At 37.4% G+C, this 72,089-nt stretch overlaps 2 protein-coding genes and 1 non-coding gene across 4 annotated transcripts; 1 reads left to right on the forward strand and 2 right to left on the reverse strand.

The window, feature by feature from the left end:
* The first annotated feature begins 6,383 nt into the window (after positions 1 to 6,383).
* Positions 6,384 to 6,490, forward strand: LOC133828382 (small nucleolar RNA R71). Its single transcript, XR_009891006.1, has one exon. It is a non-coding gene; the product is annotated as a small nucleolar RNA R71 (small nucleolar RNA).
* A 17,240-nt stretch (positions 6,491 to 23,730) lies between these two features.
* On the reverse strand, positions 23,731 to 24,912 carry LOC133824025 (exosome complex component RRP45B-like; the record flags this gene model as incomplete). Its single annotated transcript, XM_062256885.1, has 3 exons — positions 23,731 to 24,348; positions 24,462 to 24,557; positions 24,650 to 24,912. Coding segments are annotated over 3 exons (465 nt in total), but the record flags the coding sequence as incomplete, so codon positions are not given.
* Positions 24,913 to 29,394: 4,482 nt separating this feature from the next.
* LOC133822592 (protein STRUBBELIG-RECEPTOR FAMILY 5-like) lies at positions 29,395 to 38,916 on the reverse strand. Of its 2 annotated transcripts, XM_062254970.1 has the most exons (16): positions 38,447 to 38,916; positions 37,452 to 37,584; positions 37,215 to 37,286; positions 37,047 to 37,112; positions 36,267 to 36,338; positions 36,120 to 36,191; positions 35,234 to 35,305; positions 35,085 to 35,150; positions 34,211 to 34,276; positions 33,811 to 34,115; positions 32,873 to 33,141; positions 32,093 to 32,364; positions 31,207 to 31,327; positions 30,424 to 30,557; positions 30,187 to 30,343; positions 29,395 to 29,906 (listed from the first exon to the last, which is right to left on the reverse strand). In XM_062254970.1, the coding sequence occupies exons 1-16, from the start codon at positions 38,532 to 38,534 to the stop codon at positions 29,790 to 29,792; spliced, it is 2,082 nt and encodes a 693-aa protein (XP_062110954.1). In that variant the 5' UTR covers positions 38,535 to 38,916; the 3' UTR covers positions 29,395 to 29,789. The 2 variants fall into 2 exon arrangements, with proteins under 2 accessions (XP_062110954.1, XP_062110955.1); XM_062254971.1 differs by lacking the exon at positions 38,447 to 38,916 and having other exon boundaries at positions 37,047 to 37,117; positions 37,452 to 37,526.
* Between the last annotated feature and the right edge of the window lie 33,173 nt (positions 38,917 to 72,089).

Genomic DNA, 72,089 nt, shown 5'->3' on the forward strand with positions numbered 1-72,089 from the left:
TTATTAATTGCCGCGGCAGTAAATTGGACTGGCACTTCACGCACTGTGACTACGGTGGGCCATTCCTGAGATAAAAAATTCGCGTAGAACTCGCGAACAACTTCAGTGAGAGCTGGTTCCGGTGTCATAACAATTTTAGCCCACCCCCTCTCAGTGATTGTTGCCTGCAACCATTCAAGTAACTCTTGGAGGCCCTCTGAATCTGCCACGAGTCCCCGTTCCATGTACAACTCGCGATGAACGACTTGATTGTTGTATTTGGCCTCTGCAACTGGGCAAAAGAACTTGACCACTTCATTAAACTGTCGCCTTTTGCCTTTCTCTCTGTGAGCAACTGATTTTACTCTCGGCATTTGTGGATGGTGAAGGTTAGGTGAGCTCTGTTGAATGATGTGGGGAAATGGGTAATGGGTACGCAATTGGCTCTGGTAGAGGGTGTGAATATTGCTGGGTTGATGGTTGATTTCTGGGTAATGGTGGAAATGAATGGCTGTGTATGGTGGTTAGGCAGAGAATGGTTCGAATGTAGGGACGAGTAAACAAGGGAAACGGCTTACTGAGTGGTGGAGATCAATTGAGTACGGCAAGGGGCTCGGGTTTACGTCACTGGGCAGCTGGCTCGGTCCGCCTGGTTTGCCGACAGTGGCCGTGTGTGAGTGGTCTGGGTCTTAGGGATGCGGTCGGGGTTCTCGTGGCTGGCTCGGGTTGATGCGACGGAGCTGGTGTGGTGCGGAGTAGAGGTATGGTGAAATGGGAATTGGTTCGTGCAATGGAGGCTTGGGCTAACGGCGGCTTAGATCAGGGAGGTACGAGGTACGTGGTGGTCGGTTTGGGCGGCAGGGCCGTGGGCGTCGGCGCACGACTGGGTGCGAAGCAAGGGACTGGTTCAGTGGAGGCGGCTCTGAGTGAGAATGAGGAAGGGGTGGTAGATGGTGTGGGGTAGGGTTGAACTTTGTGGGTCAATGGTGGGGTCATTGGGCCGGCCGAAGAGGGTCACATCTGAAATTTATAAGGGGGGCCCAGTTGACTAATTTTGGGAGCCCAATATAATATAGGGTCAAATGGACCCTTTCTTTATCTCTTATTAGAGAGTCCACGGGCTGCTGGGTCCACAAAAATAAAAAATGCTGACAGCTTTTTGGTCCGAAAACAATTGGAATGCACCCAATGATTGCACCTTTAATTCATTAATCATTAATCCTTTATTCAAGCACGTGCCAGTTTTTCACTTGCCGGACCAAAAAGCCTCAATACTGCTATTATTGACCCCGACTCATTAAGCTGCTTCCCAGAATTGCTGAGTGGTTGCTATAGCAACTGGGCAACACTTTCCACCCCAAACTTAATTCTGCTTCCCAAACTCAATTTTCGCCCAGTTCCTTAGAAACCGTCCCAGAATTAACCTGCACAGAAAACACACCTGTCAGAATCCCACCGAACCATTTATTCCTATCTGATATATTTTTTTTTTTTTCTTTTTATTTTCTCTTTATTTATTTTTTTTATTATGGGGTGCCATTGAATTTTTCGTTCCTCATTTTTTTTTCTGATTTCAATTCTGTTCTTTCCTCTCTTTTCTTTTTGGTAGGCACCCCGAGTTACAATTTGCTTAAGCATCCTTCAATGAGATCGAGGTCTTTTCTCGGTTGACCTCGCCTCCCCAATAGTGTTTTAACCGCTGCCCATTAACTATGAACTCCCTCCCAGACTGATCTTCTCGAATTAAAACAGCTCCAAAAGGGTAGACTTCAGTCACTGTGAAGGGGCCCGACCAACGGGATTTTAGCTTGCCAGGAAACAGTTTCAACCTGGAATTAAACAACAAGACCTTCTGGTTCTTCTCAAACACCCGCTCCTTAATTCTTTGATCATGCCACCTCTTTGTTTTCTCTTTATATAGCTTGGCGTTTTCATAAGCAAACAGCCGCATCTCATCCAATTCATTCAGCTGCAGCTTTCTTGCTTCTCCAGCCACTACAAGATCCAAATTTAACTTCTTCAACGCCCAAAACGCCTTATGCTCTAATTCTACAAGAAGATGACATGCCTTCCCATAAACTAGGCGATAAGGGGACATGCCTAGTGGAGTTTTATAAGCTGTCCGGTAAGCCCAAAGTGCATCATCTAGGCGCTGGGACCAATCCTTTCTGCTTGGATTTACAACTTTCTCCAAAATGCCTTTAATTTCTCGATTTGATATTTCAGCTTGCCCGTTGGTCTGTGGGTGATAGGCAGTGGCAATTTTATGTTTAACACTGTACTTTGCCAAGAGAGCAGCCAAGACTTTGTTCACAAAGTGTGTTCCCTCATCGCTAATCAAGGCTCTAGGTGTCCCAAACCTTGTAAACACATGTTTATGAAGGAACTTCATAACCACTCTAGCATCATTTGTCGGACTAGCAATTGCCTCTACCCATTTCGATACATAATCCACCGCCACTAGAATGTAGAGATTCCCAAAAGATTGCGGGAAGGGACCCATAAAGTCGATACCCCACACGTCAAAAAATTCTACCTCCAAAATGCAATTAAGAGGCATTTCATTCCTAGCGGAGATATTTCCCACTCGCTGGCAGCGATCACAATGTTGAACAAAATTATGGGCATCCTTGAAAATAGAAGGCCAATAGTATCCTGACTGAAATATTTTGGCAGTAGTTCGTTGCCCACCAAAATGACCACCATAAGGGGCTGAATGGCAGCTCTCTAGGATGCTGGAAACTTCACTTTCTGGGACACATCTTCGCATTATTCGATCTGGGCACTGTTTATATAAGTAAGGTTCATCCCAACAATAAAATCTGACATCATGTAGGAACTTTTTGAGCTGCTGTTTGGTAAAATCTGGTGGATACACGCCCCCGACTAAAAAGTTCACGATATCCGCGTACCATGGTACTTCCTCTTGTTCCACAGCCAGCAATTGCTCATCAGGAAAAGTGTCTTGAATCTGCAATTTTTCCTCTGAATTGCTGCTGTAAGCGCTTGATTCCAGCCTTGATAAATGGTCCGCTACTTGATTTTCAGTGCCTTTCCTATCTCGGATTTCTAAATCGAATTCTTGCAGCAAGAGAACCCAACGTATAAGCCTCGGTTTAGAATCCTTTTTGGCTATCAAATACTTGATAGCGGAGTGGTCCGTGTACACAATAACTTTAGTCCCCACAAGATAGGAGCGAAATTTTTCAAAGGCAAAGATCACGGCCAGCAGCTCTTTTTCTGTTGTAGTGTAATTAATCTGGGCATCCACCAATGTTTTGCTTGCATAGTAAATAGAATGAAAAATTTTGTTCTTCCGCTGCCCAAGAACAGCCCCAATAGCGAAGTCGCTAGCATCACACATGAGTTCAAAAGGTAATGACCAGTCAGGAGCTGTGATCACTGGTGCTGTAACAAGGGCTGACTTCAATCTCAGAAATGCCTCTTGACATTCATCAGTAAACTCAAAAGGCCTATTTTGCTCCAGCAAGCTGCATAAAGGTTTGGACACCTTAGAAAAATCCTTGATAAAACGCCTGTAAAAGCCAGCATGACCGAGGAAACTTCTAATGCCTTTTACTGTGGTAGGGGCTGGTAGTTTCTCAATAACTTCCAGTTTAGCCTTGTCAACCTCTATCCCCTTGCTAGACACTTTATGCCCCAACACAATGCCTTCTTGCACCATGAAATGGCATTTTTCCCAGTTCAACACTAGATGAGTTTCTTCACACCTCTTTAAGACTTTTTCTAAATTCTCCAAGCAACCTTCAAATGAATCCCCATAGACAGAGAAATCGTCCATGAATATCTCCAAAATACTCTCAGCCATATCTGAAAAAATCGCCATCATGCACCGCTGAAATGTGGCCGGTGCATTGCACAAACCGAAGGGCATTCTTCTAAAAGCGAATGTGCCGTATGGACAGGTGAAAGTGGTCTTCTCTTGGTCCTCCGGCGCTATAGAAATCTGGTTATACCCAGAATACCCATCAAGAAAACAGAAAAACTCCTTTCCCGCCAAGCGGTCTAACATTTGATCGATAAAAGGCAAAGGAAAATGATCCTTTCGAGTGGCCTTGTTGAGTTTTCTGTAATCCATGCAAACCCGCCATCCGGTGACTGTACGAGTGGGAATAAGCTCATTGTTGTCATTATTAACTACTGTAACGCCCCCCTTCTTCGGAACACATTGGACAGGACTAACCCAAGTGCTATCGGAAATCAGATAGATTATCCCATAGTCAAGCCACTTAATGACTTCTTTTCTAACCACGTCCTTCATTACTGGATTCAACCTCCTTTGCTGCTCCATAAAGTGAGTACAATCAGATTCCAGCAAGATCTTGTGCATACATAGCGCTGGACTGATCCCTTGAATATCAGCCATTGTCCATCCAATCGCCCTTTTATGCTGCTTCAGCAATTTCAGCAATGCCTCTTCAGCAACAGACTCCAGACAGCTAGATATTATCACAGGCAAAGTATCATTTTCGCCCAAGTATACATACTTTAAATGGCTTGGCAGGGGCTTTAACTCCAGCTGAGGTGGTTCTTCAACAGATGGTTTAGGGGCCTGAAAGTGCTTTTCTGGCAGATTTAGAGCTTCAAACACCTTACTAAATTTCTTGGTTGGTTGGCAAGAATCTACCCATGTAATCATCTCCTCATCTTCACTGCTATACTCCTCTTCTTCTCCAAAAATCTGAGTTCCCATAGCAGCTTTTTCCACCCTTTTATTGAACTTCTCAGCTACCAAAGTATCAACAACGTCAACTCTAGAGCATTCTTCCACTTCATCCGGGAATTTCATAGCTTTAAACACACTAAAGGTGATTTGTTGATCATTCACCCTCATGGTAAGTTCACCATTCTGCATGTCAATAAGAGTACGCCCTGTAGCAAGAAAAGGCCTACCCAAGATTATAGGTACCTCTCTATCCGCTTCATAGTCTAAAATGATGAAATCCGCCGGAAATATGAATTTATCCACTTGAACTAACACATCTTCAATCTTGCCCTCGGGATGAGCCATAGATCTGTCCGCAAGTTGTAAAGTAACAGTAGTGGGTCGTGCCTCACCAATACCCAGCTTCTTGAAAATTGACATAGGCATAAGGTTGATACTAGCGCCTAAGTCGCATAATGCTCTTCCCACATCTCTACCCCCAATTGAGCACGGAATTGTAAAACTGCCAGGATCTTTTAATTTAGGGGGTATTTTACTTTTCAACATTGCGCTGCATCCTTCTGTAAGTGCTACAGTTTCAAACTCCCCCAAACGCCTTTTCTTCGTCAAAATATCCTTTAAAAACTTAACATAATTCGGCATTTGCTCTAATGCTTCGACCAAGGGGATATTAATATGCAGCTGTTTCAGTACATCCAAAAACTTTCTGAACTGACCATCCTGTTGTTGTTTGCGAAATCGCTGCGGAAATGGAAGGAGCGGTTTAGGACCAGAATTTACTGGAGCAGTTTGCTGACCCTTTGCTGTAGCAACTGGGCCAGTTTCAGCAATTTCCTGGGCAGTTTTGTTACTTGTTTCTCCTTCACTTTGGATTGAAGTGGGCTCTCCACTACCTTGTATCTCCTCAGAATTTCCCAGATTCTTACCATTCCGCAGCTGAATAGCTTTACAGTGTTCTTTCCCATCTCTCCTTGGGTTTTCTGTATCACTAGGCAAAGATCCTTGTGGCCTAGTTTTCATTTCATTGGCTAGCTAGCCGAGCTGCATCTCAAGATTATGAAGAGAAGCTGCTTGGCTCTGTATTACTGCATCGTTCTTAGCCATATACTCCCTCATTAGATTCTCCAAAGAGTTCGGCTGGGAGTTTTGAACATGTTGTGAAGGTCTTGGCTGCTGTGAAAAACCTGGTGGATATGCTTGTCTTCCTTGTGCTGGTGCTGTACTTGAACTTGCTCCTTGACCCCCCCATGACAGATTAGGATGATTCTTCCACGCTGGATTGTAAGTGTTCGAATATGGGTTGTTGTTGCGGTTGAAATTCTGATTTCCCACATAACAAACTGAGGCTGGATTTGAAGGGAAATTCTCAAAAGTATGCCCGTCCCCACAATACACGCATGACACTTCTGCACTTTGAATGGCAGCAGCTGGCTGAATATTTCCTCCCAAACTCATATTCTTCAAGATGTTGGTCATTGAGGCCATTTGAGCTGTTAGAGCCGTTAATGCATCTACTTCAAGAACTCCCGCCACCTTTCTACTTGTAGGAGCTCTAGTGTTTGACCATTGATAGTTATTACTTGCAATCCTTTCCAAAATCTCAAATGCTTCGTTGTAAGACTTGGAAAGAATGGCTCCATTAGCTGAAGCGTCCAAGACCATTCGAGAGGCTGCATTGAGACCATTGTAGAATGTCTCCATCTGTATACAGTGTGGGATACCGTGGTGTGGGCACTTCCGCAAAAGCTCCTTAAATCTCTCCCATGCATCACTGGTTGATTCATCTTCAAGCTGCTGGAATGACATGATTTCACTTCGAAATTTTGCATTTCTGGTAGGAGGGAAATATTTGCGCAGAAACTTTTCAGCAAGATCATTCCAATTTGTGACGGAATCAGGAGGCAAAGTGTTGAGCCATGATCTAGCTCGGTCTCTTAATGAGAATGGAAATAGCTTCAGCCTTAATGCTTCTTCACTCACTCCTTGAAGCTTAAAAGAATCGCTCACCTCCAAAAATGAGCGAAGATGGAGATGAGGATCTTCCGTTGGAATCCCGCTGAACTGCCCCACGGTTTGGAGCATTTGAAACATGACCGGCTTGAGCTCGAATTGAGCTGCTTGTATTTCTGGCCTCACAATGCCTGGATTTAGCTCATTAAACATGGGGGCAGCGTATTCCCGTATTGCTCTGGCTCTGTCATCCGCCAAAACAATGGGATTAGTAACTTGCTGGCCATCCCCCTCATCATCAACACGTTCAGCCATAGTGCCTCGGCTTTTAGCCTTTTGATCATTTCTCCTTTTTCTGAAAGTTCGTTCGATCTCGGGGTCAATAGGAGCAAGTTCACTGTCCTCTTGCTGGTTCATACACTGTAGGTACCTGAGTTTGCACAACCCGAACCAACAAGGTTAAAAACAATGAAAATAAATTGTCAAATAGTTGATAAAACAGAATTTAATTTTAAAGTCCCCGGCAACGGCGCCAAAAACTTGTTGTGAATTTTCTAACGTTTAAAACATGTGCAAGTATACACAATCGGCAACAAGTAATACAGTGACAAAGCGTCAAAGTTCGTATCCACAGGGACTTTTTAACTAAATTAATGTAAAATCAACCAAAAAACAACTTATAAAATAGTAACCAAAACAAAGGAAAGAGTGGGTAATTAACTCTGAAAATAATTGTAGACAAACAGAGGAATTAAACCAAAAATCAGAGATTAAAATGACAAAATACTGGGTGGTTTTCAGATATAAGAAAAATGGGTTCGGGTGATTAATTTCCCTCGGTTCGTTCCAGTTGTTACAGCAATGGCTCAGCAATGGGTTAGCAATTATGACAGTGTTAACAAATTTCGTAAAACCCAGCAAGTTTTTCCCAAAACGTGCAATCTAATGTCTATACTCCCCTTCTATACATTCCTGCATGAAATCAGATTATAAACATTCAATTAAGCATCAAATCTTACGTTATGCAAGGTAGCAAAACATTCCTATTCTACTACTCACAATCACCTAAAACTAGATGAATCTCTTGCATCAATTGAATGGGTTCAGCTAGACTTCCCTTTTCCAAGTTAGATCTAGCTTAGTACATGCTAAAAATGGCCAATAATTAACATTCAATAACAGTAAAGCACATTCAATTGAACAAAGACATAATCACTTAGCCATTGCATTTGTATATTGAGTTCATACTTGAGAGTTCATAATCACCCAAACCCTTAAGAAATTAGTTCATAGTTGCAAACTTAAACATGAAAATAATACAGAAGTAATCCATGGAGTTTGCAGAAATTAGATGAAATTAATACAAAGAGAAAGAAATGGTGTAGGAAGAATGAGTTGTGAGCTCAAATCCTCCTCATGGCATCAGCCTTCTTTCTTCTCTTTTGGTCGTACTCTTCTCAAATCTTCTCCCTGAAACCTTCTCTGTACTTAGCCAGAAGTTCTCTCTCCTTCTAAAGATGGTGGCCAAATCAAACTAATACGGCTGCTCCCTTTAATTCTAGGGTACTTTCCTTTACCCTAATTGGACAATCCAGATCATTTGCCTACATGTACTTTGTCCCACATACTCAGCTGACTCAGTACTGAGTACACTTGCCACCTTTCTACTTCATTTAATCCAGCTGGAGTATTTTTTCCACGAAGTCCTTTTTCTCTAGCTTCAGTTTAATTGCTAAGACTGACTGCTACAGCATTGTTGAGTTAGCATCCTCCCCTTTTCAGCAACATTTCCCTTTGATTCACAGTTCCCTCAGCTCCTGCTTTGTAAGCTTCCTTTCCTGATTAACACAACACAGTAATTTACATAAAAACACTGAAAAAATATTACAATACAAACCTAACTCTTAACCAAACTCACTACCTAGAATAACACACTAAAACTGACAAAATTACATGAAATAAGGGTTCATTACTCTTTTTAATTTTGAAAAGCAAGTTCAAAGATTATAAAAATAACTCTAAATCCTAGAGTTATCACTCGTCCAGCTCGCCCAGCGCGGGACCAGCAAGCTGGCAGGGCCGAGAGGCCCCCACCAAATTTAGTCCGTCCGGACGGCACTAGGATCGCCTCTCCGGTAAGGCATCATCCTTCTCCCATCAGATATCCGTCTCCTCAGCCCGTCCGAGACATCCCGACCTACGGGAATAGCAGGAGGGGCCCACCGTCAGCTGGACCCTCCTAGCGCGGCAGGGTGCCGGAGGAAGGATCAGGTCATGGCCGCCAAAGACGCACCCCGAGCCTGTCCAGCAGGAGTCACTGGACCGGTAGTGGATGGAGTGATCTCTCGGGAGGAGACCTGCGCCAGCGACTAAGTTCGGCACAAAGTCACCGTACTACCCAGGGAGGCGACCTTCGAGATCGCCTCAATTCTCACAGAGAGGATCGAGTTAGGGATGGTAGCCAGGGCCGTTCAGTGGGGGTCCGATCTGAAGTACGTAACGGTGGAAATGTCCCAAATAACCTATCTCAAGATAGGAGGGGCAACAACCCACCTAATATGTACAACGGGACCGGAGCTGTTGAACAGCCCCGGAATAACCCAAGATCTCAGGACAAAATCCTAGAGCGCCTAACCCAGATGGAGGAGCTGATGAAGAAGCTCCTATCGGAAAAAGAAAAGGACGAATATGATTCAAGGGACGAGATGGAACTCTTCGCCCCCAATATAGCAGCAACGGCATACCCTTCTGGTTTTCGTATGCCCCACCTGTCAAAGTTCAACGGGGATGGAGACCCGTCTGACCACTTAGGGATATTCAACACCCTAATGATGGCCCATAACATCGGCCCGGAGCTGCGTTGCTTGATCTTTCCCTCCACCCTGGTTGGACCTGCCAGGCAGTGGTTCAAGCAGAGTAAAAGGCAGTCAATCAGCTCCTGGAAGACCTTCTCGGCGGACTTCAAGAGGGCATTCCGCGCCTCTCAGGCCGCCCGGGTCCAGGCCGATTCTCTAGCTAACGTGAGGCAGAAGCCCGGTGAGACGTTGAAAGTCTACTTGAGCAGATTTGCAAATGTCGCTGCTCGAGCAAGGGATGCTGACGATAGCTCCAAACTAATGGCCATGAGGACCGGGATCCTAGTCGGCGGAGACTTGTGGAAAGATATTCAAAGGAGGGGAGTCAGCTCGGTTAGCGAATTCCTTAACAGAGCCCAAGAGTGGATAAACTTGGAAGAAGTTGAAGCCTCGGCCGCCGGGACCAGCCAGGTCCCCGAGAAGACCGCTGGGACGGAGACGGAGATCGTAGTGGCGACTCCCGACGTCGCGCAGAATAACCAGCCCGGTGGTAGCAAAAGAAAAGGACATGGTGAAAACAACCAGCACGGCTAGAAGAAGAATAAGTCTGTGGATAAGTTCAAGCCCGTGTTCACAACCTATGCCGAGCTCACCCAAACCAGGGAAAATATTTTCCTGGCCAACGCTACTCGGGTCCCCTGGAAGAGGCCTGAGCCATTGAAGCACCCTAAGGGAAGGAGAGACACTTCGAAGTTCTGCCGTTTTCATAACGACGTCGGGCACAATACCGACGACTGCAGGCACCTCAAAGATGAAATCGAGACTCTCATCCGAGCAGGACCATTGGCGCAGTACTCGCGGAACCGGGTCCCGGCAAGTCGACCCGTTCCGGAGGTCCCAGCCAGTCAGCTCGGGCGTCAGGCAGATCAGGACGTCCTTCCCCCCGTGGTCGAGGGAGAGATATCCACCATCTCTGGAGGACCACACATGGCCGGCATGAGTAGGGGCGCCCAGAAGAGGTATGTGAATGAATTAAAGGCCCACAACGGAGCGGAGTTCGTCCCGGAACAGCGTCAATCAAAACAGCAACGACTAGAGAAACAACCGATAACTTTCACGGAGGAAGACACAAGCCATGTCCAATTCCCTCATAACGATCCCTTGGTCGTAGCAGTCCAGCTCGCCAACCGGAAAGTAAGGAGAGTATTGGTGGACAATGGGAGCTCGGTGAACCTCCTGTTCCGATCCACCTTAGAAAAAATGGGTCTGACTGTTGCCGAGCTTAAGGCAACCTCGATGATGCTGTATGGTTTTTCAGGAGAAGGATCAGCAGCGATAGGGACAATTGAGCTGGTGATCACCCTAGGAGAGGAGTCCCAGACAGTGTCCAAACTACTCGAATTCGTGGTCATTGACTGCTCCGCTGCCTACAATGCCATTTTGGGCCGACCTACGCTCATAGCCTTCGAGGCTATCACTTCCATCTGGCACCTCGCCATGAAGTTCCCCACTTCAACAGGGGTCTGTACTATCAAGGGCGATCAGCTCGCTGCGAGGGAATGCTACAGCATTTCCATGAAGGGAAAATCTAAACCCGGGCAGGTGACGATGGCCATTCAGGATGAAGAGGAATCTCAGGGACCAAAGGCGGCTCCTGAGATTGAAAAACCTCAGATTTCCGAAGATGAAAAGACCGCCCTAAGTGAGGATATTGATCCCCGTGTAGGCGAGGACAGGTCCGAGCTACAAGCTATTGAGGAGCTCGAGGAGGTGAGCATCGATAAACAAAACCCATCGCGGACGGTTAAGCTCGGAAAGAACCTCTGCGATATAAGAAAGGCGGAGCTGACTACGTTTCTGCAAAAGAACCTAGACGTATTCGCATGGTCGCATGAGGACATGATAGGAATCAGCCCGAGCATCATCATGCACACGCTCCACCTAGATAAAAGCGTCCCAGCAGAGTCTCAAAAATAGAGGCGTCTGGGAACAACCCGAGCCGAAGCCCTCGAAGAAGAGGTGGCCCGACTCTAAAAGTGGGTTTTATTCGTGAAGCCAAATTTCCAATTTGGGTCGCCAATCCCGTGCTAGTTCCAAAGCCCAACGGGAAGTGGCGGACCTGTATTGACTTCTCCGACCTGAATAAAGCCTACCCCAAGGATTGCTTTCCATTGCCAAGGATCGATCAATTGGTGGATGTCACGGCGGGGCACGAGCTCATGTCCTTCATGGACGCATACTCAGGCTACAACCAGATCCCGATGAATCCGGCAGACCAGGAGCATACCAGCTTCATGACCCCAACTAATGTCTATTGTTATAAGGTCATGCCGTTTGGTCTGAAGAATGCCGGAGCTACCTACCAAAGGCTAGTGAACAGAATGTTCGCGGACCAGATCGGGAAAAACATGGAAGTGTACGTCGATGATATGCTTGTCAAGTCAAAGACTGCCAGCAACCACGTTGCCGACCTGGAAGAATGTTTTAACATACTGCGAGAATATGGCATGAGGCTCAACCCTCAAAAGTGCACTTTCGGTGTTGCATCGGGGAAATTCCTGGGTTTCATAGTCAATACCCGAGGAATCGAGGCAAACCCCGACAAGATCAGGTCACTACTCGAGCTTCCTTCCCCCAGGTTGCGGAAAGACGTCCAAGGCCTCACAGGAAGAGTGGCAGCACTGAACCGGTTCGTCTCCAAGTCGACCGATAAGTGTCTACCCTTCTACAACCTGCTCCGGGGAAACAAGAAATTCGAATGGACAGTGGAGTGCGAAAGCGCATTCCTCGACCTGAAAGCGCATTTGGCTGAACCGCCTGTGCTATCAAAACCCAAGGTAGGAGAACCTCTTTTCCTCTACATGGCCGTCACTGAGGACGCAGCTAGTGCCGTCCTGGTACGAGAAGAGAACCAGGCTCAGAAGCCGGTCTATTACATCAGCAAGAGACTCCTCGGAGCTAAATCAAGATATCCAATGATGGAGAAAATGGCGTTCTGCCTAATCACGGCCTCGCGAAAGCTCAGGCCATACTTCCAGTCCCACTCTATACACGTCATGACCGATCAGCCTTTAAGGCAGGTTTTGTAAAAGCCTAAAGCATCGGGATGCTTGCTAAAGTGGGCGGTCGAACTCAGTCAGTTCGAGATTTTCTATACTCCCCGAACTACCATAAAAAGTCAGGCCTTGGCCGACTTCGTGGCGGAATGCGCGGGATTCCAGGAGATTCCATCAGGAGACTCACCTCAGGTCGCCTCCCCCCACTCGTCGTGGAAGATCTTCGTTGATGGCTCATCTAACGAGAACAGCTCTGGGGCCGGAATCATTCTGATATCCCCAGAGGGACATAGATTCCACTCGGCGCTAAGGTTCGGATTCAAGGCGTCTAACAACGAGGCAGAGTACGAGGCTTTGTTGGCTGGACTTAGGATAGCTAGTGAGCTAAAGGCGAGCTCTGTCCAATGCTTCAGCGATTCCCAGCTCGTGGTGAACCAGGTTCTAGGCGAATATCAGGCGCGAGGACCCAAGATGGCCGCCTATTTGGAAAAAGTAAAGTCCGAACTGTCTGCGTTTGTTCGAGGGTCAATCGAACAGATACCTCGGGAGCAGAACGCCAACGCAGATGCTCTCGCCAAGCTCGCCACCTCGGGCGAGACAGAAACTCTAGGGTTGGTGCCAGTTGAGTTCTTGGAGAATCCTAGCATAGACGAGGATCGGGCGGAAATTGAAATGATTGACATCAGGCCGACCTGGATGACTCCCATTATTGAGTATCTCGTCGAGGGCAAGTTACCCGAAGGGCGCAACGACGCACGGCGGGTCCTTTATCAAGCTCCGAGATATACGCTAGTCGAAGGGGTGTTGTACCGACATGGGCATTCCCTACCTCTCCTCCGGTGCATTCTCCCAAGTGAAGCGAAGGCCATCCTGCAAGAAGTTCATGAAGGATTCTGTGGAGACCACACTGGGGGGCAAAGCCTGGCTTTTAAGGTTCTCAGGCAAGGTTATTACTGGCCGACTTTGTCCAAAGACTCGATCTCATATGTAAAAGGGTGCGACAAGTGTCAGCGATTCGCTGCGGTTGCCCGAGCTCCTCCGGTCGAGCTAAAAATGATTTCGTCTCCCTGGCCATTTGCCGTTTGGGGGATAGATCTAGTAGGCTCCCTGCCTACCGGAAAGGGCGGAGTCCATTACGCCGTAGTAGCCATTGACTACTTCACCAAGTGGGCCGAGGCAGAGCCGTTGGCAACAATAACATCGAAAAAGGTGTTAGACTTCGTGGTTAAAATCATCATATGTCGATTTGGCCTACCTAAGAAGATCGTCTCCGATAACGGCACTCAATTTGACAGCGATCTGTTCACCGAATTTTGCGAAAGGCACGGAATTGTGAAAAGTTTCTCATCCGTGGCCTATCCCCAGGCGAACGGCCAGGTCGAGGCTGTCAACAAAACTCTAAAGGCGAGCCTCAAGAAAAGGCTAGATGAGGCAAAGGGGATCTGGCCAGAACAGCTCCCCCAAGTCCTGTGGGCGTACCGGACCTCACATCGGACTCCCACGGGTCACACGCCTTTCTCCCTAACCTTTGGGAGTGAAGCAGTCCTCCCCGTGGAAGTTAAAGTTATATCACATAGGGTCCAGCACTACGACCAAGGCAGGAACCACGAGCTCCTATGCCATTCCCTAGACTTAGTGGGTGAAAGGCGAGAAGATTCACAACTCCAGTTCGCCCATTATCAACAGAAGATCACTCGTTACTTCAACACTAAGGTCAAAAGACGTGCCTTTAGCGTCGGTGATTTGGTCCTAAGGTGAGTTTTCCTGGCCGGGAAAGATCCCAAAGATGGGGTTTTGGGACCAAACTGGGAAGGACCATACCAGGTCATCGAAGTCATCAAAGAGGGAACTTATAAGTTAGCTCGGCTTGGTGGAGGGGCGGTCCCGCGGACATGGAATGCCATCCACCTAAAGAAATACTATCAATGAGCCACTTGTATGGCCTAGGAGGTCACTTTCCATGTATAAATAAAAATCAAATGTTTCTCTTTATTTGCAAGTGTGATTTTAAAGTAACCACGAAAGACCCTTTCCCAGTTACTTGGGGGGCATATGGTACCTGGATATGACCAGGTCTCCTTAACGACTTAGGTGTTAATTTTTATCCATGGATAAGAGTTATCACAAACTAAGCCCTATCCTGGTTTTAACCAGGTCATAAAACTTAGAAGTTAACTAAAATTTATTGACCGCGGTTCTTCTTTAAAGAGCCCGGGATATGGATAAAAGTTTACGCAAACTAAGTTTTCAAAATAAGTTCCTGGTCTTAACCAGGTCATAAAACTTAGAAGTTAACTAAAATTTATTGACCGCGGTTCTTCTTTAAAGAGCCCGGGATATGGATAAAAGTTGACGCGAACTAAGTTTTCAAAATAAGTTCCTGGTCTTAACCAGGTCATAAAACTTAGAAGTTAACTAAAATTTATTGACCGCGGTTCTTCTTTAAAGAGCCCGGGATATGGATAAAAGTTGACGCGAACTAAGTTTTCAAAATAAGTTCCTGGTCTTAACCAGGTCATAAAACTTAGAAGTTAACTAAAATTTATTGACCGCGGTTCTTCTTTAAAGAGCCCGGGATATGGATAAAAGTTGACGCGAACTAAGTTTTCAAAATAAGTTCCTGGTTTTAACCAGGTCATAAAACTTAGGGGTTAACTTTTATTTTGATCGTGGCTCTTCTTTAAAAGCCCGGGATATAAATAACGGTTAACCCGAACTGAGTTCATAAAAATAAAGAGATGAATTGCAGCCAAAAGCATAAAAAAATATATATATTTGTTAAAGTTGCTGAGCAAATTGTCTCAAGGTGGAAACACCTCATGAAAAATTACAACGGAAAATAAAATAGTTCAAAATACTTAAAGAGAAGTATCCTAAGCCCCATCAGTTGGCCCTTTGGAGGTCGCGGTCTCGTCCTGCTCCGCCGCGACAGAGGCCTCTCCAGTCTTCGAGGGAGGTACCTCTTTATTTAGGCGGGCTTGGAGCTTCGGTAGCAAGAACGCCCAGAGGTCCGGCGGCATGAAAGAAAAGTCTGCATCTGGGTTGTGGACCAGCAATGATAAAACAGGTCCTGCAAGGACTGCTCCGAAACGGCCCGCTCGGCTTCCATGGCGGCCTGGGCCTCGGTCTTGGCTACCTCGAGATCTGTCCGCGATGCGGCCAGGGAGTTTTTAAGCTCTCGGTTCTCGGAGCGGATCTTCTCTAGCTCGGCTTTAGAGGCCGCCAGCGCGTCTCTCGCCTCCTGAGCCTCCTGGAGGGCGGTCTGGCGCTCAGCTTCCAAACCCTCGAGCTGTACCTTGGTCCTAGCAATGCCTCTGTATGCGGCAGCAATGCCCTGCAAGAAAGGAAGGATAAATTAACTAACTGGAAGAAAAAAGGCGGCGTGTGAGTGTTAAAGCTCTAAAAGAATGGGGCAGTTTACCGTTAGGGTCATGTCCATCGAAGACTCCATAACTCGAACCGGGCTCGTTGTTTCGATGGCCCGGAGCTCCCTCTCCCTGAGATTGTAGAAATGGCTGACGGCATAGCTAGCCGACTCATACACCGTACCCCGGAATGCTTCTAGCATCTTCTCCAGAGCCTGGGGATCGACCGGGATACGCACATCCGGGGCTGCCGTGGCTGGATTCCCGATCTCTATTACCCCGTCCTGGGCGGCTAATGGAGATCGTTGGGGTGGCGGGGGCATGGGTCCTGTCCTGGCAACAGGAAGGATCGCCCCCGCGACCTGGGATGGAGGGGCTTTCTCCTTCTCCTTAGCCGGGGATTTGGTGGAGGTCCCAGCCGAGCTCTTGGACTCCCGAAGCCTTTTCAACCTTGGCCCCGCTGGGGGGTTCCCGCCGAAGACCACGCCCCGCAGATTACCTCCGGGCTAAGACATCTCTTCTGCCAAGAACAAAAAACATGGTTATTACAAGGTAGCAATCATGCAGAAATAGAGGCAAAAGGTTTAAAGGCAATGAGTAAGAGAATACTAAGGGAGCCCTACCCCCCGAGCTGGAAGAGTCTAAGACGATTATCTCACAAACTGGCGCAGGTTCTAGGTCCGGTTCCGACTCGGGGCTGGACTCTTCTACATACTGCCTAATCCCCGGGGCATAGATGCCCCTCTGGAGCGTCGGCCACGTGCGTAAGTTGGTCCCATACTCCTCAAAAAGGATCGACCTAAAAGCTAAGGTGTTATCTACTGCTACGGTACCCCTAGGCCGACTCTCTTGGTGATCCAGCACGAGCCGGTCAACACAATGGAGCAAGAGCGTGTCCAGGTCCGGATTCCTCGGGTGACGATGGACGAGCTGCCTAGGATTGAACCTAACCAGCCGGGGGTCTGCAGTGGCCCTATCTACATTCTTAAATAAGTAAGGATTACCTTGGCCGGAGGGACCCGCGGCTGCTCCGGATTGAGCCCTCTCCTCGACCATCGTCTGGGCGACCTCCAAGGTCCTCTTCCTACTCCTCACGAGAGGAACTTCGTCACTCTCTTCCTCGCCTTCGTCGTCTGCGATCTCCGCGAGGATCGGTCTGTTGTCGCGAGCTGGAGGCGGCCCCCGGGGCCTCTTCAAATTCAAAGTCTGATTTGGGAAAATCAGCTTGCAGAATACCATCGTCTCGTCGGTCACGAGCGCGCGGTAGTCTTTCTCACTGGGGGGTAAGCTCGCCAGTGTGTCGTATTGACCCCCGAGGGTCACGGACTTCTCGGTCCTCGCGTAGATGACTGCAAGATTGGTTAAAGTCAGAAGTGGGATAAGGAGGGGGCTAAAATAAGATAACCCTTAAAAGGCGGGCTAAGGTCAAGGATCACTTACGAGGGCAATTAAAGTAATGATGATCGCAGTTGCGGAACCTAGTTGACATGAAAAACTGGTCCTTGAAGTCATTCGGGTGGCTCGGCAGCTCAATGACTGCCGCTGTATTAGGGAATCGGGTTAAGTAATAGAACCCGTCGCCTCGCCCCCACTGATCCGGGCTGGCTTTGAGGCAAAAGAAGTATAGAATATCAGCAAGAGTGGGGACCTCCCACTCGTGCTTTTGAAATAAATACCTCAACCCCGCCAGCAGACGGTAGGAGTTGGGAGGGAGCTGAAATGGGGCCAACCCCACATAATTCAGGAAGTCGGCGAAGTACTGGTCCAGGGGGAGGAAGGCCCCTGCCTTGAAGTGTTCACCGCTCTAGGCCGCGAACGATTCATCGAGCGGCGTGCAGCTCCGCTCGCCCTCTGCGGCAGGTCGGGCAATCACTGAGGCTTTCCCCAAGGGAATGTTGTGGGTGATGAAGAGTTTGGTGATCTTGGCCTGCTCGGTTATCTTCGAGACGATTCTCTCCGCCTCGAAAAACGCGTCAGGGGCCACCTCGGCCTGTTTCTCCACGGCCGGGCCAAAGTGGGGAATCGGCGAGCTGGGCATCACCGCCTTTCCTTTATCTTGTTGAGAGGCCGAGCTTCCCACGTTCTTCTAGGGCAGGTTCTTCTTCGGGGCCATCTGGTCGCCTATCGAACAAAAGAAAACACTTTAGAAAAGGCGACCCAAGCAGAAGGCTGAGGCAAATGTTAATTACACGAGCTGGGGTAAGCCCAGCCCGTGGAGAGTAGAACCACGCGGTTCAATGAACACACGCCTAGGCCCTCAACAGATCCCAGATTACTCGGAATTCGTGTGTCAGGGGGCTCAGAGAAGAATTTTCCTTGGGGGGAAAGTTTCAATAGGCAAAACGTGGAAAACCGCTTTTGAGGCGTATTCCCTAAGCTACCCGGTTTTGCACCCAGAATTCCTAAAGGTCCTACCCAGAAATTGTCCCTGAAAAAACACCTTGAAACCCATATTCTAAAACGATTTCCTGCAACAGGCGTGCCCTAATCTAAAGAAGGGCCGTCACCCTCCATATCCACACAACCCAGAAAACCCCTGCATGTGGCTACAGTAAAATTTTGTTACCTAAGCTACAGTGGCATGCTTTCAAAATAAACTGGGTCAGAAAACTTACAGTGTATGGCTGGATGGTGGGCGAGATTGCTGCGCTGGTAGGAGCTTCGTTGGTATTGTGGCTTCCAAGGCTTTGAATAAACTCGTACGCTTAGGCTTCGTGAACGGAGAAGATGAAAACAGCAGAGATGAGGGTTTCGTCCTTCGGAAAGTCAGAGAAGGAAGAAGGAAATTTGAGAAATTTTTGAATGATAGGGTGGCCCGTGCATAGGGTGGCCACCCCCTCTTTATACAAAGGAAGGATCACGTGTAAAAGGCTCTTGGAAGACCCTCTACTCGAAATGTGAAACGACGGCTGGTCAGTAGGCTAGGCCATTTAATGCGGTTCTCGTAGAGTGTACCGTCGCCACCCACGACGTTCCACGTATCAGACGCCTGCGGAAAGAATGGAATGCGAAGGGTTGTGGGGGAAGTCTAAAAGCCCCTACTGTGGTCTCCTATGTATGACGTCATATACCACGAGCAGGAGCTTGGGGGGCAGATGTACGCCCTGATTTTCCCACGGGCTGGTTAGCAGGACGAGCCTCGGACTAATCAGGTTTAGTCCGAGGTGCCCACCGGACGAAGATCCTATTTCCAGGGCAGATCTTCTCAGCTCGAGAGGGGCATCTGAAGGCCACGCCAGGAGAACAGCTCGGAATACGAGCTGTTCATGTCGCGAGGAGCCCAGGAAGCTCTGAGCCTTTATAAAATCAACGCACGCAAGATAAACGTGCATATATCTGACATCACGTGTCTGATATCCCCTTGACTTCTCGGACACGCAGTAGGAACGTGCGTGTCAGACACCCACGGATGGGTTGGGCCGTGCGGCCCATTATATCCTTCCATGCTGATTAGACCACACTTATGTGTCAGGTTTAGGAATAAATCATGAATGCCACAGAGTGGATATGACAAATGGTAAGGTCACGGGATGACCTCCCTACCAACTTCCAGGTGCCTTCTCCTATAAATATGGAGACCCTGGGAGTTGAGAGGGGTTGGAAAAAATAGTCTTTGAAGGACTATATACTTTGTAAATCAAATACCCAGAGAGGATGAATAATATTGACTAGTGGAGTAGAAGGATTTTAACCTTTGAACCACTTAAAAACGTGTCTTGAGTCACCTAATTCAATATATAAGATTTCATATCTGTGACGGTTCTATCTTGAGTGCTAATCTCTTTCTCTTCTTCTCTTAATTACCTGTTGCCGAAGAACCGCGTCAACAAATAGAATCTAAATATTTTTCTCAATCAAAATAAAGGAAAATCATAACTTATCAAAATATGCATTCATACTATTTTAAAATACCATTTTTCAATATTACCATAACTTAGGATAATAATTTGTTCCAAAAACTCATCAAATTTATTTTAGTGAAACACACTTCACATTTTCTCACAAAAATTCCAGCAACTATTTTTACCTTTAAAAATCACCATATTCAATTTAAAACCTCATATTTTTCTAAAAATTTAATAAAAATTTTGTAGGAAATTATTTATACACAATATAATTTCAAAGCATAATTAAACTTCACATTAAATTTCTTAAAACATCAAAACATTTGCAAACTTTATTTGAGCACTCAAAACATTAATCTCATCATGAACAACATCATTTTTGTACAAAAATTAGCAAGCACATTAAATCATAAAATTTATTCCTTTCATTATATTCACAAAATTCATGCTCAATTATGCACAATATTTCAACACAAACCCTAGCATGCTTCTAACCTCTTTATCCATTTTTATCACATCATGAGTATACAATAATTCATCATTCACCTTAGAACTTATTCACAAGTCATGAACAACAACCACCATTGATCTTGTGTTACATATATTCTCAATACATTATTACCATGCAATTATTCCAAAAATCACAACCATCATAACTTCATACAAGATCTTGCCACAACCTATCATGTTTCTAAAATTTTCATTGACATAAAACATAATAAAAATAACCATCATGCTTTTGAATATCCCTTTAGGCCGAAACACATCCAATAAACAAATAACCTATTCTTTTCATGTATTTCAAATATTCATCATCACTACACATATTCTCATTACACAACCATAAAAATCAAACCCAACAACATAAGCCCATGCATAAAATTATAAGAATACACTCCATCAATCCATGAACATCATATCATTAGGGTTATAGATTTGATACCTCTCTTGATTGTAAAATCAAAAATACAAAATGATCAACACCCAAACTTCACCACCCCTTGTTCAAGCCTAGGGTTTTTTTTTTTTTGAAAACCACCATGAGGAGGAGAAAGAAATCCAATCACACACAACAAATAAACAAAGTCAATATCATATAATCAAGAAAAAGAGATTAGACAAACAAAAATACAAGAAAACATACTCTAGACTTGGTTCCTCTTCTCCTTCTTCTTCTTTCTTCCTTTCTTTCTTCTTCTCCCTCTCTCTCTAACATGCCACCCTCTCTCTCTCTCTCACTCTCTCTCTCTCTCTCTCTCTCTCTCTCTCTCTCTCTCTCTCTCTCTCTCTCTCTCTCTCTCTCTCTCTAGGTCACGGCAGTCACAAGGAAAATGCTCTCCTCTTCCTTTCCTTTCCCCTTTATTCAACTCTCTCAATAAAGCCTCACCAACATAAAATGGTAAGTTTCCTATTTCCATTATTCCCATTTAATTTTCTCTTAATTTTCTTATTATTTTCTTTTATGATAATAGATATAAAAGAATAAAGGGTGATCACATTCCTATCCCAAAATAGATAGTTTCTTCCAATTTTTGATTTTATTGCCTTAGGAAAGTAAATGGAAAATCAATCCCTTTCCCACTACACTATACACACTACACGCCCAACACTTGCCCTTTTTGAATTTTATTTATTTATTTTCCTATTTATTAAAATAAAACTACCCAAAAATATCAATAAATGGCAATTATAAAATGTGTAGAAAATCCACACATGTGCACCCTATTACCATATACTAGCACACACTAAAACACTAGGGTGCATCACTATCTACCATGCACCTTAGTGCATTCAACCAAAACTCACATAATTACCTCAATTGTCACACTTATTTAAAATGTAACACTAATAGTAAAATAAACATGTTACACAATTATTCACTTATTAAATTAATTAACCAAACAAACAATTAACAAATCTAAATTCAAAAGATTATACCAAACAATTCTAACAATTAAATAAAATAACAAACAATCAAATAAAACAAACAACAACTAAATAAAATAAACAACATTTAGATAAAACAATTCATCACAAAATTTAAATAATCTAAAAAAAAAATTTGGTGTACTACAATTTTTTATTACCTGTTTAAAGCTTTTCTCAAAAAACAAAGGCTATAATATCTTAACATGTAAAAAAAGTTTTGATGCCCTGAACTTCACTCTGTTACGAAGCTTGAGATTTTGAAACTGGAATCTCTGGACTAACTTGAGATTTTGGAGTGAGTTCTTGTATTGTTTAGATAAGGGGCCTGAATTTTATTTATTTATTTTCCTATTTCTTAAAATAAAACTACCCAAAAATATCAATAAATGGCAATTATAAAATGTGTAGAAAATCCACACATGTGCACCCTATTACCATATACTAGCACATACTAAAACACTAGGGTGCATCACTATCTACCATGCACCTTAGTGCATTCAACCAAAACTCACATAATTACCTCAATTGTCACACTTATTTAAAATGTAACACTAATAGTAAAATAAACATGTTACACAATTATTCACTTATTAAATTAATTAACTAAATAAACAATTAACAAATTTAAATTCAAAAGATTATACCAAATAATTCTAACAATTAAATAAAATAACAAACAATCAAATAAAACAAACAACAACTAAATAAAATAAACAACATTTAAATAAAACAATTCATCACAAAATTTAAATAATCTAAAAAAAAAATTTGGTGCACTACAATTTTTTATTACCTATTTAAAGCTTTTCTCAAAAAACGAAGGCTATAATATCTTAACATCCAAGAAAAGTTTTGATGCCCTGAACTTCACTCTGTTACGAAGCTTGAGATTTTGAAACTGGAATCTCTGGACTAACTTGAGATTTTGGAGTGAGTTCTTGTATTGTTTAGATAAGGGGCCTGAATTAGAAAACCAAAGCAAATGGAAATTCAATTTAATATGTTACATAAGTGACAAATGAAATAGCATCAAGAATTTGACAATATTACGTTAAAGAAGAAAAATACCACTTAGAATATTAGTGCATAATCTCACAATGATAACGACATAGGTAAAATGAGCATGCATTTAAACATCATTTTTAACAAAACAAGTGTCATATATCTCACAATTCAGGGCCAAATTAAGAAGCATACATAGCCAAGTTAAGAAAGGATTTAGGCCAAAATCATTTACTCATTTATAAACAATTACACATATATCTCTAGAAATTTATAAAATAAATACTAAAAAACAGAGGACAAAACAATAATGAACACACCCATTCAAGTAAAAGAAAAATGGACAAAAAGAAAGAATTATTTAATAAAGAAATGCTCCAATTAAAAAACAAAAACTAACTAATCAATCAAAGACAAATAATTATTTTTGCCTTTCTAATATCAAATATATATGTAATGTTGATCTTAGTACCATCTGTATGAGCTCCAAAAAAAAATGATCAGAGCTTATTCACTTCAATTGCTCTCAGGTGGAACACAGATACCCTTCAATTGCTTATCCACTTAATCATTCCAGTCAAGCATATCATTTATAGTCTTTTGCCTCTAAAACTAGAAGGATTGAATATAAAAGGCAAAATAGAAAGACCTAGTAAAATCATAAGAAACGTTATATTACAAAGGATCGAATCAATCTGTATTTAATTATTAACTGCAACTTAATACTAATCATGTTACTCACATTAGTAAAAGATTACGTCTTTAATCAATAATATTACTATACATCAGCATTAGATACTAAGAAAAGAATACACAATCTAGAGATAAAAAGAACTATTTACTTACAAAAACTATCTATATAACTCTTAAATGAATTTTTATCTTTTTATGGTTTTTACGTTTTGGGAAGCTCATGAAATCATTTTCTTGATTGCACAGTAAAAAAAGGAGAAATACTACTCTCTCATGAAATAAATTAAAAATCATAACTGATAAAAAGATAGATTCATTTACCTTTGAAAAGAAACTCTAAAATATTAATACAGAAATAATAACCTAAAACAAAAAAGAGGGTTTGAGAAATATATGGAGGGAGAGATTGTTAGTCATTGCTGGGTTTTCAGAGAAATAGAGGACGAGACTGAGAGAGGGGTGGTGTTGGAGAAATGGACGGCCAATGAACGGATCATTGAAGAGATGAACAGTAAAAGTGTAGAGGGAGGGATTGATGGGTGGCTGTTGTTGGGTTCTTAATGCCTGGACAAACTAAGGGAAACAGTGTAATAAGCAATGACATGTACCAAAACTAGCTTCTAAGAGATGTCTAACTGTAATTTTACTAATAACAAGCATGTACATTCTCCACCCATTAAACGGGTAACTTTTCTCAGAACCCATACACTCTTAATCCTATACATTCTCTACCTAAAGAGACCAAAAAAATTATTAAAAAAAAAAGTGGTGAACATTGATTAGGATAATGGAAAGGAAACATAGTAAATTTCAACTTAGTGTTAAGATGATAATTAGAAAAAATTTTGGTCACAACAAACCAAGTATTAATGATACAATAAGAAATATTATTGACTATCCCTATTGAAAACAGAACATAGAAACTTCAAGGTAAACCCAAATCAATTAACAGCAAAACCCACATACAAATATCCAAATGAGCATTCAGGCCTCCGAAACGTCATGAGAGCAGCCAAAGCAGCAATATTTGCAGTATCCACAAGGTTTCTATTAACAAATTGTTCAAAATGAAAAATAAATATACACACTCAAATCAAATGAATAACAGAAAAGGAAAAAAAAAAGAATTGGTGCTAGAGGGGACAAAATTTACAGCTTACCCTCCATTATCTAGAATATGGAGGTCAATACGGATGACCCAAACCAATTTCCCTGGAAGAACACAAAGCGATTCAGTGTCAACAGCCCTGCTTTCTCTGCACATACATTTCAAAATTCCACTTGTTCAAACTACTAAGCACACAGTTAATTTTTTCTTTCATTTTACTAATGGCAACGACTATCAAACCTTAGGCCACGGTCTATAACGCAGCCGAGCTCAACAGCAGCCGAGCTGGGTCGGCCAAGCTCGAAGGAAGGGTCAGCCATGGGGGAGAACTCGGTGAAGATGGAAAGCGAGCCCTCGTTGGAGTGGTCACGGTAGGGCTGAACCAGCTGGCCCGTGACAAATCCCATGACATGGGTTTGGCCCAGCTGCACCTCCGTCGAGCCATCCTCCTTGCCGAAGGTGATGATGAGATTGTGGTAGTCGAATGGACGGCGACCGTCAAGTCAGAGGTTGGAGAGAAGCCTCATATAGCCCCTCGCCATCGTAGTTGAAGCCCCCACAGCTGTTGGTGTTTCGAGTAGGAGAGAGAGAGGGAGAAGGAGAGGGATCGGGGAAGAGAGAGAGGGGAGAGCGGCTTGGAAAAGAAAGAGATAGGATTTCATTTCAGATATTTTGTTTTGGGAAACAATAATTCAGCCCCTTATTTTTTCCTATTTTCGGCTATTTTATAGTATGTCAACTTTATGTTTATTTATTATAATTCTTTTGCAATACTGTTATACTTATGTGTTGCAAAAAGGGATTTTTGGTGTAGTGCTAGTACACCAAGAATAGCCGAGCAAATGGATACAAATACTTTTGAATATAAATATTATCTTGACACTTGTAAATTTTGATTCTTTACTAATTGTAATGATTATTGTAACGAATATCAATCAGGTCAAGTATGGCTCAGAGACTTCAAAATGAATAATATAGATATTATTATAGGATTAGATTTTCTATAAAAACAAAACGGAGGCATTAACATTACTAAAGACTATGTTAATATTTATAAAATGGCTAGTATTATACCCATTCAATCAGAGTTGTTGTGGAAGTGTGGTGACCATCCTAGTAATTTAGAAAATACCCAATGCAACTGCAAAATATTAGGATCATGTAAAAACTTAATAGATGAAAATGAATTAGTAGATCTAATAAAAGAAACAAAACTTGATAGAGAAATAATAATAAGAAAAGAATTATACGACTTAATATTTAGTAATGATATAGAACATTTAATATATAAACTACAAAAACAAGGAAATATCGGAGATAGTATGAAAATTTTAAAACAAAATAATAATCCAATATGTAAATTATTAATAAAAAAATCCAGATTATAAAATAATTGGTCAAGCACTAAAATTTAATCCTATAGACATAGAAGATTTTAAGGATCATATTGACAAATTATTAAAAAATAAATTTATTAGACATAGTGACTCACCATATAGGAGTCTTGCTTTTCTAATAAGAAATCATAGTGAAATAGTTAAGGGAAAAAGTAGAATAGTAATAAATTATAAAAGATTAAATGATAATACTGAAGACGACTCTTATAATATTCCTGATAAAGATGTTTTAATAAATAAAATACAAGGTTGTAGAGTTTTTATTAAATTTGACTTAAAATCAGGTTTCTACCAAATAAAGATGGCAGAAGCTAGTATTCGTTAAACAGCATTTGTCTACCCACAAGGATTATTTGAATGATTAGTAATGTCAATGGGACTTAAAAAAGCCCCAGTAATATTTCAAAGAAGAATGGATAAAATATTTTATGAAATAAGTTATTGTGTTAGTATATATTGATAATATTCTAGCATTTAGCAAAGATTATAAGGATCATGGATACCATTTAAAACAAGTTTTTAAAAAAATTGAACAGTATTGTTTAATTATTAGCAAAAAGAAAATGGAATTAGGAAAAGAATATATAAAATTTCTAAGATCCGAAATAGGAAAAGGGAAAATAATATTACAAGATCATATTAGTAAAAAGATACTAGATTTCCCTAAAAAGTTTGAAGATTTAAAAAGTATTCAGCAATTTTTTGGATTATTAAATTATGTTTGTCCATATATTAAGAATTTATCAAAATTGCTTGGGTCATTATATAATAAGACCAAACTTAATGGTCAAAGATACGTCAATAATGAAAATATTAAACTAGTAAAGAAAATCAAAGAAGTAGTAAAAAACTTACAAAAATTATCCCTTCCATTAATAACTGACTATTTAATAATAGAAACAGATGGATGTGACAAGGGATGGGGAGCAGTAATAAAGAAAAAGCCTAGTAAATATTCTAATAAAGATACTGAAGAAATATCAAGATATGCTTCAGGACAGAATAAAGAAAAAAGTATTACTAGTATTGATGTCGAAATAATGGCAATCGAATATTCCTTAGATGCATTCAATCTTTATTTAATTAATAAAAAATAATTTACTATTAGAACAGATTGCCAAGCTATAGTAAGCTTCTATGAAAAAATGAGGCAAAATAATAAAAAATTAATGACTAATAGAGGGACAAAATTCCTTAATAATTTTATTATTAAAGGATATAATCCTACTATTGAGCATATTAAAGGAAAAGATAATTATTATGCTAATGTATTATCTCGATTAATTTACAATACAGATGGACCGACAACTATTTCGTCCAAGAATGTATAGGCCTGGAATACATCCTAGAGCCCAAATGGCAAACAGACAAGTAGTAGACCAAATAATATATAGTTAGCCAATGGAGAAAGGTGAGGCAATATCCTTCGGAGAATTAGTATTACATTGTTATGGTAATAGTGAAACCAAGTATATCCCTCACAAGGCCATTAGTAAAGAACAACAATATTTATTAGATATTCTTCATCACACCTATCTATTTAATAATCCTAGATATTTCCAGGCAGCATTAAAATGTCTAATAGAATACTTCCAAAGTAAGAATTTTTTTTATTATTATTTAGTATTTCGAGGGAAAAAACCAGGATTATATAAGTCATGGCAATCAGTAGCCGAAACAGCAGATAAATTTAATTAAGCCCTTTGGAAAGGCCAAGTAAATTATGAAGAAGCTACTAAAGCTGCTATTATGTATTGGGGTCTCAATTATTATGATGAGACAAAAGATAAAGGGAAAGAAAAAGTAACCGAATTAAATTGCCCCAATTGTATTTATTATAATAAAAATGGACTTAGTAAACAAAAAATTAAAGAAGAAAATGAAGCCTGTTGGGACCAAATTACTAGTCTTAAGCTTCAAGTGGATGTCTTTCGACATCAGTTTCAGCAACAAAGCACTCCACCTACCGCCAATCAAGTAACCATGTCCACTAAAGACATAGCTTCTTATCAATAAAGTTATCGACGAGAAAATTGAGGAGTGGAATAGTCAATATGATGGGACATATGATGCAGAAGACTCCATCGACCGACTTGGACTTGAGGACCCTACTATGAGAAGCACTACGATTTAAAGTCTGATTAAAGATAAGATGCTCTTTTCACAAAGACCAAAGGTAGCCGCCCATGTGCTATGTATCTTATCCTTTCAGAAAAAACAAAATACCATAAGTGTTGAACATTATCATCTTATCCTCACATTAATAAAATAATTGAGGATAACTTTTTATTTCTGAATAATATGCTAAGGAGTCTGGCTTGTAAACTCACTTCTTTTCTTTTTAAATCTTATTCTCAAAACTCAGAGAAACCTCTAAATCTTGAAAACTATTGAACTAAGCTTTCTCTTTTCTTGTATAATATTTTATAAGTTTATTAATAAAATGGGTTGCTAAAACGACTTGCGATAGTAGAAAGGGATAGTGAATCTTTTTCAGAAATTCCGAGCTTTCTCAAAGATCTTCGATCAGATATTTAAATTATTTCAAAATGATAAAAGCATGGGTTATTGCATATAATAGGATCTAGGCATTGCTTCTTTAAACTTGTTTATGTCATTGATAGGCTTGTTAAAAGTTGTGTTGTAGTTCACCCTAGATATGAATATGCATAGATACGTCATATTTTATATGAGAAAATAATAAATTTACATGATAAGAATATTTTAGAAAAATTACAGCTTCAGTAAAAATATTTCATCCACACTTTACTATCATATGAATATAAATTTTATTCTCAAAAACAAGTCTTTTTCATATCTATAAAAACAATTATTTTTATAATCAATTACAAACTATATAATAGAAGTTTTTATTTACTAAAAATACCAGGAATATATGAACTTACCTAGAACCATAGAAAAGTATAGCAATAAACTCTGTCAACTCAGTATAGATAGTAACAATATAGATCTATTAATAAATGAACTAAAAGAGAGTCTAGATAATCAGTTTAATAATTTATCACATAACATAGTAAACGCTCTTAATGAATATCACATCCCGTTATTAAATGAGAAAGATGATATTAGTTATAAGTTTATATCTGGTCAAATGACTTTATTAGAAAGTATTAAAAGTGACATTTTCAAAAATATATATCAGACAGTCATAAATATTACTAATTATTAGGTATCACCAATTTTCAAGCTTATAACATTATTAGCCTTCAATAGTTGAATATATTATTATATAGATCATATTTATTATACCACTAATTTGCAAGCTTACAATTTTTTATTAATACCCACATATTTATATTCTCTAAATATATTATAGACAAACATAATAATCACAATACACTACACAAAGTACAAATAAATCGATGCTAAATATTGATGACACAATAGCACCAGGTACAATTGACAAGATTCCTAAAGGCATTTCCTCTAACTAAATCTGTTCTTTGTCAAAGTAAATACAATTTTTAACATAGACTAAATGCCCTCTCGTATGAATATATGGACAACTTTAATGTTATCATATCAGGGGAAATATCTCATTAAACGAAGACTTTGAATCTGTGTGTATATCTATCAAAGTCAGAGGTCGACATTTTCTAAGTTGGCTACCAAATATTGCTTACAACACTTTAAAAGTAAATGTACCAATTTTTCAAACGAAAAGTAGTCCCTCGATCTCATGTTTACATATCCTAATCCACTCTTGAACCAATAATTTATTGACTAAATATTGTACCAAAGAAAAAGGGATTGAAGAAAGTTATGAACAACCCTCTTTTCCTTTTCATCCAATTAGTTTCTACCACATGTGTACAACATTTTCAACAAAATAATACTGAGATACAAACTTGTCCCAAGGCGGGCTCAAATTAAAACTGGTGAAGATAAATATTAGCTTTCCTTTTAATTGATTCTTCCCAATTTAACAATGCCAATGTGTACACCATTTTTCAACTACTATATCAATAGTCATAGTCATCCATCCGAAAATCTTCTCTCATATTCATACTTGAATACTGAACCAACCGCATCAACGACTGCACCACCTCTGATATAGGCGGCCGAAATTCAGACTCCGTCTAATGCGTCATATAAGATTCATGTTAGAACCCTTGAAAGGAAAATAAGAAAAAGAAAACATAATCTTCATTGGCTAAAAGGCCTGTTTCACAGAAGTGCATTTGGAACCTTGCAAACCCTCAAACTTGTGCAAATGCTTTGAATAAAAGTTTAAGAAAAGCTATAAGAATTATCTTAGGAATTCCCTTGTCCCATGTGTGTTCAAAAGCGTAGCAATTTGTCCAGTTTTCTTTAAACATTCTAATTGAATTGAACAACCATACTACATTGATTTCTTACCTGAACACAGAGGGAAATGATATCAGCAAAGCGTGAGACTGATTTTGGAGGGTAGAGTCCACGCAAAGCAGGGTCCACCATGTTTGTCAGGGAATCAAAATCGTGGAGCTGCGGTGTAGCCCATACAACTAGACACTGTTCTGCCTTTGGTCTCGAACTAAAGAAAACGGATCAACAAGAATAATTAAGAACCCACTACTGGGTAGGCTAGATAAACACCAATAATTAGACAAATACCTGTCGAAAGGCATACGGCCTGTCAATAACTCCAACATGACCACTCCAAAACTATATACGTCACTCTTCAGTGTATAGGCTGATCTTTTGCACTCTGGGGCATTGTATCCTACACCAAGATTTTGGCTTGTCCGCTGAAAAATTTCAAATAATATTTCAAAAATTTCAACAAGCAGCTATAGTGGCTCATCAGCGCATCTAATGGGATAACATATTATCGAAAAGAAAAAAAAAGTAACAATCTCTGCTCTATTGAGTAACAAGATTGCATGGTGTAGCATTAAAGACTATTGGTAATTGACAAAGCTGTGAATTTTCACCACCTTCTATATTTCCAGTTATTTCTACTAGAATCAAGTATACTTTCACTCTGTTTACAGGTGACTCATACACATAATACAAGATTGCATAAGAGTATTGCAAGCAGACACTGAATCTGTATCCAATGAGAAGCAGATTGTGCACTATCATAAGACGTTTATTCCTTGTGGAGGTGCGTCGTCGTTATCACAATATAGGCTACTAACTTGTTATTCTTAATGGAATTAAAACTTCTACTTTTGGGGGCATTTTCTAAAGCTACGAGTTTCATAACAGCAATTCAGGCATTTACTTGGAATTGTAACCTTATTTATATTTGATTGGAACCCAGAAATTCTAAAAAGAACAATTAATGTACACGTGTGAATGTTGTGTGCAACATCTGAAAATCAATTATACAAAGGCTAATCTTGCAATCCTTAGAATGTGGATCCACATGATAAAGAATGTTCAGATAGTAACCTGATGAAACATCCCCAAGCCACAGTCAGAGAGGCGAGGGTTGAGTTCAGCATCAAGCAAAATGTTAGATGACTTGATATTCTTGTGTATTACTGGTGGAGAACAAACCTCGTGGAGATACCTGGATACAAAAGATGGAACAGTTATTGACGATACCAAAGTAACCAACTTGGAAGATTGCCATGATCATTCTTAGGATGACTTTAAGACTCATCTCTTAGACACATAATCAAACCACATGCAGAAAGTACAGAAATCAAGATCAATCCAATAAATATGAAAGGAATCTGTCAACCAATTTTTGGGCCTTGTTATTATATGTGTACCTACAAACTAGTAAAATAAAATTAAACAAAATGATGATCAAAGAACAACAGGAACCTAAACTACTCACTCTAATCTTATTATTTAACTAATCATTACAATCTCTGCATAAATTCTATTGAATTGAAGTCAATTGACTAGCTTTTAAAAAAAAGAAAAAAAATATCAATGGCTTCAGTAAAGAGGCCAAATCTTAAAGGCATTGTCTCTGTGCTCTTGTGACATCTTTCAAATAAGCAAAGACATGAGTTTCCTTTTTTAGATAAGAAACGAAAATTTTATTAAAATTTAAAAATTAAAACAATAAGATGATAACGAAACTATTAAAAGCATGGAACAAAAAAACAAAGAAACAACAATAACTACTAATGGCACAACTGTGCTTGTGAGATGTGATATTTTTTTGGCAGCATGAAGATGGACAATCAGGTCCAGACCAAACAATTTATGGAATTATTACTAAACAGACACTTTAAACCATATATTCCTGATGAAATATATACCAGCTGTTAACAAAGTTTACTAGTTGTAACGTTAAAAGCTTTGGATCTGCACTACTTACTCAACCGCCCGGGCTGTTCCCATAGCAATTCTGACTCTGGTATTCCAAGTCAGTGGTTTGCTGTACTCATCAGACATATGCAAGAATTCATGAAGTGAGTCATTTCTAAAATAATCGTAAATCAACATATTATGCCCTTGCTCTGAACAATAACCAACAAGTTCAGCAATATTTGGATGGTGAAGCTTGGAGATGTTGACAACAATTTCAGAAAATTCTTCCGATTTTCTGCCTTTAAAAAGTGAGGAATCAATCTTTTTCACCGCCAAAACCTAATAATTAGATAGAATTAGTTTTTTCACTACTACTAACATACACCACTTCTTCAGCAAATTTTATCCATATATTTGGTTTGTCAAAATTCTGAACGCAAGATCGGTCACAGCACTAGCATAATATGAACTCATAAAAGAACAGTACAAGATCAATTGGGAAACTAAATTGCATATGACATATTGTAAAAAAATATTGGTATATTTGTTTATCTACCATTTTTTTAAATAAAATAAATAAATAAACCATACATCAAATGATACCAAACAAGCATACATCTAAATGGTAACTCCAGTAAAGCAAAAATCTTCAAACAAGCTTGAATCGTAAGGCACAATCAAAAAATGAGAGCCAAGACAAAAGGTGAACATTGGCAAACCTATATTCGCTATAAACTAACTTTGTACGCATCTAATAAACATGATGATTTCACTTGAGGAAAGAAGGCACAACATTAAACAACACTCAAATAAGTAGAAACCACCAAAATATAAAAGCAAAAGGAACCTTGCCATCAGCATATTTAGCTCTATAGACACGTCCAATGGATCCATGCCCCAGAAGGCGACCTGGTGCAAAATTAGCAGTAGCAGTCTGCAAATCTCCTAGCGGGTAAGCTGTAGCACGAAGAGAAATGCTTCTTCTAGCATTCAACCGATTCACAAATTCAGCCTCAGTAAATGATTTCCTTCCAGAAGTATGTGCAATTTTACCACCATTTGAGAGGGACTTTTGAAAATTGGTAATGTCAATTGAAGTAGATGATGACCTAAGATCTTCGACAAACATTTCATTCAGTTAGTTGAACTATGAGGCCAACAAGTGGGCATTAGAAGATTTAAAGTAGAGGGTAATCTAAACACAGAAACTGAAGCAGAGTTGAAACAAAGGTGCAATTTCTAATCTTTAAAGTATTACCATATGACAGAGTGCAGGACACACAAGAAGTAGCTTCATGGAATTAAAGTTTATTTCTTTAGTTATAGAAGATTACTGAAATACAAATGTACACACCTAAGACAAATAAATAAATTATTTAATGCAAGAACCATAGGCAAGCATTTTAGAAGGTAGCCTTCTGATTTTGAAACTGAGAAGCCGCTATTAGGCATGTTTGAATAATTTTTAGAAGAGCTTTGACCTTTTACGAGGCCTTCCAGAAAAATGTTGGTGGAATGTAGCTTCATGAATAGCACTTTCGAAAACGTGGGAACCAGTGTGGAGGGTTTTACCCCTTCTACTTTTTGAAAATATAGATATCATAAATTTCCCATTAAGCTATTGTCAACTCTAAATATCATGAATTTCCCATTATGCTCTTGTCAAATCTAGTTTCAAAATATTTTTATTTAAAAAAAAATAACTTTGATTTTGGATTTTCTTAATCTGCTGACTCTAAGCAAAATAAAACAAATTAAGAAATTATCAGAGGAGCCCATAGTTACCTTTATAATCTTTGCACATATCAGAACGCATGTCTTTTGATAATTCCTGAGATGCAAGTGAGAACGATTTTTGCTGGCTAAACCTCTCTTCATCATAAAAATGTGAAGAATGTCTAGATGATTTTCTCGAAAAGAGTGAAATTATTACTATAAGCAGCACTAGTACACCCAAAGCTATCCCAGCTATGGTTAATCCACGGGCAATAGAATCCATACTGTCACCTTTTTCTTTTCTTTTACCAGAAGAGTGTACACCAGGAGGAGGAGGAGGAGCTTTCCCGGATGACCAAGAATTTCCTCCCGTACTATATATAATTATATTGCAAAAAAAAAGTGATAAGTCAGAGGCAACCTTTTAGCATTTTACCTAAAATATATAATACTTGAAGAATATTATCACTTTAAATTTCTTATGCCCTTCAACTCATTAGGAATCCAGCCAGAGAAGTGGTTGTTTTCAACATTCCTGCCAACATTTCGAGAAAAATAACCATTCCGTTATGTGTAGGTATGAGACTTACAATTCTAAAATGCACAAATAGGGGTTAAAAAGTTGAACAATGACAAAACAGGAATTATATTTACAATGTACTCATATCCATTAAGTATAATCTCACGTTAATATGAGCATCCTGAACTAAGTACATTTTAAGGCACTTATTTTTAGCAGAATATCGCTGCCATATATGCAATTTTCCACAAAAATTTCTAAATACTTGAGACAAATTGTAAGGTTCCCACACAATGAATGACTTAAACATACATAAAACCATATGTCCTCAAGTGAGGGGAAAACTTTGTGCAGCAATACTGGACTAGAATGTAGCTAATCTTACACAATTTAAAAGTATGCACAGAAGTATCCAATACTTTTAACTTCTTATAATTTTTTTAAAGTGTTTCTGGTCCCAGTGTAGAAGCTCAGTATGATTCTCAAAGCAAACAAAACTGTTCATCTTAGTATGGTTAAAAGGGAATTATCCAACTATTCATCTCTTTTCCTTTTCCAATTTTTTTTTTCTTTTCAACTCTTTAGTCTGAAATTAGCTAAAGGCTGTTTATCTTTTTCTTACAACTTCTCAACCAACATTGCAGAAAATTCTAGTACTTTTCATAAGATGCTATGCAATTGTTTTAATAGTAGTTTAAAACAAATACAAACATAGGTTTGTATATGTAAGTGCCAAAAATCAAACAATGAAAAAATGTACTTGAGTGTTTCTCAATATATCCTAACAATTTGAAATTAAAATTTGTGCTGGCAATCTACTTACAGATCGTCAAGGGGAAGATTGGCAAGGACATTTATTGGACCAGTAAATTTATTATTCTGCAAATACCTGTATGAGTTGGCAACTTAGAAAAATTAGTACCACAAAATGTATAAATTCAAAAAGTATCTCTTTAAATATTTGCTTCTTACAAATTGTTGAGGCTTGACAATTTTTCAAAACTCTGAGGTAAATTTCCTGTCAATGCATTGAAAGAAAGATCCCTGTATGCCATTTTGTACAGTCAATAAACAAATTTGCTAATGTACAGGAACATCTCACATAAAGAGGGGGAGCAGGGGCACAGAGATGTAGTTATCGTTATTTCACCAGAATATATATATATATATATAATATGAAAGGTAAGTACATGAAGCAACTAAAAGGATTGTAGACTAGTTCGATCCTTAACACCCAAAACCTATGCAGAATACTCCCTACATAAGGAAGAAGAGGAAAAATAAAGCAGCCATGAATAACTATAGGGAAAAGAGATTATAGAGCAAAAAAAATAAAAATAAAGAACAAGTAAGCTCGATGGTTAACATATCAGATTCAATTCAGTCTCATACTTAAACATTTTGGCATAAAATCATCTTCCTCAAAAAAACTTAACCGAGCCTGTTCTATTTTCTTTCAAAATGATATCATTTTACATTAAGTAGTCCTATGACAATATTTCACAGAAAAAGGGGGAAAAAACAATTTAGTTTGATCACATAGTTTTCACACATGCCACCTACATTTATTGCTATAACAATATAGTCCTTTTGAAACTCATTAAAAGTATCCACACACAGAACTTAAAGATTGCGATCAAAGATTTATTAAATACAAAGAGAATATTTAAAACACAGAACATATCATCGTATTATTGCTGTTAAAAGTAATTCAAGTTAAAGACGAACAGAAACAGCTAGAAAGAAGCTCCAATCTAATTTAAAAGGGCTATGAGTAAAAGCAGAAGCCAACTTCACTGGAAGTTAATGCAGGAAATAAAAATAGTGAGGAGGGCAAAAGAAAATTAGTAATACGCACAGATCTTTGAGTTTAGGCAGTTTCCCAAACATATCGGTCAATTGCCCGTTGAGCTGATTATGAGCAAGATTCCTGCATCCACCAGCAAAAGCAGAATGAGAGCTAGTACCTACAAGTTTATACTAACACAACAAAAATTCTGCTTACAGGTACTGAAGGTCAGTCATCTGAGAAAATGAGTATGGAACGTTATTTGTGAAGCTATTCTCTGAAAGATCTCTGAACATGAATATCATCAAATTAATATCAACATTCAACAAAATAAACAATTAATGTATATTTGGTTGTAAAAAAAAATATTGCAAAAAAGAGATGTGTCTTGTCTTATGAGAAACAAAATTAGATACAGCTGAATAATATCGATGAGAATCAATGCAAGTGCATTGTTGGGTTTTCTCCACCAAAGAGCCTGTATATTTTCCCTTAGATATTTATATTAATAAGAACAATGTGGTTTAAGTTTTCACATTTTGTCTTGTTATGGATAGATAAGCATAGATTTGTAGTCTTCCTCTGTTTGATCACCCCCCTTTTCCTTCTACGAAAATAGTTTCTTATTAATCATAATAGATGAAACAAATCATTTAGACTATAAACATGAGCACTATCAAAGAAGTTATTCAAAGGCCTAATTTGAAAAATGACAAGAATGTAGCATATGTATATAATGCAGGGCAACTTACTAAGTTGTTACATGTTTTATTTTTTCGAAACAAAACTGCCTTGTATTAATTTAAAAGAAAAGAACAAGGTCGTGTAAAATCCACAGGTATCACCAACACAGAAACGATGATACAATTATACAAATAATAACAATGAAAATAAAAACTAGAGACGGGAAAGAAAAACAGAAAACATATAACAAAATGACATTACATTCTCTTAATAAGTTGTTAACTTGTAAGAAACCCTTTCAAGCCAACTTACATGTACTGCACATTGGGAGGAAGTTGATAAGGTATATCGCCATTGATGTTGTTCTTGCTCAAATCACTGTACTATGACAAACAAAGGCACAGTCTATGTAATATGTCCTTTCAAGAAAGAAGACAAAATTAAATAAATATGTGCACGTTTTAAGAAACTAGGCCTCACAAGTAGGTGACAGATGTCAAGCTTGAAAGCTGATAGCCCATTGATCCTGAAAGTCCTAGGTTAGAAAAGCTTCTGCAAAATTGTTAACAGGAAATGGTTATGACACGGATTTTAAAATATCTATGCAACTGAATATTTTCAATATCCGTGTATTTAAAATATAAACGTTTAGTTATCTTCACCAAAAAAAATTGGATAAACTGAAGTTACAGAAACACACAATTCCAAGATTATTACATTTCAGTCACGGAATCGCCTGAGCATTTGATCCCTTCCCAAGAATCACCACATGGATCACCTCCACTTGATTTCCACCCACTTAGTTGTGAAGGAGAGTTTAAGCTGTTATACATCACATTAAGAGCAGAAACTGCAATAAAAGTGAGCAAATATGGAATCAAAACACTAAACACAAACAAAACATAAGTACTAATGTTTCACACTAATAACAAAAAATTTATGAATACTATCTATTCTAATCTTCACAACGATAGTTCAATATGTGGAATGCAACAAAAAAAATCTGTCTCTTCAGCAGATTACAGCTTCGAAAACCCTTGGATAAGGCATTTTCTCTTGTTTTGTCTAACTTAACATTGGTGTGGCGAGTACAGCATCCCATTCACCAAACCAAGAATAGAAAAATCCCTGGTGTTTCTCTACTATTTGCAAATATGAAGATCTAACTGCAAATCACCTTCTATTAGAGTGTCCCACATATAGATGTAAGGATATCAACTCACATATAAGACCATGGGTTACACTCATCGCCAATTGGTTTTGAAAAACCCACCATAGTATGTAACATTTTCCTCTCCAACCCTCTAAGATCCTTTTCCTACAATCTAACCCTTCATCCTACAACCCTTCTATAACTCTGTCTTCTCTTACACCTTCTATCTACGTATTAAGGAAACTACCCCAAAAGGCATTAAAAATGGAATTCAAAGTTAAACCTTATCATTTTTCTTGCTCTCTTTCTCCCATTTTTTGTTTTTTTCATTTATCATATTTCATAAATTTGAATATTTATTTATATAATAATAACATGTGTTCAATCCCATTTCAAAAATGCTAAGAACATGACAAATTTTGCACAACATTTTCTTGCTAAACATTTCAGCAGCCAATCTCTAATTCCTAACATTTAATTCCATGTTTCCTGATCAAATGGAAACGGAAATAAGAACTACATTAAGATAATCAAAGATGAGAAAATGAAGAAGCATTACCATCTGGGGCATTGGTTTTGGAGAAAACCCGGGTGACGAAAACTCCAGAGAGAAGGAACCAGAGGCCAAAAAGAAAATGGCGCTTCATCTTCTCTTCTCTTCTCTTCAGAAGATGAGAGAAAAAGGGATGAACCCAGAAGAGGAAAAGGGAGATAATTCGATGGAGAAGATGAAGAAGATTCAGCCATAACCCATGTCATGAAGAGTTTGGAAATCCGTTGGTGGGTTTGGGTTTGGGAGAGAAAAGTGAGACTAAATTTAGAAAAAGGGAAGAAAAGGGGTTTTGCAGTTGCAAGGGTAAGCCATGGCATTGGCACTGGAATTGGAATTGGGATTTCCATTGATGACATTGCCCCAAAATCCGAAAGCTCAGGAGAAACGAGAGCCTCCCAACGTTTATCGGACTGACCCGCGCTTTTTTCCTTGGCTTCCTTCTTCGACCTTTGCTTCTCTCTCTGCTTTGCCTAATTTTTTAACTTCCAAAATTACCCAAAATGCCCTTTTGTTGTAACCAATTAAAAGAGGTAACCGTCGTTGGGCAACGCCAATCCAACTGGATGCTATTTTGCCTAAGAACTAATATCATCTCCTATGCAAGGTGTCACAAATTTAGCACAAAAAATGACCTCAATATTTACAACTATGCTTAAAAGATGCCAATTAAAAAAAAAAATCAATACTTCATTTAATATTTATTGAGAATATACAAAAATTATTTTAAAATTATTTTTTTATTATCTAAATTATGTACTCCAAAATATTTGTCATTAAAAAAATAAAAATTATTTTAAATGGTTTAAAATAATGGTATGAAGACGTTAATGTCCTCATTTTTAAAATTGTAGAGAAATGACAATTTTACATTGTTGATTACATAAATTATCATTTTCTATAATTTATATATCTATTTAGAAGTGTATAACTTTAATATAGTGGTATATGTATATTAGTTTTGTTTAATTAGTTTTTATTTTAAAGTTATATCTATTTTTTAAGTTTTTATGGGTAATTGGTATATTATTTTCCAACTAATGTATATATTTTTTGTGGTATGGTATATCATTTTCTTATGATATTTAATTTCTATCTTATTATACATTATAGTAGTATATAATTTTATATCATGATTGTTGTCCGTATTTTCTACCAAGGACACGTGGCACCATTGAATGGGCTTCGTTAACTCTTAGAGTAGGCCCAGGCCCAACTTGGGTCAAATAAATAATAATTACCTGAAGTAGGGCGAGAAGTCAGACCTGAAGGAAAGGCTCAGACCAACACCATGACCGCGAATGGCCTGTATCATCCCGGATAAAGGTCATTATGGTGTCTAGCCCAGCTCAATGAACAGATCCCGCGATTCAAGGCTCGGATGGTATCTCCGGCTCCACCCGTGCATCCCAATTTGATGCACCAGGGTATATTCTCGACTTATCACCACGAATGGATACCTACCCTCGGAAATGAACCCGGACTCTGTCTGAAAAGCGTAAGATGGACACATCATCCTGCTGACGCCATCCCCAAGAAGTTCAGCATTTAGTCTCCTCAACCAACTTGCAAAAAGGGGTGCGTACAAAAAGCATGATATCCTTATGGATTGGCACTCCCACTACTCTAACACATCATGTCCCTCAAATCCCCATTACGGCTCACACGTGCCAGTCACTGTCAACGAACAAAGGACAATTGGAGCGTCCAACTAAACTTGGGTCGACCCAATGGGCTTTAGATTTAACATATTGAAATAGCACTTTATACTTGTATCAAGCTCCGTTAGAGAGTTAATTATAATTACATCCTTATTGGGTCTGGATTAGTCTGGCCCAAAGTACATGGCCACCTATAAATAGGGCCCTCAATTCACTGTAGAAGGGATCCAATTTTCATGCATGCAAACACGCTGTAACGCCCTACTTCCTTAGAGTCGTTACCATGTGATTTATAAATGTGTCATTATCTCACTAATCGAAGTTTAAGGTTAAAAAATGTAATTAAAATTGACATAAAGACTCATTTGACAACATTGGATATAAAGATTTGGACATTCATTAAAATCATAAAAGTTATACATTTGGGATCCCAAAATACTGTTTAGAAAATGTATTACAACTCAAAAATATAATTGCGGTCGACCTAAGTGACAAAGCATATCATTACAATACATTTCCCAAAATAACCCTAGTCGTGGCAGCCAGGTAGGCCAAACATGTACCCGTTGCTCCACGCTCTCTGTACTCATGGGTGGTCGACCTTCCCTTTGCTCTTACCTACGCCATAGAGCGCCCGTGAGCCAAAGCCCAGCAAAAAAACTCAATGCATACAAAGCATAATCCAATCCAATCCAATAATAATAACACAAACAGTCAACAGACTAAACACATAGCGGCCTACGCCGACCTAGGTGCTTTACCAGGCCCTGGGTTCGCGGTCTTCACTGGGCGGGTGGATACAACACCCTTGGACAGTCTCGCCCTAGCGGCCTACACTCGGCGTGCTCAAGGCCGATCTTGGCCCCTTGCCGTACCCGACCTTCACCATTCTCGGCCTTTGCCATTCTCGGCCTTCGCCGTTCCCAACTCTCGCCGTTCATTCATAAGCATATATAACATTCACAAATATTCACACATATATTAAACATAAACAATAGGGCCATGCCCTGAAACATAAACAATAGGGTCATGCCTTGCTCTACAGGTACAACAGTTTTCTTACCTCTGTCCCGAGCTGATTGACTACCACGATCCCGAGCACGATCCTCTAATCTGAGCTTTAACATAAACCTAGTCACAACACATCCATAATAACAATCCATCAAGCCTTAACCAATTAATAACTTCGGAATATTACTCTAGCCTCCTGGACCTTGAATTCTACTAAACGAGGTAGTAGAACCCTTCCTGAGCCTTAACATTCAAGTTCCCGAGCTTAAAACCTTCATTTCCCCTTATTTCCCATTTTGAGTCGCGGCCTGCCCTCTAAGGTTACGGCCTGCTACAAGTTAGAGAGCAGAGCTCTCTCTGCTGAAGGACACGGATCACGGCGCGCCTTGCCCTACGTTGCGGTGCCTGGGCAATCTCAGGGGCTCCCTAGGCCCTTTCGCACACACGGGCCGCGGCGTCTGTAGAACAGGGTCGCGGTGCGAGCCCCGGAAACCAGCCATTTTTCCTATGTTTTCCCCGAGCCTAAATCCATAATTCATACTCCAAACACCAACCAAACTTAGAATTAAGCCTAGAATCCTCATTCACACAGCCTAAACATCTCAACAATTCAGAAACAATTGCAAATCCTCACCAAACACTCAAAACCAAACCAAAATCCAACTCCCATGCAAGCTTAAAGTTCTAACAGAATTCAACAGAATCAACAACTTAAAATCCTTACCTCTGTCATATCTCCAATCCCTGAGTTGATTCCCAAACACAACAAACCTTCAATCCTTCAATTTCTTAGCCACAAGTCCTCAAAACTCAACAAATTCCAAGCACCAAAGAGAGGGAGAGAGAGAGTCGAGTGAGAGAGAGCATTGAGAGTTCCTACTTTCTGTCTTTCTTAATTCTAGAAGTGTATTCTTTTTTTTATCAGTTAAGCCTATCCTCAGCCACCTAAGTCCCCAAAATGCCCAAAATACGCTTAGGTCTATCTTAATCCTTTAGTGCCACCGAGGGCAATCCTATCAATTGCCACATCCTGCTAAATCCTCGAGTGTCCCTATATATCCCCATTTAACCCCCGATACAACTAAACAAACGTCAAATCACCACCTGTTACCCGGTAATTCCCAAACACATACTATATTCCCAAAATACCCCTAGGCTCGTCCCAAGCCGGGTATTCTGTTGGGTTTTATGCCCTTATAAAACCATGTCGGACATGTAACGCGATTTTATATTGTCAATAAAAGTAGTATAAATCATTTAGTTTGACAACCGTGTTGCTTGCTTGTTTTATTACATGATTATTGAAATAATATGAACATTCATAAAATCCTGAACATATGGATAGTTAATTATAGTGACTAGGTCACAGTGGATTATAGTTGTAATTATATGTTCAAAAGAACGAATCCTAAGATTAGATCAGTGCATTGGATTTTCACTGATTAGGAAGTCTACGATATGATTTACTTACACATTCAGGGTGTGATTTTTAGGAAAAATATGTATTTGCCTCAATGGAAATGGTAAGATAAGATAATACAACTCTATGCAATAATATTACAAATAAAAATTGATTGATTAAATAAAGTTACAACTCTATAACTGAAAAATACAAATAAACAAAGAAAAGGAAGAAGAAGAAGAAGAAGAGAATGGAGAAAGATACAACTCTAAACAAAAGATTACAAGTAAAGGAAAGAAGTTTAAAACAAAAGAAAAGAAGATTACAACTCTAAACAAAAGTTACAAATAAATAGAAAATGAAAATAAGAAGAAAAGCAATAGAGAAAAAAGTAAGAACAAAACAAAAGGAAACTCTCACTTACACAACCTAAGTGAAGAAGGTTGGGGATCACCAACTTGAACAAGGTTTAAAACCTTTGTCCAAAAGCTTATTTCCCCCTAACTCAAGTACTAAGGGATCTCTCTCAGATATTGGAAATGTTTTATGGAATTATCAAGCCTCAAGGTGTTTCTAGCCAAGTGCTCTAATGGATAGAAATGTTGTGTCTTTCAAGTGAGCTATAGGCTCCTATTTATAGAGTTTAGAGACACCCTTTGAATTTCAAATTCCACCAACCCCATGGTTGTTACCGATGTTTAATTGGATTAATATGGAATTAAAAATGAGATTTGGGAGTTATTTTGGTTTTTTGAGCCGTTCAACAAAGATTGAAAAAACTGAAAAAATGGTCAGTTTTGGGCTGTGGCTGCGGCCAGAGACATTAGTGGCCGCAGCCACTACTCTCTGTCCCACAGGCCGCGGCCACTGACCATTTTCAGCACAAAATTTTGTGTTGTTTCCAAACGGTTCCAAACCCTCCCAAATGATTTTGTAACCCCCAAAACATATTATTGTGGTTAAAATCATTTCTATAACAACCATTTCTCAAATGGCTTTATGAAATTCATCTCATATATTGTGTAACACCAAATTTACACAATAAAGGGTAATATTTTAGAAGTTACAAATTTGTAACACCAAATATGTTACATTATTTGGATATATCTCATATATCTAAATATTGTAACTCTCTATTATATGTTACAATATGTGACACTCTTTGTCGCATTTATTTAATCTAAAACATTATATTATAATATAATATAATATTACATTATATTATAAAATAATATAATAGTGATGTCTTTTCCAAGGCATTGACCAAGTATATAAGCTCGGATGTATTTAGTTACATCGAACTAGGACCGATATTGATTGATAAATAAGTATCGTTGTTATCGAATCTAATCAATGCCACAACGTTGACCATAGGTTAAGTCGATCTTAATTCTGAGTGATAATATTCTGTTAATTATATTATTTAAATCTTTTGACTTGTTCGTTACCAGCTTACCCTACGGTCTAGCCCATACTTACATCTTGGAGATTTAGTAGTGTAATTGAGTGGGAGTATTATTCATAGATATGAAATCTATAACTTCTGTATGAGAAGTGAAAAGATGATTTCCTTATTTGCGTTGTTCAAAATGTTAAATGATTGACATCTCATTTCTGTTATTAAGTTCACAGAAATATCATTTATAAGGAACTTAGTGGGAGTTAAGGATAAAATACTGATGAGGGGTAAACCAGTAATTTTCACCCAGCTCGTTAGTAAGTCATCGATAGAGGATTGACTAACTGTAATGGTTATAACAATGGATAACGTATTTATGGTTTGGAAAATATGCTCTATGAATTCAAGAGTTCAATTCCGAGTTGATAGTGGAGTCACGAGGAATTAATAAAGTAGTGAAATTATTCGTAAATAAATCAACGGTAACTTATTGGAGCTTGATTTCATGGATCCATGATCCCTGCATCACCTTTGAGTAAATCATCTAGAATGTCTCAATTAATTGATTTAATTATCAATTAGGATTTTTTAAAGTTGACTAGGTCAATTTCAGAAAATTTATAAAGATGAGATTTAGATAATAAAAGAGAATCTTTGGATAAATTTATTAATATTGATAAATTTGTGTCAATATAAATAAATGAAATTAAATCAAGTTTCAAATTATAATTAGTTAATTTGAATAAGGATTTAATTAATTAATTAAAATAAATAAATAAAAGGTTTTTAATTTAGGCTCAATTGTGATTTAAATTCAAAATAAAGGTATTGGACCCAAGTCCATTTGTGGGAGCCCAAGACTTTTATCTTTTTTTATTATTATTTTAATTAATTAAAATTTAAATAAAGCCCATTAAATTGTCTATATAAGGAATATAATATCTAGGGTTTTCATAAGTCAGTCTCAGTTGATTCATTGGGTAAGTGAAAACCTAGACACTCTAATCATTTCTCAGCCACTATCTCTTCTAGATCTCTATCTCATGTGTTGAGAACTAGTCAACACTAGTTCTAGGTTGAGCAAAGGTTTGGTGAGGAAGACTGTGTTGCTGATCTTGTACAATCTCTTTAATACTCTGCTACATAAAGGAATCAATGGTTAGAGAGATTGAAGGAATGAGTTGTTCCAGTTCCGCTGCGTATTCGTAAGTTTCTACATCTTTGTGTTTATATTAATTTAAGAATTTGATGTTCATATGTATGTCATGTTATTCTATGTTTCTATTATGTGTTTGGAAAAATAATAGGAAGCATGCATCTACATTTAAATTCCAAGATCCTACAATTGGCCTCAGAGCCTAGGTTGCCTAGATCTAGATGTTAAGAATGTATAATTATATGTGTTTGTTGACATGTTTAATTTTAAAAGTTTAATTGGATGGTACATGAAATTTGATATGATTGTTTTGGATGTTTATGTGTCATATTACTAATTTAAGTTGGCATATTTTTCATACATTTTGATATCTTAATTGGTGCTTGGTAAAATACTCATTGAAAATTGCACAATTTTTTTTTGGGTAATTGGCAGCTGTCATTTTTAATTGTAAATGATATATATATATATAAACCCTAATTAGGGTTTACGATAACTAAAAAATATATAAATATAAATTTTGAAAAAAAACGTAAACGTATATATTTTTATGTTTATATGTTTATATAAATATATTTTTGTTTTTTTTGTGCTAAAGAAATATCTAAGTATCCAATTTTAAAAAATTGATATATTTTCTTTAATAACAATTAAATTAATTTTATGTTTAATTAATTATGGGATAGTTTTCAATTGGAAAAAAATTTATGGTAATTAATTAATAAATTAATTAATTTTGATAACTCAATTAATTGTTTTAGATATTGATTGATTTATTTATTTTAGCAATTGATTTATTTATTTTGGCGATAAATGTAATTACGCATAAAGTTGTGTAACATGTCATAGGTTTTCATGTTAGGCCCATCCAATTAATAAGAAAATCAATATATCTAGCATCATTGTTAAGTTATTTTTTGCATTTGAGCTTTAAATATAGGTATAATGATGACCTATTTTTTTGTTTTGAAAAATGTGGGAAAACTCAAATAAAACTTTAATAAAATGTTAGGTTTTATTTGGGCCCAATTAAATATGTAAAGTTTAAATTCATCTATTGTGGGTGGTTCCACTTGTGAATGCCAATTTGCTTTATATTATTAGATTGGGCTTAATCAATTGAATAACAATTAATAAAACGAATGTTCAAATTCTTGTCTTTTTGGACTTTGTGTGGAAGTTAGGGAGCCTTAAAAGTGGGTCCGACATACTGAACCTAGCTCTCCTCCATGGAAACTTGAATTATTAAGGCCAATTTACCTAAGTTGGACTTAATTGTATTAGGTTATTTTTTTTAGTTGGACCTAATAATTGATTGGAAACATATTAATTCTATTTTTTGAATTAATTTTCAATGGTAATTTTAGAATTAATGAAAAAAAATTATAAACTATGGTTTATTAATTATTTTAATAATTTTGGCAAACCTAAGTTGGTTTATTGATTATTTTAATAATTTGGCAAACCAAAGTTGATTTATTGATTATTTTAATAATTTGGCGAACTTAAGTTGATTTTTTTTGTTCAAAAAGAATAAAATACTAAAATATTTAATAATGAGTTTTCAAAAAAAAAAAAAAATCGATCTCCACTATTGATTTAACAAGGTTATAAAAGTTTATGACGTTTTATTAATTGAGATGTTTCTCCAATTAACTAAGTGAATATTTGTGACTCTCTCTTACCGGGACACATGGGTGCATGGCTAGTTAAATTACCTAAGAAATAGAAGGTAAGTGTTTTAGTATTTTGCTTATCTCAAAGCATTTTGTATGTTATGCTATTTCTAAAAATTTAATGAATAAATGTTTGTCAAGCAATGCGTTGATTTCTACTTAGTTGATAATCGTAGCTCTAGGATTTCCACCTCATACCCTCTCTAATCTCTAAAAGGTTACTCTACAGTGAGAACCTCACGAAATGTTTGTCCAACATCAACATGGTGTTGATTATGGACAACATCGAGTTCGTGATAATCAAAGATATTCCTATTTTTCCTATGCAACGATCACCAAATCCTTCAAAAGATGATTATTGATGGTGGTTCGTGTAACGCCCTAAACTCCAGGGACCGTTACGATGTGCCTTGTAAACAGTGCTAAACTCGCTAATCGAGTCATTTGGCCAAAATCGTGTAACTAAGTATGATTAGCGGTTCAGGGATTAAAAATTTTGGTTAAGATATAACGTTTCATTAGAACGTTTATTATATACATTGGGATCTAAAAAATATAATTTAGGGGTCTATTACAAGAAAATATTTACAACAGGCCAATCTAAGCGGCAAAACAAGGTTTAACCTTAGTTCCTCTTCCAACCCTCGGCCGTGGCGGTCGAGCAGCCGCATATGTACACATCGTCACCTAAGCTCTCCAGCTCAAGGATGGTCCAGCTTTCTTTTGCCTTTACCTGCACCACATAGCACCCGTGAGCCAAATCCCAGCAAGAAAACTTAATATGCTCATGATCAGTAATAACATGTCATCAAAATATAAGGCACATGCCTAGCAAACATAGCCCTATTCAAGCAGGCAAACAAATTCACATAATGATGGGTATCCAGGATAAGGAATCCTGCCATCCTGAGTGGATGACTATCAAGTCAATCTCAATCAGATAAGCGATTAAACAGTGGTGGTTCAGGTAACCATACCGGGCTGAAAGCCCTGAATAAAAGAGTGACAGTTGTAATAGTCACTAAGGTGGGTTCCGTTCCCTTTATAAATAAGTGATCATTTCACTAGCTTAAACATGATAAGTGCATGGTGATTAGTCACCAACATAACCTTCCTCATGACCACAAAGTCATAATCATGGGGTACTGCTCCCTAGCCATGTGACAAGCTGTCACCTAGGCCTTTGGCCTTGGCTCTAAGTAACTAGTCTTAGACTAGACAAGCGCTTATAAGATTCATCGGCCTTCGGGTCGGTCCAACATTAATGCCTTAGAGTCATTCAATGCTGATATCGATTAGATCTAATCTTTATTCAGCCCTGCGTTCAAGACGCTTATGCCGTTTCTGACTCTTAGGTCAGTAATATGCGACCAGTGCCATCCCTAACTAGTCAGTGCCATACACAAGTAAGCAATGCTACCAAAAATATATCATATGTCAAATATCCATCACAGGGCATTCAACATGCTTACTCAATAATTACTAGTATAATTAGGATCATGCATAAACACAGAGGCTCAAGCTCTGAACAATCTCATATTCAATATTCATAGCATGCCCTAATCACATGTTTCTCGTGCATCACATTTAAACATCCAACATTCATCAAGAATAACCATGCATGTCACATATACACAGGGTGCAGTTTTCTTACCTCTGGTTCGAGCGAGAATTAGAACAAGAGAGACCCTTGAGAACAATCGATCCTTAATCCTTTAGCAGTCACCAAGTCATAACCAAATACAATCTCCGATTAATGAAAACCAACAAAGATAGGGTCTTGATCTAAACCTCATTCTCAGGACCTCGAAACATGCCCGCACGGTGAGTAGATTCGATCCTGGGCCTTAAGGATTGAAACCTCGAGCCAAAAACCCTTAAAAACACTCAAAACGGGGTTATGAAGAAACAGGGTAGTGCTACCCTCCTAGCGCCCTAGTGCTCTTCACAGAGCCAAACCGCCCTAGCCTCCCCTGCAGGTAGCGCTGTAGCACCCTATACTGGGCGCTGTAGCGCTACCTTCAGCCAACAACCGCCCAGAAAATCCTTCCTTCGATTCCACCATTTCTAACCCAAACCAAAAGCTTCCAAACATCAAATTAAGTCCCAAATGAACCCAAATACCATCTTCACATGCCGCAAGCATCACAACCCCAAGAACCCTAACCAAAACTCCAATCAATTCCCAACTTTTCAACTCAAAAATCAGTTGAAACTTAACTAAGAAAACAGAGCAAAAGCAAGAGTTCTAATGGCTAAAAACTCACCTCAATCTCAGCAACACACCCTCTTCACTAATGGAGCATAACCCTAGCTTATCCCAGCTTGGTTCCTTAGCTTGATTCCTCAAAAATAGCTTGAAAATCCAAAGAGAAAATGAAGGAGAAAAACCATCGTGAGAGAAGGGAAGCAACACTCTGTTTTGGCAAGCTTCTACAGCCTTAATGGCTGAAATACATCCTTAAGGGTGAAAAGACATAAATGTCCTCAAGTCTAAAATAAAGCCTTAATAGCCACCAAGGGCAAAATCGTCCTTTCGCACCTATTTCGTTAATCATAATTAACACCCTCCAATTCCCACTATTCTCGATATTCTCAAACACTACCCTTCAATTCCCGGTAATGCTCTAATCATTAAAATTATCCCGAGACTCACCCCGAGCCCCGAAATTAATCCCGTTATGACCAGACCGAACACTTGCATTTCATGATCGTCTCATGCCGAAAAGCCTGAAAAAATCCACATATAATGTGGTACCAATCATAACTCACCCACATGCACAAAAATACACAATCACGCCCTTAATGGGCCAAATTACCAAAATGACCTTATAATTAAAATAAACCCATATGCATGCATTTATCATCATATAATAATATAATTCACATAAACGTGCATATGATCACTTAATAACATAATAAATCAATTATGGCCCTCCCGACCTCCTAATCAAGGTCCTCAACCTTATTAGGAAATTTGGGGCATTGCAGTTCGAGCAAAGGAAAGAATGCTAATACAAGTAAATAAGCTCAAGGAGAAGTTGCTTTAAGCTTCTTCTTCGAAGAGCAAGAGAGGAAGAAATTCATACAAAAAGAACAAGAAGTCCACTAGCAAGGCACCAAATGCTGCAAAGCATCTTGGAGCAAGGCCTGATTATGAGTACACAAAAAGGGGAGTGTTTCCAACTGCAAGAAAACTGAGAATTGGAACAAGATTGTCCGACACTCAAGGTATATGGAACCCAAGATAATTAAATTTGTCTTGGATGCATGTGATTTTAGAGGATGATACTTTGGTTTTGGATCGCTGAATCAAGATCTCCTAAACATGCACGTATTTTTTTACACCTTTTTAGCATTAGGAAAGCCATGAAGGATAAAAAGCCACAACTTGGAATCCATCAAGGGTTGTTCGTGTCAAACAAGGCAAAATGATAAGCTTGAATGAATTTTGGAAATAAATATATTGTTTTAAGACAATCTTTATTTTATTCTGATTTTCAATGGACATTTTTAATTTTAGTTTTTCTTATTACATCAACAACAATTTGTAGTTACTTTCACAAATAATAAAATCCTATTTCTTTAAATGGATGTGAATTGCGGAGTGGATGTATGAAAAACGGGCTCTATCTATTGCAACTAAACGAACCCTATGTTCTAAATAATGAGTTATTTAAGAAAGCTAAATCTAGGATCGTTAAACGACAAAAGGTCAATAACATTATAAATGACATACCTTTGGCATTTTCCCTTTGGTCATATTTGCTATAATAGGATTCAAAGATTGACAAAGGTTGGGCCTTTGAGAGAACTCACCTAGGGTGACCTACATGTTTGTGAATCTAGTCTCGAGGGCAGAATGACAAAGTGTCCATTCTCTGTGATAGGAGAAAGGGCCAAAGAACCACTAGGGCCAGTATGTTCAAATGTCTGGGGACATATGAATGTTTAAGTGAGGGGTGGTTATGAGTATTTCGTCACCTTCATCGACGATTGCTCTAGAGACTCATGTAAGTACCTAAAGCATATGAATTCTGTGAATTTGTTAAGAAGTTCAAAGAATTCATTGATATGGCTTTAAAACCATATTAGGTAAAACGTTAAATATCTTGCGATCTGTTTGGGGTGGAGGATATTTGGATAATTAGAACCAAGATCATTTAATTGAACTTGGAGAATTATCTAAAGCAATTGTCCCAAGGACTTCGCAACAGAACAGTATTACTTAGCGGTGTGAATCACACGTTTATAAAAATGTGTGTTCTATGATAAGCTATTCAACTCTACCAACTTCTTACCCGAATATTTTTTGGAGACATACTACCTAGACCGCATGTGACATTTTTTAAATGTTGTGTCATCTCAAAAGTTGTTTCCAAAACACCACTAGAATTATGAAATGGTCGTGAACCTGCTTTACGTCATTATGGAATTTGGGGGTATCATGTTTATGTTTTGAGGAAAAAGGTAGGAAAGCTATAACAATGAACTGAGGTTTGCTTGTTTGATGGATATTCTAAAGGTACTTAGGGTGGTCTGTTTTATAGTCCAGTAGACAATAAAGTGTTTGGCTCTACAAATGCTACTTTTGTGGATAACGACTACATAATGAATTTCAAGTCTCATAGAAAAATAGTATTAGATGGAAAAACGATCAACTATTGTTCCATCCTCAGCGATGCAAGTCGATGAAAACATGATAGATTTAGAAACCACTTATCCAAGTCAGAAAGTTACGATGCCTCGTCATAGTGGGAGGGTTTCTCAGAACCCAGTACCTATGATATGGATAGTGAAACCCACAAGTTGGATGAGGACACAAGTAACAATGATCCGTTGGCCTTTAAATATGGGTATGTCTGAAAGGGATCTTTGACTCGAAGCCAAGTACCATGAAATAGAGTCTAAGTACTCTTAATTTGTCTGAGATCTTGTAGATGTGCCATTGGACTTTAGGCCCATGGGGTGCAAGTGGATCTATAAGAAGAAGAGAGGAGCTGATGGAAAGGTTGAGACATTTAAAGCTTGACTCATGGCAGAGAGAGAAAGATGACTTAGAGAAAACTTTTTCTCCGGTAGCCATGTTAAAAATTCATTAAGTGTACTCTTATCCATAGCCATAACTCTTGATTAAGAGATAAGGCAAATGGACATCAAAGAAGCATTTTTAATGGCTATCTTGATGAGACCATTTACATGGATCAATTAGAAGGATTTAAAGTAGTTGGACAAGAAAGTTGGCAAGCTGAGTAGGTCAATCTATGGACTTAAACAAGCTTCGGGCTCCTGAAATTAAGGTTAAATGGAAACATTAAGACCTGTGCTTTTGAACAAAATGTAGTTGACCCTTGTGTTTGACAACTTAGAGAAAAAGACATCGTGGTGTTCTTAATCCTTTATGTAGATGATATCTTATTCATTGGAAACAATGTCAAGAAATTATTAGACATAAAGAACTGGCTGGAAACGAAATTTCAGATTTCGTTGTAGCAAGTCGTGTTCTTGGTATCTAGAACATCAGGGATAGATATAACTGAATTTTGGCTCTAACTCAAGTGACCTACTTAGGTGAGGTGCTTGGTCATTACTCTATAACAAATTCCGAGAAAGGATGTTTAGTGTCTTGACATGAAATTTATTTTTCTAAGCAGCAGGCTTCACAAACTCTTCAAGATAAATAAAAGATGTAATGAATTCCTTATGCATTTGCAATTAAAAGTCTAATGCATACTATGTAGTGTGTTGTGATTGGAGATCTGCTATGCAGTGGGAGTGGTGAACAAATGTCAGTAAAACCTTGGAAATGAACAATAGATGGAGGTCGTCATCTTTGATGGACTAGAGACTATATGTTAGTCTTTTTAGGTGGATCTTTGAACCTGTTAGGCTACACAGATTCAGATTTTAGACTGATGTTGATGACAAGAAGTCTACTTCTGAAAAAAGGTGTTTACTCTTGGGGGTGGAGCTATGATTTGGAGAAGCGATAGGTTTTCTGCCATCTCAGTAGCTGTGATTTGGAGAAGTATTAGGCTATCTGCCATTTCATAATCCACCTTGGAGGCTGAGTACATAGCTACGTCCATGGAGACTAAGGAAATAGTCTAGCTAAAGAAGTTCTATCCGGATCTCAGTGTTATTACAGAAATGGATAAACCACTCATTTTGTCTAGTGACACTAATGAAGCTATTAAAATTCAAAAGAACCTCAAATCTATAAAAGAGTAAAGCGTATAGAGAGAAAGTACCACATTATCGAGGATGTGTGGCAAAGGCGTCATGTGAAGGTGATGAAGATAGTATTGTGTTGACTGTATTTTTAGCCAACGACGTGAGAACGTCAATAACGACAAGCCTTCAAGAGAATGTAAATGACAACAGACAGTTTAATAAATAAAATAAAGAACACACAAGAGATTTTTATAGTGGTTCAGCCCTGATTGTCGGTAATAGCCTAATCCACTTAGAGTTGTGATTTATATATCTGTACTCAAGATCAGATGGACTGAGCCAACTGAGTTTCTTCAGTACTGATGGCAAAAATACAAGAATTCTCTCTCTAGAATACTCAGACCCAATTTTCTCTCTCTAGAATACACAGTCCCAATTTTCTCTCTCTAGAAAGAAGAAGCCACTCTCTCATCTCATAAGCTCTCTATTTATAGGCCTGAGATCCTCAACTGATATCCCCTTATGATAGGGATATTTTATTATTCATCTTATATTTATATTACAATAAATGTTTAAAATACAACTGATTCCTCAATTTGAGTGAGAAATGAGAGATTCCCGGGTGCATAGACCAATTCTTGTTAGAGTCGTTCCGGGGATTTTGATGTAGTCTCACATGCATGTTGGTTACTCCTTCAAGCTTTCCTCGGACCAAGGTGATATATGCATGCTTGGCTCTCCTCGGACCAAGGTGGTCCGAGCTAACACCCTTGCTTCTCACCTCGGACAAGTCCGAGCATACCTTCTCCAATCAAGGTCCGATCGGACCTTGTGGCCTTCTCCTCGGACCCAGGTGGTCCGAGGCATCCTCCTCTTGCCTTCTCCTTGGACCAAGGTGGTCCAAGGCATCCTCCTTGACATCTCACCTTGGACAAGCCTGAGGCACTCCCCTTTAGCATCTCCCAACTATGTCCGATCGGACATTGTGTAGGCTCTCCTTGGCAAAATCTAAGTCTCCATTCTTGGCTTGCATGGGACTCCTCCTCCTTAGCTACTTACCTTGGACACGTTCGAGCCAATACTTAGGAAACCTTGGGAGGCTTCCCTCAAACACACCCTTGGGGTCTCCTAGGACCACATCCTCCTTGGGGTCTCCTAGGACCACTTTCTCCTTGGGGTATCCTAAGACCACTTTCTTGAGTTCTCCTCGGACCTCATCCTTGGGTTCTCCTAGGATCACTCTCTTGGGGTCTCCTAGGACCACATCCTCCTTGGGGTCTCCTAGGACCACTCCCCTTAGCTCTCCTAGAATGCATTCTCCTTAGCCTCCTAGGATGTATTCTCCTATTTTTTGGGTATAACACATTGGAAGGCAATCTTTCATATCCTTTTATGAAGATATAAGCAGAGAGCTTAATTGTGAAGCATGTAGAATATATGGTTTTGAGAAACATGTCCCATTTGTTTTAAAATGGCAAGTGGGAGTTTGTTGGGTTTTATCCCCTTATAAAACCATGTCGGATATGTAACACAATTTGATATTGTCGATAAAAGTAGTAGAAATCATTTAGTTTAACAACCTTGTTGCTTGCTTGTTTTATTACATGATTATTGAAATAATACAAACATTTATAAAATCCTGAACATATGGATAGTTACAATTATAGTGACTAGGTCACAGTAGATTATAGTTGTAATTATATGTTCAAAAGAATGAGTCCTAAGATTAGATCAGTGCATTGGATTTTCACTGATTAGGAAATCTACGATATGATCTACTTACACATTCAGGGTGTGATGTCTTGTCCAAGGCATTGACCAAGTATATAAGATCAGATGTATTTAGTTACATTGGACTAGGACCGATATTGATTGATAAATAAGTATCGTTGTTATCAAATCTAATCAATGCCACAACGTTGACCATAAGTTAACTCGATCTTAATTCTGAGTGATAATATTCTGCTAATTATATTATTTAAATCTTTTGACTTGTTCGTTACCAGCTTACCATACAGTCTAGCCCATACTTACATCTTTGAGATTTAGTAGTGTAATTGAGTGGGAGTATTATTCATAGATATGAAATCTATAACTTCTGTATGAGAAGTGAAAAGATGATTTCCTTAATTGCTTTGTTCAAAAGGTTAAATGATTGACATCTCAATTATGTGATTAAGTTCACGAAAATATCATTTATAAGGAACTTAGTGGGAGTTAATGATAAAATACTGATGAGGGGTAAAACAGTAATTTTCACCCAGCTCGTTAGTAAGTCATCAATAGAGGATTGACTAATTGTGATGGTTATAACAATGGATAACATATTTATGGTTTGGAAAATACGTTCTGTGAACTCAAGAGTACAATTTCAAGATTATAGTGGAGTCACGAGGAATTAATAAGGTAGTGAAATTATTCGTAAATAAATTGATAACTCTACAAAATAGAGTTATTTTACCACTTTTTATGTGCTAATTGTTGCTTAATTCTTGAGTTTTTAATTTATTTATTATGTTTTAAAGTAATTTTGAATTTATTGGGTTTATTTTGATTTTTATATATTTGTGTGTGTTTTTATAGTTATTTTGTTGTAAAATGTTGTAATTTAATTAGTTGAAAATATTGTTGTTAGATTAAAAGTTAGAAATGTGATTTTATTGAGATTAAATGTCAAAGTAAATTAAATTTTAATTAATATTTTCATGGAACTTATGTTGTATATTTTATTATTGAAAATATTTAATTTTAATTTAACTTATATTTATTTTATAGGGTTTTTGTTGTATTTTTGGACTCTTGATAAAAAAAAAACAAGAGAAATGAAAGAAGGAAAGAAAAGTGTTAGATTTGTGAGAAAAGCATAGGAAATTGGTAATTTCCCAAGCCCAATTTGCAACTTCCACCAGCCCACTAGCTAGGCCCGTGCTCCTGCTGCTGGTTCTGGGCCCGCTGCCTCCCAAGCTCCCAGCTGCTTCCGCCAATGCACCACGTCCAGCTTCACCATCTCCTTCACCCAACCGTGCACCAAGTTTCTTCAGCTCTTCAGCACCCAACGTCCCTGCCTCCTGAAGCTCTCCCAGCCGAAGCATCCCAGGCCCGCTTGGCCCAATTCAGCATCACCCAGCCGAAGCACCTGCCTTCTCCACTTGGGCCGAACCAACAGCCAGGCCCATTGCTCCACCACAGCCCACGCCACCCAGCCAGCAAGCCCAAAAGCCTCTTCTCTGCTCAGCTGTACACACAGCACCCACTTTTTCCTCTTTATTTTCTCTTGAGCCCATCAAAGGCACAAATTGTCCCCTTGTCCCACAATGTCCCAAAATACCATTTTTTTACCCAAACTTTTCTACACATTTTACCCCAAAACATCATCATTACACCCTAAAATTTACCCCTATTTACCATATTATTATTAATATAATTCATTTAAATTGATTATTTTTATACTCATTTTTTGGCTATAAATAAGGGATTTGAGTGCTTAAATTTTGGAGGGAGGTTACACTACACAAGTTCTACACTTTCAAGACATCTCTATTCTCTTCATCTTTTTCTTCTTTTTGGTCATTTTTCTATGAGTTTTTAGAGGAAAATTTTGGGGGTTTCTCCTCCAAATTTTCTTATTTATGTTTGTAATTTTTTGTTTTGTAATTTCTATTCTAGTTATGAGTTTCTAATCTTTTTAAGATTATTAAGGTGATGATGAAACAATATCTAACTAGATAGTATTTATTTTGTATGTTGATTTCTCATTTTGTGCAACAAAGTTTATGGATTTTTCTTCTTCAAATATCTTCTTTCATCTTAAATATCATGTATTTTTTATTGTTAGCACATATTTACACTTTGTTCTTCATTAGTGCAAAAACATAATATTCTTTGTGTAAGATGTGTCATTAAATTGTACACATCAAATGCTTAGAACAAAAATATTATGTTTTGCCTTATAAATAATGTTCATTGATTTATTTGTTATTTCATTAGATTGATTTACACTAAATGCTTTGAAGTTATACTTTTAAAAGTGAAGATAAATCCAATATTTTTATAAAAACTTGTGCTTAAATAGAATATCTAATTTGAATAAGTGATGGTTTGATTAATTTCTACTATTACTAAAACTTGGAAATCAATGTACCTATAAATATTATTGAACTTATATTTTGTGGATTCTATTATCTTAATAATCTTTCTTTTACCATCTTGATTTCTATTATTAATTTATGTTTATATATTGTCTTTAATTTTTTTATTATTGTCCCTTATTTAATTTTCTTGTCACAAATTCTCATCAATCGTTGGAGCTAGGTTAAAATTTATTACTTTTGATTTAAAATAGTTTTCTTTTTTATTTTAGACAACTCCTTTGGGTTCGATCTCGTGCTTATACAAACACTATATTCCATATACGATTCGTGCGCTTGCGAGTATAAATTTTTAAAACATACCCGTTTTGGGTCCATCATAAATTCACGGTAACTTATTGGAGTTTGATTTCATGGATCCATGGTCCTCGGATCACCTTTGAGTAAATCATCTATAATGTCTCAATTAATTGATTTAATTATCAATTATGATTTTTCAAAGTTGACTAGGTCAATTTTGGAAAATTTACAGAAAAATGAGATTTAGAGAATAAAAAAGAATCTTTGGGTAAATTTATTAATATTGATAAATTGATGTAAATATAAATAAATGGAATTAAATCAAGTTTCAAATTACAATTAGTTAATTTGAATAAGGATTTAATTAATTAATTAATTAAATAAAATGTTTTGAATTTAGGCCCAATTGAGATTTAAATTCAAAATAAAGGTATTGGGCCCAAGTCCATTTGTGGGAGCCTAAGACTTTTATCTTTTTGTTTATTATTTTAATTAATTAAAATTTAAATGAAGCCCATTAAATTGTCTATATAAGGAATATAATATCTAGGGTTTTCATAAGTCAATCTCAGTTGATTCATTGGGTAAGTGAAAACATAGACACTCTAATCCTTTCTTAGCCACTATCTCTTCTTCTCTTCTAGATCTCTATCTCATGTGTTGAGAACTAGCCCACACTAGTGCTAGTTAATCAAAGGCTTGGTGAGGAAGATCGTGTTGTTGATCTAGTTCAATCTCTTAATAATACTATGCTACAGAAAGGAATCAAGAGTTAGAGAGATTGAAGGAAGGAGTTGTTCCAGTTCCGCTGTGTATTCATAAGTTTCTACATCTTTATGTTTATGTTAATTTATGAGTCTGATGTTCATATGTATGTCATTTTATTCTATGTTTCTATTATGTGTTTGGAAAAATAATTGGAAGCATGCATCTAGATTTAAATTCCAAGATCCTACATATTCGACCCTGTTGTGACTATTTAGGTATTCCGCTCCCTAGGACCGTCTCGAATCGCACATCAAAAATATATCACCACACTCTCGTGGTATCAATCACAACATACAAATATATTGCATTTATGCCCTCAACGGGCCAAAATTACAAATATGCCCCTAATAACCAAATTGGGCCCACATGCATATTTAATTCACCTAAGCATGCATTTCTATTCACATAATCATTAAGTTCACATATTAACATAATTAAATCAATTATTGCCCTCCTGGCATGCTAATCAACGCCTTATAAGCAAATTTGGGACGCTACACACGTTGTTGAACTTATTACTCAAACTCTCCACTGTTGAGACTCAAAGTTTAATACTACTGACTTGTGGACTAAGATTTATTAACGCCCCAACCACGTAAAAATCCTAGTCTCATTAGTTTATCCCCTTTCTTGCTAGTTTTAATTCTTAATATATTTGTAGTTTCCGAAAATCTCGGTAAACAATGATATATACATTTTAATGGTAGAATATAATTTTGTTAGCATAGTATGTACATTTTTTAGTAATAATTTTGTAAGTTTTGTTGGTATATTATTTTTCAACTCAGTATATGTATTTTGTGGTATGATATATTATTTAACAACACATAAAAAATGAAAAAAATATCAAAATAACTTTAAAATAAAAACTAATTAAACAAAATTAATATACATATATCATAATATTAAAATATTTAGAATAAAATAGTAATTTGCTAAATGACATATTTGGTAATATGAATATTAAAAAAGTGGTTAGACTATTTTACTACAAAATTAAAAACATGGACATTTAGTTACTTTCAGATACCATTAAGGACTATTTTGCACCAAGCCCCAATAAAAAATTATATATGATTGGTCATTAATTGTCAACTAATCAATTATAATAATTAGTGACAATATGTTAAATAAAAAAGTAGCATTTATTAATGTGTTAAACTCTCGTGCTATATTTTGGGTCAAATTTAGCACGACTTTTAGCATGTGCCAAATTTAGTACACTTTTTAGAACACAATTGGAGTTATACTTTTTGTAAGAGCATCTTCAATGGAGTGCTAAAAAGTTGGTGTAATGCTATATTTAGCACATATTACAAAAAATATAACTCCAATGGTATTCCATAAAGTGTGTCAACTTTGGCACATGCTAAAAGTTGTGCCAAATTTGACACAAAATATAGCATGGGCCAAATTTGACACATCAATAAATGCTACTTTTTTATTTACCATATTGTCACTAATTATTATAATTGAATAGTTAATAATTAATAACCAACTATATATCAATTTTTATTTATTTTTTAATGTCAAATTTCTTAAAGTACATAATTTGGATAATAAAAAATAAAAAAAAATTAAATATTGTATGTTCTCAATAAAAATTAAATGAATTATTGACTTTTTTGTATTAATTTGCATCAAATATTTTGCCAACTGTAACATTAACTCATTTTTTATGCTAAATTTGGCACAAAATTTTCATATTGCACAAATTTTTTGATACTCTATTGTAGATGCTCTACAGTGATCTTACTATGTTTTAAATTTGATTGCCACATTAAAGAACTTGATGATTAAGTAGAATTAGACTTTAATTAAAAGAATATTGTAATACTTTTTAAATTAAAGTTATATTGACACTTCTATTTTAAATCGATATTAATGTCTTTATATAATTTTAAATAAATCGTTTTTTAATATACCCCTCCGAATGTATTTGGCATAACACTTATAAAATTAGATTATCACTTATAAGAAATTAAATTGTACAAACTAAAAAAATAGGCGAACAATAAATTTAGATTAATTTTTTTAGAATATGCATATTAAATAAAAAATAATTATTAATAAAATATAAGAGCAGAAAATAATTTAATTTTTCATTTTTTTTAAAATAGCTAATTTGATTTTTAATAAAAATTTAAAAAATGTGTGAATTTTTTTAACAATTTTATAAAGTCTATTTATTTTTTAAAAATATGAAAAGAAAAAAAAAGTGTCTATTGAAGCACTCTATTTTAAATTATATTGATTTTTTAAAACAAAAGTTTAGTGATATATTAATTTTCAAACAATTATCTAAAGCTAAACATAAAATAAAATGTATTATAAGCTTATGCACACCTTTTCTTTGTCACTTCACTTAAATTTCTTGATTTAAGTTAAATGAGAAAGTCAAATTTTAATAAATAGTAAAATTACAATACATACTTTTTTAAACGCATGTTATCAAAAGAAAAGAAAAAAGTTGTATAAATTTTTTATTCCATTATAGTAAATACAGTTTTTATTATTATTATTTCAATTAATCTATTTTTTCAAACTTAGGCTACATTTGATTTGGTGTATAGGTGAAAAATAAAGGGATAGATAAGAAGAAGAATAGATGAGGAGCGCACAAAAAATTCATTATTATTTTGTTTGGTAGATAATTTAAAATGATGGAGATATCCCTCCACAATTTCTATCCTAAACAAATAAATAATGGTGTATTAATTTTTGAATTTGTCTATATGCTAATTATATAATTTTGACAAACTATATTAGCTCATATAGATGAGTCTTTTGCTAAACATTTTATTGGAGGGATCCAAATTTTGTCCTTTTATTTGGTGAAACTTGAACACATTAAAGTTCCTGAAGAGAAAAACCCACTGCTAAAAAGCTCAATCGGAAAATGAATGCCAAGGAGTATCATTGATAATGGGCATCAACTCAAAAAGATAGTCAATACAAAGAGGATAAACAGACCATCAAACTAAAATTTTATCATTTAATGGTGCTAGTTTCGCTAAAGAATAAGCGACACTATTATTAGCAACTCTAGGACAATACTTAAAAGATAACTAAACAAAATCATTACAAATGAATATGGCTTCTCTCGTACTCCAAAACAGGACAGAGACACAATCCATTTAGGAGCTACTATATCCGATTGAAATGTACCTATAGGAGTTCAGAAAACTCAATAGAAAAATAGAGAAAACGTAGAGCTCAGTCACATTAGCTGAGGCTCTTCATGATATATATATGTGATGAGCAAAGAAGCTCAATACACGAGTGAGAAACCAAGTTAGTTACTGAGCTGTTAGAACAGCTGTACAAAAAACTGAAATGGTTACAAAATCTGTTACAACAGAAAGCTTACTCACTACAATGCATATTCCTAACACCCCCCTCAAGTTGCACGGGGAATTCTGAAGTGTTAACTTGGTACATAGAAAAGTAAACTGAGGAATAAACAAAGGTTTAATGAGTAAGTCAGCAACTTGATGAGCAGAGTCAATGTATCTAACATCTAACTTCTTGGCAAGAACACGACCCCTCACAAAATGAAGATCAATTTCTATGTGTTTAGTCCTGGCGTGGAAGACAAGATTAGATGCCAAAGAACCAGCTCCCATATTGTCACGCCATAAAATGGGACAGTGATGAAGATGAAGTTCCAACTCAATAAGGAGGGATTGTAACCATATTAACTCGGCAGTAGCTAAGGCAAGAGATCTGTATTCTGACTCGGTGCTTGAACGGGCAATGACTTGTTGCTTTTTAGAGCACCAACTGACTAGATTACCACCAAGAAAAATGCAATAGCCAAAAGTGGACTTTCGATCATCGACACAACCAGCCCAATCGGCATCCGTAAAGCCTTGAAGATCTAAACTAGACGCTGGTGTGAAGCACAAGCCAAGTGTAGGAGTGCCAACGAGATACCAAAGAACACGTTTGCAAGCAGACCAATGAGTTGTAGTGGGAGCTTTTAAGAACTGACTCAGACGGTTCACAGCAAAAGCTATATCCGGCCTAGTCATTGTGAGGTACTGCAGTGCACCAATTACACTTCGATACATCTTTGGATCACTTAAGGGAGTACCAGATTGTAGACTTAGTTTGATGCTAGGACACATTGGAGTTGGTTGAGATTTAGCATCAGGCATGTTTTTATGTAGTAAGTAATGAATATATTTTCTTTGATCTAAGTATATGCCAGAGGAATCACGATATACTTCAAAACCAAGAAAATAGTGCACGGAGCTGAGAACTTTCAAGGCAAACTGTAAGTTTAAATCCATGATGAGTTTGTGAATTTGAGCAGCATCATCTCCAGTTATAAGAATGTCATCAACATAGATTAGGATGAGTAAAAGTTTACCATTTCGGTTAGAGAAGAATAAGCTGGTGTCAGATTTTGAATTGGTGAAGCCCCACTGAAGTAGTGACTGTTTGAGCTTATCAAACCAGGCCCTTGGAGCCTGTTTGAGGCCATAAAGAGCTTTATTAAGTTTGCACACGTGATCAGGGTATTGAGAGCTAACAAATCCTTGTGGTAGATGCATGTACACCATTTCATGCAAATCACCATTTAAGAATGCATTATTCACATCAACTTGCTGTATATCCCAGTCAAAAGTGGCAGCAAGTGTGAATATAATTCTGATGGTACATGGCTTCACAACAGGACTATAGGTCTCAAAGAAATATAACCCAGCTATCTGTTGAAATCCTTTAGCTACAAGCCAAGCTTTGTACCGATTAACGTTACCATCAACATTGTATTTGACCTGAAACAACCACCTATTATTGACAACTTTCATTTTAGGTGTGTATGGTACAAGGGACCAAGTGTTATTTCTCTCCAAAGCTTGGAATTCACTCTGCATTTCTTGTTTCCAACAGGGATTAGCCAAAGCATGTTTAAAAGATATTGGTTCTAATTTAGTTAGAGTATTAGCTAGAAAAGCTTTGGGTTTAAAAGTCCCTACTTTAGACCTTGTGACCATAGAATGAGTATTGTGTGTAATTGGTGGAATAGGTAGCTGAACTGGCAGATCAGAAGTGGGAATATAGGTTGGGAGATGATCTGAATTTGGACTTACAGACACAGATTCGGCTGACACAGTATTAGAAGTAGAAAGACTTGGTGGAGTAAAGATGGGTGAAGTTAAGTGAGCATAATTAGAAGGAGAGGAAATAGGACTACTAACCTGTATTGGAGAGATTTGTGGAGCTATATAGTGTACTACAGTGGGAACTTGGTAGGAGTTGACATCAACTAATTGACTTGAAGTCATGTTTGAGTTGGACTTGGATGGAAAGAGAGTTGAATAAGGAAACTCACTTTCATTGAAGGTCATACTCCTAGCAACATAGATCTTACCACTGGGATGCATACATCGATATCCTTTTTGGGATATGCTATAACCAATGAAGATGCATTTGGAAGAGCGAAATGCCACTTTGTGATTTTGATATGGTCCGAGTAAAGGAAAACATGAGCAATCAAACACTTTTAACAAGTTATAGTCAGGAATTTGCTTAAAAAGTTTCTCATACGGTGACATGAAACCAAGAGTGGAGGTTGGTAGTCTATTTATGAGATAGGTGGCAGAAGCAAAGGCTTCCCACCAGAAAGTAAGAGGCATATTGGCCTGAGCTAGAATAGTGAGGCCAACATCCACAACGTGCCTATGTTTCCTCTCTACACAACCTTGTTGTTGATGGGTACGAGGGCTTTCTTCTAACAATGCCCATGTTCTGAAACAGTGTGTATAATGGTTGGTATTCTCTGCCTAAATCAGTTTGGATGCTCTTGATTTTTGTTTGAAAAACTTTCTCAACAAAGGAATTAAACTGTTGAAAAATTATTTGAATTTCAGATTTGGTTTGCATAGGGAAAATCCACACAAATTTAGTGAAATCATCAACAAAACTCACATAATATTTGTAACCATCAAGAGATGTGTAAAAAGATGGACCCCAAACATCTGAAAAAATGAGTTCGAAAGGTTGAGAAGTCTCATTTATTGAGCTTTTAAAACTGAAATGATGTAGTTTGCCAAGTTGGCATGCATCACAAAAATCAAGTTTATTACATCTGACATTTGGTGTCACTACAGAAAGTACTTTAGCTAAAACAGGTTGAGATGGGTGACCAAGTCTACAGTGCCAAATAGAGGCAACTTTTGACTTATCATGTACAAGATTACTAGTTGTGGTACAGTTAAATGCTATTGTGTTACACTTTGGAAGACCGATGGTTAACTCAGATTTGTGTGTGGACACGGTAGGAGGAGTGGAGGAGGAAACTTGGAGTTTGTAAGGGCCTTCATTGAGGGAACCCCGAAGAAGTACTTGCTTCGTGGTCTTGTCCTTAACAAGACAACAATCAAAGTCAAATTCTAAACAACATGATTATGTTTGGTAAACTGAGATATGCTAAGAAGATTCTTGGTCACATTAGGAACATGAAGAATATCTTTTAGAATTAATGACTGATTAGAATTCCAAGTCTTGACTGAATTAGAACCAATATGAAGTATAGGTAAAGAGTTACCATTACCTACAATGACCTAAGCTTTGCCCTTGTAATTTGTTCTGTGTGATAGCTGCTGAACATCAGTAGCCATGTGATTGGTTGCTCCACTGTCCAAGAACCAAGCACTTAGTGAGGCTTCAGAGACATGAGACTCAGTGATGTATGCTTGAGGAGTTTCAGGTCTAGTTGTGGAAGACGGTTCTGCAGTAGATGTGGTGCCAGTGTAGTTCACATCAAATCAGTGATAGCACTTTTGAACTGTATGTCCAGTCTGACCACTTAGTTGGCAGACGATCTTGTTTCCACTACCATAGCTACGACCAACTGAGGTAGATCTGCCACCACGATTCAGAGTACGATTACACGCCAATTACCCCGAGAGCTTCCACGAAGAGAGAGGCTGGCAAAGTTAGCTAGAACATTGTCTAGAGTTGTGCTAGTGAGTTGTTGAAGCCTCATTTCTTGACTATGTAGATTGAACTGAAGATCTTGAATATTCAGAGGCTCAGATCGATTGGTTAGATTCACAACAGTAGCTTCAAACTCAGGTCCAAGACCACCGAGAATGTAGAGGCAGAGGCTATCATCAGAGATTGGTTCACTAGCTTCAAACAGAGTATCAGCATATTGTTTCATCTTCAATATATATTCATCAATGGTGGATGAACCTTTCTTGGTGGATTGAAGGAGTCCTTTGACTTGAAGGATGCAAGCCTTAGATTCGGTGACAAAGATCTGAGCAAACACATTCCAGATCTCGGCAGAGGTTCGACAATTGATAACATGACCAAGCATTGCCTCAGTAACGGAATTCATCATCCAATGCATCAAGAATTGATCAAATCGGAGCCATTGTAGATAAGCAGGATTAGGTGAATTACCTGCAAGAGTGGTTGGTGGAGGAGGATTTGTGCCAAGCACATAGCCATCAAGATTGTATGCTCGGACCACAGCAAGAACCAAAGCTCTCCAGTACGAGTAGTTGGATCGGTCAAGACGGAGATTGAGCGGAAGGAGGTTGTTGTTTGGGAGGCCCACATGATCGACAGCCGGAGGTGGAACGGCGACCGGAGCAACAGGAGGCAAATCTTTTGGAGCATTCTGATCAGCTGCAACGTTGTTTGATCCATCAGACGCCATGGCAATAGAGTCTGATACCATATAGGAGTTCAGAAAACTCAATAGAAAAACAGAGAAAACGTAGAGCTCAATCACATTAGCTGAGGCTCTTCATGATATATATATGTGATGAGCAAAGAAGCTCAATACACGAGTGAGAAACAAAGTTAGTTACAGAGCTGTTAGAACAGCTGTACAAAAAATTGAAATGGTTACAAAATCTGTTACAACAGAAAGCTTACTCACTACAATGTATATTCCTAACAGTACCAGAAATAGCCCTTTTAAAGTCCCAAAATTTCTAAAATTATGTAGTACCATTTATTAGTAAAAACATGAACGAATAAAAATATAAATAATATCGCAATGTTAGCACTGCGTTAATTAAATATTAAACACTTATTACAAAATGATCATTGAGAAATTGACCACTTTCAAAATCATTTCACTACAAAGAGTTTGCCAAAATATAAATTGCAAGCTCAGTAGAGATTATTATGCTCACTCAATCCACTATCAACTAAAGATCTTTCCTCAAAAATCCTTTTTCATGCAATTATTGCCTGCAATATTAAGACACCACCATAATCAAAATTACATACAAAAGAAAGAAGAAAAATTATCAGAAGAATAAAATCTAACATAAAGTGATGTAAAATCTTAAAGATGTTTCTCAAAGTTCATACAATGCAAGTACTAAAGCAAGTTGAGATCCTCCCTGGATAGAAAGTTAATTAGATTTAATACATATTTGAATTATTTTTGTTTATATAATGAGGTTAGACATTTGAAGATCTTGGGTCCTAATTGACAATACAAGCTTATATGTAATTATTATATTTTTAATATAATGTTTGATTGATTAAATAGATGTTACCAAAAGTGATTATTCAATCTAAGTGAGAGAATGTTATATTATTTTAAATAATGTGACAAAATGTAATTTGTCACATCTTGTAACATATTATTGAGAATTACAAAATTGGACACATGTGTGTGCTCAAATGTAATATATTTTGGAGTTACAAAATCCGTTACAAATTTGTAACTCCCAAATATTACCCAATAATGTGTAGGTTAAGAGTTACACATTTTATGTTTAAATTTCATAGAGCCATTATGTAATATGGTTGTTGAAGTCATGTTTTTAACTCACATGAGGTGTATGGATGTTACAAAATCATGTAGGAAGAGATTGGGGCGTTTTTTGGAAAACTGAAAAAATTGGAAGGTGAAATTGCACTGTGGCCGCGGCCACTGATTATCCCTGGCCGCGGCCTAGGGGATAGAGGCCAATGGCCGCAACCACTGATACTCCTAGCCGCGGCCTGGGGCACCGACAACCTATTCCAATTTTGATTTTTCTCCAATTTGAATAGTTTTAATATCCCAAGTAACTCTGAAATCTTCATTTTAATTCCATAAACATCCAATCAAACATTGATAATAACCATGGGGTTGGTGGAATTTGAAATTCAAATGGTATCTCAAACTCTATAAATAGAAGTCTAATGCTCACTTGTAAGACACATCATTTTCTATCCACAAAGCACTTGGCTAGAAAATACACCATAGAGACTTGATAATTCCAGAGTTATTTCATTGTGAGACCCCTTAGTGCTTAGATAACAGAGGGAAATAAGTTTTTGGGCAAAGGTTTTGAACCTTGTTCAAGTTAGATGTAACATCCCAAATTTGCTAATCAGACTTAGTGCCTTGATTAGTGTGTCGAGAGGGAATAAATGGATATTATGTGTATTTCTATGATTATATGCATGATTATGTGAGTTATATTATGATATGACGATTGTAGCATGTTTATGTTGGTATTAAATTATCAAATCAAAGGTACGCAGCGGAATATATGGACCCATTTTAATAAATATTAATGTCAGTCAGGATCATATACATATATAAATATTAAATCACATACAAATAGATTAGGAATTACCTTTTGTAGCCTATCAAGTGTCCTTGAGTCTTTTTGTATAAATCAACGATCTTCCTAACCAGTGTTCTGGGATCTCACACCCTGATCTTCCAGACCAAACCTCAAACACACAAGGACATGTGTGGGCACGTAGGATTCAAAATGTTGATTTATTTGACTCCCTAGATGTACTCAACACATGAGATCTATATAGTTTTTGACAGAGAGAAGGTTTAAAATAGTTTTCAAGTTTAGAGAAAACTATCGCTTTAGAGAGAGAGAGTCTGATTGTTTATTTTGCTTCTGAATATCACGTATATCAGATTTATAAAGATATTTAATCTAATTAAATCATCTTTAAAATATAAGTCAAATTAAAACTGAATAGATATTTTAATTTAATTATTTATTTAAATCATATTTTAAAAAAATAATTAAATAACTGATTAAACAAATTTATTTGAAATTCAAAATTCAAATCCCAGGGATAAAAATACCTGATGCTAGGCGCCACACACTGTATTGTACAGTGTGTGTCGCCCAACCCTATTAGGGTTGCTCTAATTTTCTCATTTGTTTATTTAATCAACTTTTAAGACAATATATTCATCCCAACATAAATATCAGTTAATTCAAAATTAACTTTATCTTAAAATATCAGTTTTAAATTAAATAAATAAATATCATATTATAAATAAGATATTTATTATTATCTCTCTTCATATTAATCCAAACAAGATTAATATTAATTTTAGTCTATAGTTTTTCAAAATAAAAATTATATAGTTAAATAATTAATTAATTCACAATTAATCAATTACCCATAATTATCAAATAATTATTTCCTTGCTCTTAAAAATTAATTAATTTGCAATTTAGTCAATTCTCTTAACAAATATTTCTTTTGACATCCTTACCCATGACAGTGTAGGATAGAGGTGATTTGGGGATCATGGACCTATAATACGAAGCTCCAATAAACTAAATTATTAATTAAACTCTTTAATCTAATAATCTTATATATTAATTCCATGATTACTCCACTATAAATATGGAATTGCACTCTAAGTATTTATAGAATTATACATACAGAGTTTTCTTTAGTAGTCCATTGATATAATCAATATATGTAGTTATGTCCTCCATTATTGGTTTGTTAACTAGAGCTGGTTAAAATTACTGTTTTACCCTTCTAATTACCTCTTGATCCTTAAGTACCATTAATTCACTAGCGAATAATTAATCTATAATCTAATTATAGATTTGAGCTCAATAACTATTCAGTTCCAGAATCAACCCTTAAGAGAACCAATATTTGATTTGCTAGGAAAGCATGACTTCCAATATTGTAATTCATGTTCCTAGCCATCCATGATATTGAATTTCCAAAACAAAAGTCATTACCCTCATTATTCTAAGAAAACCTAACAAGTGAATCAAAAGATCCAATAAACATAAACAGGAGTTCATGAATACCCAGGATTTAGACTGATCTACAAATGATCATCTATAATGATAAGAATTAAATCTTTACGTCAAACGACAAGTTTATAAAGATAATTAATTATCATCGCTCATGTCATATATAATCTCTATTCTATACAACACCTTTACTAAGATGTCTACCCACACCAGTAATCTGAATCTAGATTACTTGCATCTCGTATGCTTACTATAGTAACCATTCATTAAAGATTCATTACTTTAATATGTTACTGACTATTTTATTCATTATATGTGATCTTAATTCTCTCATACTAATACAAGATCATATTCTCATGAATGAATAGGAAATTTTCATGATATGATTATATAATTAATTCAAATAATAATTATAACATTCAAATATAATAAAATTGTACTTTTATTTAAAACCAATAAAATGTTTTTACATGCTTTTAGGGCATTAATCCTAACAGTTTAGGTGTATTAAGCATGCATGTGGGCCTGTTTCTTATTAGAATGGTATTTTCGTAATTTTGACCTGTTGAGGGTGTATTTGTGAATATATGTGTTTGGTGATTTATACCACATTCTTATGTAGATATATTTGAGTTATTCGACACGAGACAACCATAGTGAGAAAATTAGCAGTTTAGTCACAACAAAGATTAATACCCAGCTCGGGGTGAGCCTAGGGGTATTTTGGGTAATTTAGTACATTACCAGGATTTATCGGGTAATGAGAATTATTTGGTGATCATTTGGGGATATTGGAATTAATTGGAAAATATGGTGTTAATTGAGGATTAGTGAGAAAAGGTGGCAAAAGACCATTTTTTCCTTGAGGGCATTAAAGAGCTAAGGTTTGGGCAATGGGTGTTTTGATCTTTTCCCTAACCTTGGATAGACTTAGGCTAGTATAAGCCTTCAGAAGTCAGCAAAATCCCTCTCCCATTCTCTCTCCTGTTATTTCTCTCTCTTCATGTTTGATTTGGAATTCCTTGAATTTTGAGGAGAACTTCTTGAGTTGGAAGCTTGTAGGAGTTGGGAATTAGTTTAAGGTGCAGCTTAGGGTTGGATTTTCTTAGTGAGGTAAGAATTATACTATGTTTTTGTAACGCCCTACTACCTAGGGACCGTTACGGTGTGCATTTTAATCAGTGCTAAACTCGCTAATCGAGTCATTTGGCCATAATCGTGTAACTAAGTATGATTAGCGGTTTAGGGTTAAAATTTTTGGTTAAGATATAATGTTTCACTAAAATGTTTAATGTATACATTGGGATCCCAAAAATATAATTTAAGGGTTAATTACAACAAAATATTTACAACCAGCCGACCTAAGCGACAAAATAGGATTTAACCCTAGTTCCTCTTTAAACCCTCGGCTGTAACACCCCAATTTTCTAATAAGGTTTAGGACCTTGATTAGCGTGCCTGGAGGGAAATAAGTGAATTAACATGTTAATATATGAATTTAAATGGATATGTGATTAGAATGCATGTTTAGGTATGCATGTGGGCCCCGTTTGTCTGTTAGGGGTAAAATGGTAATTTTAGCCCGCTGAGGGCATAAATGTGATAATTGTATTATATGATTAGTACCACGTGTGAGTGGTGATATTATTGTGATGCACGTGCCGAGACGGTCCTAGGGAGCTAATTAGTTTAAAAGTCACAACGAGATTAAATACCCGGCTCGGGAGGAGCCTAGGGGTATTTTGGGAATTTTATACTTTGAGTTTGTGAGCTAATAGATAGTGGTGATTGAGTAACTTGAGTGACAATTAGTAACCATTAAGAGTGACAGATTTTAGATGAGAAAGATGGTAGATTTGTAGGAAAGGTGAAATGGAAAAGTGCCCTTGAGGTTTAGTTAGGAAAGAAATTACTTGGATGGGTAAAATAGTCTTTTGGCAGGGGTTTAGATACCTTCAGCTGGGGGAAAAGGTGATTCAAGTTTTATACTTAGCCATATTTTTATCTTGCTGAAATTGGAAGAAAACCTAGAGGAGAAAAGGGAAAAAACTAAGGGCAAGAAGGAAGGGAAGAAGGGCAAATCTCTTGGGGTCAAGAAGGGGATTAAAGCTAGGAAACTTAGAGGAGTATTCAGCATATTAAGGTAAGGAATTTTGTGCATATGTTGTAAAATTCAGTTAAGAATATCATGGAATTGAGAATTGAGTTGTGTGTTTTGCTTGGTGAATTCTTGGGATAAATTGAGGATAGGTTCAGCTTGAGTTTGTGATTGAGCTTGGAGTTTGATTGGGAAAGCAGCTTAAGGTTGAATTCTTGAATGAGGTAAGAGTTTTAAATATCTTTGAATTTTCGTATCTGATGTGGTTTAAGAATTTGGAACCATGGTTTAAGTTTTTCAAGCTTTGGTTTAAGTTTTTGGCCTACTGGTTTAAGTTTCTGAAGTTTGAAACCAAAGTGTGGATTTTGGGTGTGATTGTGTGTTTGACCTTGTTGCTGGTGTTTATAGGTTTTTAGATGGTTTATTTGAGGTTTCAATTTGGTTTTGGGCTTTAGGTATGTGTTTGGGTTGGATTGGAGGTGTTTTGGCTCGGGGAAAATGTAGGGGAAAACCCAGAAATCTGGGTTCGCGAAGGGGCGCCGCGACCCTGTTCCTTGGTGCCGCGGCGCAAGGCTGCATTAGGCAGCAGAGAAGTTTCTGGGCGCCGCGGCCCTTGAAGGGTAGTGCCGTGGCGCTAGGCTATTTTCTGGGCAGGGAATTTTTGCATTTTAGGGCTTTTGCCCCGGGCGGGTTCGGGGGATGTTTCCGTTGTATTGTTTTGGGAAATTGGAGGTCCCGAGAGTACGGGATAGGTTCCGGGAAGTGGTTTTGGTTTGGTTAGTATTAAAGGGTGTTTTATATGTGTTGCGACTAGGTTTTCGAAGAGGCTCAAGATAGAGGACCGTGCTCGTGACTTTGGTGCATTGTAAAGCTCGGGATACAGGTAAGAAAACTGTAGTACCCATAGAGT

This window comes from Humulus lupulus, chromosome 3, assembly GCF_963169125.1.
Source record: "Humulus lupulus chromosome 3, drHumLupu1.1, whole genome shotgun sequence".
Classification (NCBI taxonomy): domain Eukaryota; kingdom Viridiplantae; phylum Streptophyta; class Magnoliopsida; order Rosales; family Cannabaceae; genus Humulus; species Humulus lupulus.

Bases quoted from the DNA above. Each gene is read 5' to 3' on its own strand.
- LOC133822592 (XM_062254970.1), bottom strand. From the start codon at position 38,534: ATGAAGCGCCATTTTCTTTTTGGCCTCTGGTTCCTTCTCTCTGGAGTT. The intron at 36,192-36,266 runs GTAAGCAGAATT...TGGTGGATGCAG, and splicing joins ATGACTGACCTTCAGTACCT to GAATCTTGCTCATAATCAGC. The intron at 33,142-33,810 runs GTAACTATGGGC...TGTTTGTCGAAG, and splicing joins TATGTGCAAAGATTATAAAG to ATCTTAGGTCATCATCTACT.